We start from the raw sequence: 64,716 nt of genomic DNA, 5'->3' as shown, positions 1-64,716 counted from the left end.
ACTGCATGTGTGGGCATGCCCACTTGCGCGGACCTTTAATTTAACGCAAGCCGTGACAATCCGGCGGCCTATTATGCGAGCTGGAAGGAGGAGGAGGGTGGCCACCTGGAAATGACTTTGACCCGGACAGTCTGGGAATTGGCGCCTGTGTTCGGGTGGCAGGAACTGATCCGTACCGAGATCTGCTACCGGTATTGCGTAGGACTCCATCGCAGCTTGACTGCACGGGTTTGACGATAGGCCTAGGCCAACCGAGAAACGCGTGGCTGGGTTTGGTCTGCAGTGGAAAAGTTGGCGGCGCGGGCAGCAACCCGTTTGTGTGTTTTCGATGCCGCGTTGCTTAAGCCAAATTGCGTTGTGTCGCGTGGCGGCATTGTTAGCGTATTAGAGGAGGGAGTGGCTCCCTCTGAATTAGTGGCACGTGCGCGACACATGGCACGACACGCGACACGACACGCCTCACGACATGCGATACCACAGGCGATACGACATGCAACACCAAGGCGAAACGCGACATGGCACGACACGTGACACATGACACGTGACACAACACACGGCATGCAACATGACACGCGGCAGGACACACAACAACACGTGACACGTGACACGCGACACGCGACACATGCCGTATGTTGTACGCGGTTGGGTTAGATCTCCCGCACCTCCGGTTAGCGCCGCACCTCCGGTTAACATGGTTGGCTACGTAGGTAAGTTCAACTTGCATACATACACGGGTAAATAGAGTGTCGCGCGTTCACCGACAAGAAATTTGAATTGGGATAGAAGCCCCTAATTATAGTGTATGGTCAAACGCCCCCCATGAATGATGACTTAAAGAGGCATTCATTGAGCCCTGGATTACTCCTTGGATGGGCAACCCACCAGCCATATAGCAGGAACTATAGGTTGCTGCTGCTGCAGGGCTACGTTGACAGCAGAGGGCGGTGCAGAAAAATCCACTGTTGGACTGTACTACGATCCATCGTCTATGCTCCCCACAGTCACCAACCCCCCCTCCCACCAGTAGAGCGACGAACAAGGCACACGTTCTTGTGAGAGCACGGTGGCCGGGTATCATAACAAAACACTAATTTGGCGATGGTCAAATTATTAACGCGGCGCGTGGATGTGTCATTTAATGGCACTCGGGTTAAAGAAGAGAAACCACTAAGTGATGTAATTTCACAGAGGCTCGCTTTAAACGGTTTAACATAAAGTATTGTACCTGTTTTTGTTTCCACTCGTTAAGTGGCATGCGGCGCCACGGCGGCGAGATGTTAACGACCTCGCCTGGTATACAGGAGGTCGTGGGTTCAATCTGGACCCTGACGCCTGACATATATTTGGAGTGTGCACGTCTCTCTCGCCGTGGTCGTGTGGATTTTCTCCGGGTCCTGAACGTGCGTTCAGAGTATTTGGCTGCTATAAATGTCCACGTGATAAACCACTTCGTTGAGCTATCATTTGTGGGTGGGTCACTTCTGAAAACGAGCTATACAGCTCAGTCGGCCTTACCTGGTAAAATAAAAATAAAAAATAGTTGATAGCATTACCAGCTTGTTTGTTTGTTTGTTTTATGCGCCATGAAGAAGGACCATTGCCCGAAACGTCACCTATTATATATTTTTCCTTTCAAGGCCACGCGGTGTTATTGACGAACCCGCCGATTGTTATTTTTGTCAATTGCACCCAAATGTTCAGATTGTGTTGTCGGCTTTAACACACCTTGCGACGAGGAACCCGTTCAGGACACTCAGAGGGCATTGCAATTCTCGTTGTTGGAGAACGGGCCCGCGGAAGGGGATAGTGCAGAGCTACCCCTGAGAGCCCTTCAAGTGATCTCTGGTCCAGGTGGAGGGCAGCACTTTCCCACCCGCTCGTCATACGAGAGTAACGTTCGTCGCGCGATAGTCGAGCCAACGTTTAATTCCTGGAAAGCTGGAATTTACGTAAGTTACGTGCGCAACCAAATGTTTTGCGATGGGTTGTTTTTGTTATCGTTGTGCAGTCACTGGTTACCGGGCTGAGACCATCAACTCGCTACACTTGAGAGAACCTGGTTCAATCACAACTAAGTCTATGTCAGTCTATGGTGCATACGCAAGTCCGTGGGTCTATCTGTTTGATCGCAGGTGGCTGAAACCTGGATTCCATATAACGGCAGTAGTCAGCTCAGCGCTCCGACCTCTGACCTTTGCGCCATCCGGCCACCTCCCGTGCACCGACGTGTTTATTCACGTGACGTTCTTTCCCAATTTACGCAAAATGACAAATTAATGGTCATTTAAGCGATGTTGGGCGTCCTCCCAAAAACGGTCGAATAAAAATGCTTCATGGCCAGCAGCGTCACTCACCGCAAAATCCGTGCGTAATCCTTTTGTACTCGCACAAATCTCTTAATGTGAGATATTTTGTTTGGGCTTGGATAAAATAGCAGACAAAACAAGGACCTACCGTCGCCAACTATCACGTTCGTCACGTGTCACTCGAGAATTGGTGTGGAGCGGTATTCTGTCGGACTTCAAGGCACCGACACCACGATCTTCACATCCCAGGTCTCTGTCCCTTGCCATGCCAATTAAGGGGTGTCCTGGAATATCTTGATATCCCACAAAATACCTTTTTTTTCCAGAAAGTTAAGTGTCAAGCGAGGCTTTCCTGGTTTACCAATTGCAATACCACAATGCCGGTAACGACGGTAACGGCGTGTGTTTGTCCACATGCAGGCTTCCGCTAGAAGGCCATGTCGAGCCAGCAGAAGCAGCCCTACTCTACCACTCTCCCTCTCTCTCCCCCACTCTCGCCCCCCTTTCTCTCCCCACCGTAGGCTCCCGCTGAAAGGCAATGTCGAGCCAGGAGAAGCAGGCCTACCGCTCACGCCCCCTCCCCCCGTCTCTCCCCGCAGGCTCCCGCTGGAAGGCCATGTCGAGCCAGGAGAAGCAGCCGTACTACGAGGAGCAGGCGCGACTCAGCAAGCTTCACCTGGAGCGCTACCCGGGCTACAAGTACCGGCCGCGGCCCAAGCGCACGTGCATTGTGGATGGTCGCCGGCTCCGCGTGGGCGAGTACAAGGCGCTGATGCGCTCGCGCCGCGAGGGCGGCCCCGCACAGCTCTACCCGCCCAGGTCGGTTCTTCTTCTTCTTCCCCAAGCTGTGGAGTGACCTTTGCTGATTGTGACGACGATAGACATCGCTGCGCCGTCATCATCGTCATCATCATCCATAATAGAGGTTTTTTTTGGAGTTAGCTCGCGTAAATATATGGATGTGTCGTTAAACCCGCCACCACCCGACACAGCCAATTAGCAAGGCTTGTTACGGAAACAGAACGTGCCAATTCGTCACGAGTACAGCACACCGGTGTGTTGGAGAGCCAGGCCACAACATTTACAATCTGAGCACGACGTTTCACCAGTAACTATAACCAGCTTCATCAGACGACAACCAGATGTGTGAAACCGTCGTGCTCAAATTGTACATTTTGTGGCTAGACTCTCCAACACACCGGCGTGCTGTACCAGTAACGGATTGGCACGTTCTGTTTACGTGACGACAATCCTTGCTAATTGGATGATATTGGTCGCGAAAGCCTCCTACTGCGTGTTAAAACGTCATCATCATCATGTTGTCCCTTCCACTCGCGTCTCGCTTACATTCACAAGCGCAACCATTCATTGAAATAAACGCCCGCTAATTTCTACCGGGAAGCCAGCCAACGAGCCAGCAGACACAATGTCACGGGGCCCCTTTGTGTCCACACACGCGCTCACGCGCGCCGCCACGCGAGGCATAGGAAGCGAATCAAACAAATGTGCAGGGCCCCCAAGGGGTTCAAGGGGCTCCCGATTTTCTCGTCCACATTTCTCTTATCTCACTCTGCCTCGCTCGCACGTCTCTATCTCTCTCTTCGCTGCGTCTCTATCTCTCTCTTCGCTGCGTCTCTATCTCTCTCTTCGCTGCGTCTCTATCTCTCTCTCCGCTGCGTCTCTATCTCTCTCTTCGCTGCGTCTCTATCTCTCTCTTCGCTGCGTCTCTATCTCTCTCTTCGCTGCGTCTCTATCTCTCTCTTCGCTGTGTCTCTATCTCTCTCTTCGCTGCGTCTCTATCTCTCTCTCCGCTGCGTCTCTATCTCTCTCTTCGCTGCGTCTCTATCTCTCTCTTCGCTGCGTCTCTATCTCTCTCTTCGCTGCGTCTCTATCTCTCTCTTCGCTGCGTCTCTATCTCTCTCTTCGCTGCGTCTCTATCTCTCTCTTCGCTGCGTCTCTATCTCTCTCTTCGCTGCGTCTCTATCTCTCTCTTCGCTGCGTCTCTATCTCTCTCTCCGCTGCGTCTCTATCTCTCTCTTCGCTGCGTCTCTATCTCTCTCTTCGCTGCGTCTCTATCTCTCTCTCCGCTGCGTCTCTATCTCTCTCTTCGCTGCGTCTCTATCTCTCTCTTCGCTGCGTCTCTATCTCTCTCTTCGCTGCGTCTCTATCTCTCTCTTCGCTGCGTCTCTATCTCTCTCTTCGCTGTGTCTCTATCTCTCTCTTCGCTGTGTCTCTATCTCTCTCTTCGCTGCGTCTCTATCTCTCTCTTCGCTGCGTCTCTATCTCTCTCTTCGCTGCGTCTCTATCTCTCTCTTCGCTGCGTCTCTATCTCTCTCTTCGCTGCGTCTCTATCTCTCTCTTCGCTGAGTCTCTATCTCTCTCTCCGCTGCGTCTCTATCTCTCTCTTCGCTGCATCTCTATCTCTCACCGACATCTCGTATCACTTCGCCGGATCGCCGTCTCTTTTTCATCTCTCATCTCACTCCATCTCTTGCCTCTTGTCCACGCTTCTCTCGTCTCACTCCATCTCTTGTCCACGTATCGTTTTTTTCCATCTCACTCGGAATGTATACATTGAAAGGAGGAGGGGAGAATGGGCGGCGGGGTGGGGGGGCGGGGCGGAGCGGAGCGAGAGAAGTTGGGGGTGGGGGGGGGCACCCAAAAATAATATCAGCTCAGGGCCCCCATCGTGTCCACACCACCGCTCGTTGCAACGCCTGCGCACTCGAGATCTGCTCCAGCGTGCCCGGCGGGTCAAAGCCAAAGACCTCCCTCGTGATTTGGTGTGTGGGGGGGCGGGAGGGGGGAGTGTTGGGGGGAGGGTGTTGGGGAGGCGGGTGAAGCCACTTGCTTTGTAGACTCAAGTTGGTCACCGGTGTTCCGAGATGGCGGCGGGGGGGGGGCAGTGGGGAGGGGGGGGGGATTTTAACATTCGGTCGGAGAAAAAAGGGAAAGCATTGAAACATCCCGGCGGCGAATCGCGGCGGAGATTCGACGACAATCCGAGGCTCTCTCCCAGACGGGAAGAGGAGGAGGAGGGGGGGGGGGAGCCGAGAGCAGTGTTTGAGCTACGACTTCTTAATCCGATGGTTATATTTGGTGTCGGATCCCCCACACTTTCACATAGCGTTCCTTGAATAGAGACGGGGCCCAACTGTTGGCATAGCAAAGGCAACAGTTGTTACATGTGTCACTTCTCCGTCGCTCGTTCTCCGTGGATGTGTTTAGACGGTGGGGAATGATAATGTGAAAGGCAGCGGACATCATCGACACCAGCATCAGCAGCAGCCGTTCGTTCTCCACTGCTGGATGACAGCAACCCTTTATTGACACAGTGTCTCCCCCCCAGTCTTGTGCAGCTGCTAAACCAAGTCAGCGGATGCTTTTATTCGTCTTCGTAATATGATCATCGCGGGCGGAATATGAACATACGTGCAAATTAATAAACGAAACAAATAACATGTATGTATTTTTAACTTATTTCGCACCGTACGTAGCCAGCCGTGCAAATCGGAGGTGCGAGGGAAGGACAACAAACCAATAGTATTGACGTTCAATGGACTTCCCTTGCAAAATAATCCTCGTGGTGAGTTATCGTAATGAGCGAATGTTATGTACACGTTTAATGAAAGGAGTTATCGTAGCGAGCAGTTGGCGGGTCACACGGATGACCTCCGGGGTCACGTTTACGTTGTGGTACATCGAGTAAGCAGATGTTGGCGGTGGTGAGTAGTTATAACCGTCCTTGACTACGCCGCACTGCTTGCCTTTGAGATCTTCTGCCCATACCACAATGTCACCGTTATGTCTCACCTTTGGTCGCCCTGTTTGCGTGTACGCATGTGTGCATCTGTGTCTGTGTGTGGAACGGTAGTGTAGCGGTTATCTCGCTGCGCTACGAACCCGGCAGTCAGAGTTCAATTCCCGCTCACGGCCAACACCAGTGCCGATTATCTGAACCTGTCATGGGCCTCCCCTAGGTTCACTCAGCCTCAAATGAGTACTTGGTGTGGTGTATAAACATCGCCACTGCGGAGACGAAGGCGGCCGAGCGTGGTCCTGGCCACCCACCTCCTCGTGTGCCGTGCCGGCCTTCATGGATGCTCGCTAACAGCACTTGTCCCAACAGTCCGTTAGGGCTACACGGGGGATCTTTGTCTTTGCATAAGAAGCAATGGCGCAGTGCATTGCCAGTATAAACCCGGTGAGTTTTGATTTCTGGCCAGGCCTCTTATCAGTGGCGAGTGACGTTCGAAGCGTTTGGCTCGGTCTTACACGAGTGCCTTGCTGCGGCGCGAAAACTGTCAGCAGCCTTCCGTGGTAATTGCCACACCGCGGCCATTTGGGTGCCGAGCCGGCGTTCTCCGTCGGTGCTCACTAAAAGGAGGCAACTCATAAGTCCGTCGAAGGCTACACGGCGGAGCTTTGCGTGTACGAGGTGGATGTAAAATAAAATATTGCCCGCCCAACGTCGGCATTGTCGTTGGAACCACATGCCAATGTTGTCCCAACGTTGTCCCAACGTTCCATGTGTACCGGGTCCGAAGGCAAAAATCGCCGCTTTATTCCAATATCTGCAAAGATGTTAATGTTTGCATTTAAATAACAAAAATCCATCTCTCGTCTAACCATTACCAAAACCTCCCCCCCCCCCCCCCTTGTGCTCTTTCCTTCCAAATAGTCCCACGTCTCAGGTGCCCCTCACACAGCCCGGCTCGGTGTATCCCTCCGCCATCGCCATGGTGACCAGCGGTGGTGGCCCGGCCTCTTCGGTGGCAGCGGGCCCCGCCGCCCACTCTCCGTCGCGCGTCCAATCGGAGTGCTCGAGCGGCTCGGCGAGCCCGGACTGCGGCCCGCGGCCCTTCCACGTGCACGCGCTGGCGGCGGGCCGCCTGGGCCTGGGCCTGGGCCTAGGCGGGGGCGCCGCCGCGGTGCGCGTGGAGACCCTGGGGGGCCGCCGGGACTTCGAGCGGATGGACTACCGCGGCGGCGGTGGGGTGGTGGCAGTGGGGGGCACGGCGCGCGAGGACGAGTATTACGGCGCGGAGGCGCGGCTTTACGAGGACTACGACGAGGCGCGGGGCGCCGCCTCGGACTACGAGAGCGAAGGGGAGACCGTGCACTCCGACAACGGCGGATTCGGCCTCGCGGGAAACTGACTCCTACTGGGACAACTGTTGGGGGGGTGGGGGGGAAGAGTTTTTATAGCTCGTCGGATTCCTCCAGTATAAATAAATGTTTTGATTCTTGACTCCTGAGAGCGAAGGTAGCGTAGCGGGTGGGCAAAGCGGGGTTGGGGGGGGGTGAGATTAAAAATGTTATCAAAAAATTTAAAGACGCACGGCATAAGAAAGACTGATAAGACGACAACGAAGCGCTTGCACGGTCCAAGTTTACTTCGGGTAACGGCAGCGCGAACCCTAAGTCGGTAATCAAATACGTAATTTAATGTTGGGCCTATAACGACGAGCGAGAGTCTCGCCGTTGTTGGCGCTGGGACGAACTGTTTTGACTTTCGTGGAAACGCTAATAAAGAGGGGGGGGGGGTTGGTTTCGCTGCGTTTAAGTTTCACAACGAGCTCAACGCTTAGCAGTAAAAGCAAATGGACGCGTGCGTTCCGGTGATTTCGCTTGTAATCTTGAGACGACCTCAGTACAAGATGCGTTTTTTTCCCGTTTGTTTTGACGTTTCTTGTAAAAGGGATTGTTTTTATCAGCAACGGCACACACGAAGAAAAGTGTTGCGAAAAAGTGTTAACTTGTTTTCCCTCTTCTTTCGTTGTAATTGCTGCCTTTCGAGCAGCCCTTGAATGCTTGCTATAGACAAGTAGGCCTAGTGAACTAGTCCCACGCAACAAGTGTTGATTTTTTTTGACTACAGGCCTCATCTCGGGGCCTTGTTGTTTTGGAATCGACTGAATTTTGATTCTGTAGTCCGCAACTGTTAATGTTTATAGATCATCTTAGACCACAGTCAGATTCTGAACTGTTTTACTGCCTTTCGAGTCTCGTTCGTTTTACTATAACTTTTTTGTGTCATCTTATGTTTTTTAGTTGACATATTAGACCGATTTCATGAGCGACAAAAAAAGTAGTCCCGCGAATATTGCTATGGTGTCTCGATTGTGCCAAAAACTATTTTTTGCATGTGACACTGAGTAGCACTTTACTTTCTTGTGCTGTAACAAGTATTTATAGATGAACAACATTGGTGTGTGTAAGTGGGAAGTTGAATAATACTAATAATGCTGAATAATTTCAAAGAAAACTACAAATGAAGGCGTGTAAACTTATGGCCTAGGTAGGCTTTGCGTAAACTCAGTACTTAGATCCTAAGCAGGCGGTTTACAATGCAGTATGGTAATGCATTTTTGAACAGTGGTCTGTACAAGACATTGCTGGTATGGAAAGAATTCAGGAACGTAGTAATACACTACCGATCGCAAATATAGGAACCGCTTAACTTGAGTCACCAAATACTTAACAATGTCTTAAACACTTCCTAGTTTTTTGGCTTTTACCCACTTCAACCAAAATAAATATTTCCAGGAATACTAAATTCATATTTACCCTCAAATGAAGAAAAAAAGTATTACATTTATTCCGTAACATCTCGCCAGGTTTTATGGGTTTGGGTTTCAAAAATATATGGCCCAATGAAATCTAGCTTACTGAAGCCTGGAAGAGTAGGCCATACACTCTCTAGAGCAGCGTTCTTCATAGCAAGGCCACGCAGGCCACTGGCGGCCCCTGCTGCCCTTTAGAGTGGCCCGTGACGTGCGGTCCCCGACAATACACACATTTGAAAAAAACCCTTGCAGGCGGGGTGGCGGCTCTCACACTGATCTGATGTCTTATCAGTCAAAATGGCCCCCCTCTGTAAAGTAGTGAAGAACACTGATCTAGAGGCAGTGTCTTGAGCAAGACATTGCAGGGCTGCACTATTAACCACCCACTGACGTTCATAACCTACGTCATCTGGTGCCCGTTGGCCATGATGCTGGCTATGAAGTGAGCTCAGTCTCCGCGTGGCTCTTAAGAGCGATTTTAGAGTGGGCTCACTGCATTTTGGCGCTTGCGTTCATGGAACGTCACTGGCCCTGAGTTTGGAGACGCGTGCTAACGCCCACGCATGCTAACGCCGCAAGGGAGAACCCGCGCTTACAGCTTTGGGGGTCACACGCTCGGCAATGGTTTTGGCCTTTGTTGGAGGCAAGCGCTGCTTTGGCGAGCGCCAGCGGAGGCTACCACGGTGCAGCCACGAACGGGTGGTTTGGCGAGGGAGCACGCCCCGGCCGCCTCTGTCTCCCCCAAAGGTGGCCACACACGGTGACGGTTGTTAAGCATCTGATGTAGCACTTAGTTCCAAAGGGACGTTACTATTGCAATAGGGACAAAGTCCGATTCCTTTAAATCTCCGTGTGTTTAATTTCATTCAGATTCTCCAAACCCCATTAAAAACCTGGCTTTAAAAAAAGATGTTACACAATTACATAATTCGCCAATCATATTCCTGGGAATTTTTTTTTGCTTGTGTGAATGAAAACGAAAAAAAATCTGGAACTCTTAAAAAAACCTTAATGTCTTAAACCTTTCTTTTTTTTACATTTTTCAAACGATACAAGTTGGCCTTATGCTAGTGCCTCTACACTACCTTTTGTATCTACGTCCCTCTGCGTCTTAATGAACCTTGTACACGTCTTACGAATTTCCATACCGCATCACTCCATCTCTGATTACTAAGCAAAAAAAAAAACCCCACTTTTCATCTTTTGTCAGTCCACTACTGGATGAAGACCTCTACTCTCCTTGTCAGTCATGGGGGTTGGTGAGGGTGAGGCGAGAGTGGAGGGGGAGAGAGCATGCGAGGCCTGGAGACTGGTTCCGATATCACCGGCAACTGATATTAGTCATGGCCGGGAATCGAACGCTGAACGCCTGGTTTGTAGCACAGTGTGCGTGAACCACGGCAACGTCTCACACTCTCCATCACGTCTCTCGCCCCTCTTCCTACTTAAGTCTTAACTATATCCACATCATCTCTATTTTTATATATTTCTCTTACATCTACTCGTCTCCCCCCTATGCCTTGCTGTGCCTTTTCTAAATGTCCATCTCTCAAAAGTCTTAATTTCTATCTCCCTGGCATCAATCAATACCATCTCACACCGTTATTAAAACAGCAATTAATATAAAACCCAAGGTTTTGTTTTTATTTCTTAAGTCTTAATGTTCTGTACAGTGCAGTATTTTTAACAGCGTCAGAATAATTTATGCATTTCTAGAAAACACCTGAATTGTCTCAGGCCGTTAAGAAAATAATTTTGAAAACGTATTTCAAGTTTTTGTGTTGTTGTTTAACCCTTTCATGATTCCTTCTCGCAGCCCATGGTGCGTAGTCTTAACGATCCGAATATCTGAATACTGTAGAGTCTTAAATCGACGTTCGGCTGCAGACGTTTGTAAATTGCGAATTACAATCACGTGGCCTGCCCCGAGCCCAGTCAAAACATAGCGAGCCCTCTTCGAGAATAAACATTTCAGATAAAATTGAGAGTACGGCCAACCTGGCTTGTGATGGGCCTCAGAGCTGGGATATCCGATGATCAAGCGATCGATCACTCGAATGAACTATCGGTTCGACTGCTCACGAATGTAGTTTGGAGAAAAGAACACAAAAAAAAAGTCTCCCCTCTGTTCCCCGGCGTGTGACGCTGGACGGGAGGTGACGGGCAGAGCTTGTCGATTCCGTCGGCGCGTAAATGGAGCCCGGGTAAATGTACTTCGATATTAAGTAGCCGACGATAATTCTAAGTGGATACATCGACTTGATCTCGAATAGTCGTCCCAGCTCTTGGCAATGCACACCCCTGCGACCATTAAAAAATTGTAACAATGAAGTGCCCAGGGTTTGGCTCGGGAGTTACGGACTTCGCCCGGCGTCGCTGAGATCCCAGGGTTTGAAACCAAGTTTCAACCTCCCACAATTTAACCGCCGCTGTCCTCGAGTGTAGGGAGAGTTGACGGCCTCAGCTCGGTCACCCAAATGACGGCGCCAAAAAAAAAAAAAACCCCATAGCATACAATTTTGGTGTTCGATTCATTTGGAAATATTAAAAAAAAAAATGTTTGCTTTGATCAGCATGTGCGAACACTTTTTCAGGGCATGTGAAAGGTTTGCCTCTAGTGTGAATAAAGAGGCATATTTGAAGTACCGTAGTCGTCTTCAGAAGTATTTCTTTGACATCTTCCGGGGATACGTTCTGACACTGGGTGGTAACACTGCTCGCTTCAAGAAGTTGGAAATGGAAATTGCTTCATCTCTTTGACATCATGGCAAAAGCACAATTGTAATTGAGTTAAAATCAAACATCCTGGATGGCTGTGTTTAAGAATGTTTAGCACTGCCTGAGATCCTGTGTTCGAATGCGGGTTTCACCCAGCTGTGACGAAACCGGGTTCTCAATGTTAGCGAGTTGATGGTCTCAGCGTGGGTCACCAATGACTGTACAAACAAAAGGCCATCAAATTATATTTGATTTCTAACTTGCGTGTATGTTGAACTTATTTCGCACCACCGTACGTAGCCAACAGTGCAAAATCGAAGGTGCGAGGGCAGGACAAATTAAACACAAAAAGCAGTTTTAAATAAATTAGTTTTCAATCTAGATTTAAAAGACCTGAGCATCAGTGGCTCCCTAATATGGAAAGAAAGAGCGTTCCTAGACGGCCGCAGAAGCGCATCCGAAAGCGCGCGGTGTAGTGACCGTCTTTGTTCGATGGCTAGTAAAAATGTTCCATGGCGAGCCCAAAACACTTGAGTTTGCCTAGGTTTTCTCAAGAAGCCTTAATGAAGTGGCTGCCATTTTTGTTGAAAAGGTGGTATCGTCATCATCGTCATCATCATCTGTCATTCACGTTGGTGAGGGGGTCGTCCAAATTGACATCGGTGCCATGTAACCTGCAAATGAAATAAAGACCCAAACAAATACACGCATACTTATTCTCTCCACATTGTGATTAAAGCAAACGTTGGAGATGCGTCTTATGATCCGGTAGGTGTGTGTGTGTGAGACCAGATTTGTACAATTTATTATTTATTCTGCTGCCCTGGGTATGCCCTGGTTCCATGGCCATTTTTTACTGATATCAGAGCCTAGCCAATGCAGGGCCCTCATAGTACCGATGATTTTCCACTGACTATTTGGCAGGGTGCCATGGCGAGATGTTAACTACCTCGCCTGGTATACAGGAGGTCGTGGATTCAATCCCGACCCTGACGCCTGTATATTTGGAGTTTGCATGTTCTCTCCGTGGTCGCGTGGATTTCTCTCCTGGTCCTCCGGTGTTTCCCTCCACATTTAGAAACATGTGTTTGGAGTATTTGGCTGCTATGAATGTCCACATGATGATTAGCTACTTCGTTGAGCTATCATTTGTGACCAGGTCGCTTCTGAAAAAGAGCTACATAGCTCAGTGGGCCTTACCTGGTAAAATACAAAATAGTAGTAATAGTTTAAATAGAACCAAGCCGTGCTATGCTGTGTGAGCAAGACATCTGCATTTGTCTCTGGACCAAGCAGGGCAAAGGGGCGGCATTCATCGCATTTGTCACTGCGTTGATTCGGCACAGCTGGGTTTGTGCAGTGGAAAAACAATCCTAGCACCTCCTGGGCTGCATCGGGACTGGCTTGGCATGGCCCTGGTCACAGCTCGGATGTGCAGTGGAAAAGAGGTTTTGTTAGTGGCCTTGTATCATCAAATTGTGCTGCCCATAGATATCATCAATAAGATGGTCAGAATGGCTTGTTTATTATACCAATTCAGCCAAATACAAGTGTCCTCCACACTCTATTAAGCACTGGGGCAGTGCTCATTTCTGTTTTGCCTGCCCTGAGCCAGTGGTGGAAATTCCACATTCCTGTAAAGGGGACCGTCAAACGGTTTTGGATATAAGAATTGGTTTTACCCTTTCTGGCAATAAAACAGGTGTAAAGATGTTAAAACACCAAACAGAAACCTTCTGCAAGGAATCATGTCTGCATTAACAACACATACTTGTGGTGAACATGAAAACAAAAACATGCTCCGGTAATATATGGCATTGAAACTGATTGGTCCACACCAGAGACAACTTTCTTTATAGCCTAGTTTCAAACCGTGTTAGACCAGAGGACGCAAAAAGGCGAACAGCACAAAGACAATGCCACTATCAGGGCATTTATAGCTTGGGGTGAGCAGCTGCATCATGGGACCTACCAAGAAACCTTTCAAGAAAAGTCCCCCGTGGTCGCGTGAATTTTTCTCCGGGTCCCCCAGTTTTTCCCTCCACATTTAATTATCAACATAAGCATTTAGAGTATGTGGCTGCTATACATTTCCACGTGATAAGCCACTTCGTTGGGCTATCATTTGTGGCCAGGTCACTTCTTAAAAAGAGCTAAATAGCTCAGTGGGCCTTACCTGGTAAAAATACAAAGTTTAGTTCACATAAGAGAACTGAAAGAGACTCCTATGGCTCGGCTGTTAAGGAGTTCGTGACGCATCGTTGGAGTTGTTGCGATGCCTCGCATATTTTCTGTTTCTCCAGTGACCCAGGACAAGAATGCGACCGCCTCTGCCCTTGCAAATGATTCCCACGCCGCCACCACCACCACCACAGTTGTTGCTCGCACAGTGCACGGCAACAGTTGAGCAGTCTAGAGAAATTGCACAAATGATTTGGTGCTGCGTTGGCATCGGTAGTGGCGGTGGTCCACAAGCACAATTAACCACAACAACAACAATAAAAACCTCAAGTAAATCGTCAATAACACCGCGGCCTTAAAATGAAACAATAAATAATCGGTAATGTTTCTGGCAAAAGCCCTTCTTCTCGATGTTGCCATGAAGAAGGGTCATTGCCTATAACGTCACGTATTACTTGTCGTTCGCGTTAAGGCAGCGTTGTTGATGGATGTGTCGAGTTCATTGAGCACTTTAAAGGAAATAGTAACAGCAAGAATAATAGTACAAACCACAATCGGATGCTTTAACTTCATTTTCCAGATTATAAGATGCTCTGAAAGTAAGACGCACCTCAATCTTGTGCCCGTTTTAAAAGTTATAGAAATCTGGTCTCACATGCACTGACACACCAACACATATACATACCGCATAGCTTTATATTCTTGATTCCTGCATTAAATAATTGTTTTTTTATTCATATGCCTTACATGCAATAGCTGCATTTAACCCTTGCTGCCACGAGAGGTCCGTTACATTGACCACAAATTCGGGCCAAATATTGTGGGTTAATCTGTTAATAATTAAAAGTTGTGAAGCCAGCCAGTGTGTCCAGCCATCCATCAGCCATCCACCGATTACGCGACCCCAATAATCAATTAGCCAGCCTAACAACAGACCAAAATGTCATCCAATTAGCCAGCCAATCGGCCACCTAATAAACAATCCACTCAATGACCAACCTAATCAGCCACCCAATCTGTCACCAAATTAGCAATCCATTCAGCCAGCCAATCGGCAACCCAAAAATCCATCAATTTTGCCTGCCAATAAGCCACCTTACGCGACGAGAATGATAACAGTGACGTATGGCGTTGTGTCTGCTGTAGAAAATTGGGTATTCTCTCTGCCTTGCGCATGAGAACAAATATTGTGAGTATTTACAATCTTCCGATGAGAAGGCGAAGTCTCAACCGGCGATACAATCCCAGTAAATAACGAACGTTGGGCCCCATGGTTTCAACCACACGCCCAAACGTTGCATGCTTACTGGGAGTCTGCCGCACAACCACAGTGACGGTAACGATACGACCGTAATAATATGAATGAGAATAACTAACTATAGTAGTCATTTTTATATAATAATGATCATGCCTGAACACCTACGAACATGCGATGTGAAACACTGCAAACACATTCCTGCGGAGGGAGCTGGTAGGAACGTTGGGTTGCTCGGTCAATCGCCAGGGTCAACGGCGGCGTGGTGTATTCCGCAAATATGGCCGACTGTGAGGGCGGGCACAAGCCGGCGTGAGTAGGTTAAACGTTGAGTTATAAAAGGGCACCACCGGTGACCAGCCCCTCCCCACCCAGCCCCATCCCTCCCACCCCCCACCCAGCCCCACCCAGCCCCTCCCCACCCAGCCCCACCCTCCCAACTCAGCCCTTCCCCACCCTCCCCTCCCCACCCAGGCCCTCCCCACAGTCCCCACCCAGCCCCTCCCCTCCCCACCCAACCCCTCCCCACCCTCCCCACCCAGCCCCTCCCCACCCTCCCATCTCCATCCAGCCCCTCCCCTATTTAATTCAGTACGACCTTCCTCTAAACCCGCGTAAAAATCCACCCACTCATGAATATTAATGAGGGGGTGGGCCTCATGTGGAGTGACGTCACGCGGAGGGGTTGGGCCTCATGTGGAGTGACGTCACGCGCGGGACGGACAGACATTTCTGGGCGATTATACATTAGTAGGTAATTTCCCAAAGAGATGACTTTAAGTGTACGAATCGAAATAATGAATGTCGACGCATGTTTCTCAACAAAAAAACGCATCCACCACTGCTTTTGGGTGCGGCCTTGTGAAGGCCAGAAAAAATTGTTTAATGACGGCAATAACGTGTCATATTTGGCTTTGCACAATACAGCGCGGCCTATAAAACATAATTCGACGTGTGTCACCGCAATGCCACAATAAACCGGAGTTTATTGTTTCAAGCAAAGACAAAGATCTCCCGTATAGCCTGTAGGGGCAGGTGCTGTTAGCAAGAACCTATGAAGGCCGGCACGGCAAGGCACACGATGGTGTGGGTGACCAGCAACCACGCCCGACCGCCTTTGTCTCCCCAGTGGCAATGTTTTTACACACCCCCCACCAGGTACTAGTTTCATGCTGAGTCGACCTAAGGGAGGCCCAGGACCGGTTCAGATAATCGTCACTGGTGTTGGCCGTGAGCTTGAATCGAACTCGGGTCACCCGGGTTCGTAGCACAGCGCGCTAACCGCTACACTACGGCTGTCACCTATAATACAAACTCACACTCACACACACGGAGATGCATGCCTCGAGCAGTGGATAGCTCGTGACAATTTGTGCACGAACTGGAAAGTCGCGTTTCAGTTAAAGCTTGTAGATGGACACGTGGTGGATGCGTTATAATGCACGTGGCATCCTCTTGCTTGACGCATTATAATGTGCATGACATCATATTGCTTAATACTTTACAATGATCTTCTTGGTTCTTTCGGTAAAGTCACGTAGAATGGAAATAATAAAATAATAAAAATAAAACATAATAAAATAATTCTCACGACGTTTCGGCCACAACGCAAGCAACCGTCCTCAGGTGAAGAACAGGTCTGTCGAGACGACAGTCTGACATTGCACGTGTAAAAAAGTGTGAATGAAACACAGAGCCTAGTTTCGAGGGCCTATCCCAATCCACATACAAGGTGTGTTTCTTCATGGTGCTTGGAATGCATTGCACAGTGATGGATTCTGTAATGTAGTTATGCCCGTTAAAGCCAGAGTGCGAACATGATGTGCATCGTTACCAGTTGCGTGTTGGAAACCAATGCAGTTTCGCTCCTCGTGTCGTTCGTTTAGCTTCAGAATTCGCACACCGCCGTGAAAATGGGACTAACTGCAATAGTCAAAACGTGAATAACAGTTGGAGTGTTTGGTATTGGGGCGTGGGGGGGTAAGCCAGAAGGAATTGAATGAACAAAGTGCACACCCGCTTGCCCCCCACCAAAGAAAAGCTAAAAGAGCCCCAGGCTCCCTTCTCAAACCTAACATGGCCCTGATGACAGCAAATCTAAGAGGTGGAAATTGAGAAAGTGATGATTGTATCGAGCCGAAATTATGGCTGCTGATGCGGCCTTGGCAGTGGTGCACAGGCACAATGAACATATTCGTCTTTAACACAACGACTTTAAAACATACTATATATAAAGGGTGATATTTCGAGCAATGGCCCTTCATGTCATATAGGCCAAAGAGATTATCCATATAAATCTGGCCTCTCTAGAAGGGCTAATAGCCCTGAAATGTCACCTATTAGATTTGTTGGTCTTTTAAGGTTCACTGTGTTGTTGCCAAACGTGTTCCTGAAGAAGACGCAGTCCCGTTGAGTGTATTAAATATGCGTCAAATGCAAAATTACATCGCATGCCATAATCAAAATACATGGTGCTTCAAAAAAAATGTCAAGACTTCTGAAAATTTTCTTCAACAATACCACACAATAAATGTGCCTCCGGGCTTTGGAGACCACCTGGAGAAGATTCCAGGCACGTGTTGACAATTATGGCGAATAAGTGGATACTCTTTGGATTTTTGAAGCTATTAACATTACATTTGTCATCATGTTACAGTGTATTATCCGTTCCTTTTCCATTCAAAACGATAGTCCCGTATAAGTGTTTTAAAAAAATGTAAGCCCCCTGTATATAAACAGCTCCGTGCCCCAAAGAAAACGTAATCCAGCAAGCGGCGGCATTTGTTCATCGCAAAGAATTGGCAGGACATGGGGCAAGATTGGAGCCTCGATTGAGGCAGAGTAACCTCGAGAATGGACTATGGGACGGCACCATCGGTTGGTTGACCTTTGAGGAGCACGCGTGAAAAGAAATGCACGCGGTTAACCAATATTAATGGTTACAATAAAAGCCCTTTGCGCCCGTGGCGTCATGGCACCGGAGTTATATCGGGAGTATTGTTATGCACGGGAGCGATTCGCGGGGAGGATGACTCACGCTCATAAACGTAACGCCGGATTCTAAGTTTGACGCAACACGTGACATTAAACACGTGCACCCAGAGCCATCGGCCTTTGCGCGCATCGTGCAAAGCAAAACCATCAGCAGTTCCCGAAGCACTGCATTGCCGCTCCTCTTGTCTGCGTCGCCCGTCAGAATCAATTTGAGCGCACGTGACCGACCGACTGACGGTCAGCAGAAAGTGATGCAGCACCGTTCGCACGGTCACCGGTGCTGATGAGTCCTAATGAGGACTAAACCGGGCCACGGTTGCCACATCGCTGCATCACTTCTGCTGCTGCTGCTATCAGTCAAACTTGCCGAACATTATTTTGATTGTGACCTTGTGGGATATTTTTTTTGTTATCGACATCGGTTTAATATATATTTTTTGTTACATCAGGGAATGGTGGATACCTCAGGGCGGTTATTGAAGGCAGACCGAGACGACAATTATTCGACTAAAATGCGGATGAGAGCAGGTTGGATTGCTTTTGGAGATGGGGGGGGGGAAACCTTTTCACAATGAAAAGCAACCATCCTAATGCGTCTAAACAAAACGTTTAGAATCGATGCGTAGTACCTGCTCTGGCGTACGGTTCAAAAAAGACAGTCGCCGACAAAGAAGATGGGACAAAAGCTGAAGAGTGCACAAAGAAGGCATGCAGAGAGTTTAGCGCGTCTGGAATTCAACTATAAACTAACGTATATTTTTTTGCACGGAAAGATTGGAAGAAAAAGGAGGACGTGGATCGACAGGACGAACGCGAGTTCGAGACGTCCTATTGACTGGCGAAGACAAGCCACGTGCTTTGTGGAATTGTATTTAAAGCGGCCTTAGAATCTGCAGAAGTGTATAGTGTAGTGGGACTTTTTTTTTTTAAAAGCCACTCTAAGCGATTAGGCCCAATGTTGCACAACGCGTAACACATTTTTTTGAAACTGCAAGGTGCGGTGATAAGTGCAAATAAAAATGTGTATTTTTCCAAGAACAGTCATTGTAAAAGTATGTTTCTATCTACGCGGCTTTACCCATAGAATAAATAGAGGATAATAATAATGTCAAGTTATACGTTTTACGAGCAGAATTATTTTTTACATCATTGAAAAACAATTCCGGGAAATTGGCCTTTGTGTAATTGTTGCCCAACACTTCAATAAACTTTGATTTAATATTTTTTTTTCATTATTTTGCATTACGTAACAAATGGTAAAATCACGTAGATAGGTTCAAAGAAAAGAACAAAAAACACCACAATCACGAAAGCTTTAAGTCAAAATGATTTTGTTTTATTTTAAACTATCATCGTCGTCGGCATCGCAGTCTCGGGAGACCACAGATGACACGTGCCTTGGGAGGAGGTTATGGTCTTAGCGCAGCGTCTGCTGTGGCAGTGAACTCCAGTTCGTGAGAGGCATACGTGGCCGCAGTTGTCACATTTTTGTAGGCCGACTCTGGATGTTGTCGATGTTGTGGTGGTGTCAAGTTTTCAAGTTCAAGTTTCATTTATTAGGTATAGCCCTGTGAGCCATTGGGCTCTTGAATCGGGTGCAACCGCAACAAACAAAAAAACAAAAAAACAAAAACATGAACAAGAAAACATCTTAAAGTGACTATGTGTCACGATGTTCCTTCCTCTTCACTCTCTTTGCTTCTCGTTGGCGAGCCACAGTTCTTCCGTTTATCAGCAGCCTGCTGGGAAGTACCCGCTGCCAGTGAAGACGTTCCTGGGCAGCATCTTCCGAGGCGTCGGTGTTGATGGCGACGGACTTGAGGTCTTGCTTGCACACGTCTTTGTAGCGTAGATATCCACGTCGACTTATAGCGCAGTGATGGACGACACCAGCTGGTGGTAGTGGCTACGCACGTGGTCCTGTAGACAAAACGGTGTGGGGGCAGCAGCGAGGGTTGCTGGATCACGCACATGTTAGGAGTAAGAGCTGTACTCTGGCTCGCTAGGAGACTTTGACTTTTAAACAACTTTTATTGCCGCCAGCAGCAAAAGCACTGGAGGCGATTTCAATATGAAATACACAAAGTCACCAGCAAACAAAAGAAAATAAACGCTACAAATCGACGCGCCGTGGAGCTAAAAGCACCTCGCACAATACAAAAGAAAAGTCACGTGGTGGTGGTGGTCATCGCGCACGCCACGGTGACGAGCGAGCGCTTCAGAAGGTGAACACCACGAGGGTGCCGTCCACGCTGGTACAGAGGGCTTGTCCAGCTCCTCAGCGTTCGAAGAAGACGTGCACATCACCGACATGTGTGTGGTATGCGTGCTCCAGCCGGAGCCGCGCCTTAAGCAGGCCTCTGAACACTAGAAGCACAGAGTAGCCATCAGTGTTACCCTCCATCATGAGAAGGTGGTACGGTAAACGTGGACTCCGCCCGTTCCGTCTCATGGAACCTTTTTTTGGCCAGTATCAAAGCGTGAAACATAGGAATAGGTTTCCCCTTTCTGGCACGACGACATGTGTTAAGATGTTCGAACACCAAATCGATCGCTTTTGCAAGGAATCAAGTCTGCATTAACCACACGTACTCGTGGTGAGCATGCAAACAAGCACGCTCTGATAATTAATGTATGGTATTGTCTTTGAAACTGATTGGCCTACACCAGAGACGACCTTCCTTATGACCCAGTCTCACCAGTGTCAAATCAGAGAACGCCAAAAGGCGAACAGTTCAAAGACAATGCACTATCAGACCATTTATAGCTCGGGGTGAGCAGCGAAATCCACCCGTTCCGTCTCGCTATGGGATCGAGTGTTGCCCCCTTGCACGTGCGGGGTTTCCTCCTGGCGCTCCAGTTTCCTTCCGCATTCATTGGCCAGTAACAGATGCAGCTAATTCGGCTGTGACGGTCCCACCTGATGACGGAGACTTGTGTTGCCTTCGAAACGTCGTGATTTTTATTTTGTTTTATTTTACTTTCATTAATTTTAATGTTTTACCTACGTGACTTTACCGAAAAAACCTAAGAATACAGTAACAGGTTTCGTGTATAAAGGAGCGCAGAGTTTGCGTGGGGGCGTTGACGCCGTTTTCACCGCCTAGCTGCTGCTGGTGATGCCCTCCTGCCACCCTGTGGCTCCTCCACGTGCCTCTCGACTCACTCTGGTGCAGCACGTCACAAGTTGACATTTCTCTTCTTGGTTCTTTCTGTAAAGTCACGTAGAAGGGAAATAATAAAATAATTAAAATAAACATAATAAAATCATTCTCACGACGTTTCGGCCACAACGCAAGCAGCCGTCCTCAGGTGAAGAACAGGTCTGTCGGGAAGACAGCGCTGTCTTTTTTATTTTATTATTTCCCTTCTACGTGACTTTACCGAAAGAACCAAGAAGATGAATCCCTGCAGTCACGAAAGCTTTAAATCGAAAGTTGACATTTATTCCATTATTTCTTCCTACTAGGCCATAAAGCCCGTCTTCGCCAGGAAAACGTTTTCAATCAATATAAGAATTAACCTGATAAGATTTTTTGTTACAGTTTTTAATCTACGATCGGACAACTCCTCCAGAAATGTGTACTTTTCTGCAAAAGGTGTTGACTTGATTCAACGTCGTATATTTAAAGATGTACCCATCGTAAATCGCTCAATGTAATAAAGATTCCGTTCTTTTTTTTATTAGAAAGAACAAAAAGTTATAAACTTCATACTCTTTGAGGGGGAGTTCTATCTTGTACCGTCTTCGAATTATTCAGATTTGAACATTTAATGTAAAGTTCAGAGCGGCTTGAATCCGAAATATCTCAAAAACAATCAAATATAAAACAATGGCTCTCACTTTAATTTTATTTGCTGTTTAACGCTCTATCAATCTTATATTTTGGTCGGTTTCTGAATAACACCCACAAACAAGTTTACGAGGCACTAAACATTGAGCTTTGGGGGCCTTAAAATAAAAAAAAAATCTCCGATTTTCAGATGTTTCCTGTTGTTTGTGTCCTAAAAGCGACCTACGTCCCAAATTTCAGCTTTCTACCTTGTCGGGAATTACCCGCGAGGTTTTTTCAGACATACAGATTAAGGTATTTATTTACATAGATTCCACTTTGTGGGAAGCCACTACTGGTCCTTGTCATCGGAATGTCCACACCTGGCATAGCAACCTGTGCCTGACCGTACGATCTCGGCTCACGTGGTAAAACAGCAGGTGTATTGAATCAAGCAATGTCCGGACCGGTTTCAACCATCAGTGTCTCATCAGCAGTCAGGCTTGTTTCAAACTATCCTGGTTAACGGCCAGATATTTATATGCTAGGATCCGCTTTAGATATGGGATAAATACGAAATAAAATTCCATAATCCGAGACTTAATATCTAGACCGAATTTTAGTGATTTTTGTTTTCATCATCTGAAAATTGGCAGCGCAATTTAAATACAGCCTTGCATATTGGTCACAAGTGAATGGGATTTCACCCGCCAGGTTTTTTAAAGGTAACTAAAGGCATATGAGCACCTCAGAGGCCAATGGCTCTCCCAATCGGTTTGTGTGGGACTCTGAGTAATAATCTGTTGATGACTATAAACTATGTTTTATTTTACAGGTAAGGCCCACTGAGCTATATCGCTGTTTTTCAGAAACGACCTGTCCACAAATGATAGCTCAACGATGTGGCTTATCACGTGGACATCTATAGCAGCCAAATGCTCTTAAACGCGTGATGTTGATTCTAAATGTGGAAGAAAAAACCGGAGGATCCGAAGAAAAATCCAGGATAAGGATCGAACCCACGACCTCCTGTATACCAAGCGAGGTAGTAGCTAACATCTCCTAGCCACCGTGGCGGCTGGTCCATCAGGAGGCATCCACAAACACTGAGAAAGCACGCGAGCGGCTAGAACGCGGCGACTTCGTTTCGCTGCCAACCACGAAACTCGACGAAAATGACAACCAAGAATATTTCACGCGGACCCAAGCGTGACCCAGTTGAACGTTTGTTTTAAGAATGATTTACGCACCGCAGTGAGCACGTGGAAGAATCACAACACCCCACCCCCTCCCGTACTCGATGGCCTGAATTCATGAGGCCAAATCTCAGCACTAGGAGCATCTGAGCTATGAGGTCGGAGACAAGGAAGAAGAATGCAACACGTGCATGGGGTTCATTCCTAAACTTTACAACAGTATTAAATACATACTCTCTGGCTCTTTCGGTAAAGTCACGTGGGTGAAAATTTTAAATAAAAATAAGAATCAAAAATTGAGAAAAATTAAAATAAATTAAATCAGAACGGCAATGACCTGGCCACCCCCCCCACCGCCACTCCGCCAAAGAAGACCCCCCCCCCCCGCCTGCTCTGTCCGGTTTGCCTGATGTCGTCGATGCCCCTGGTAACACCGTCCAGAATGTCAGGCTGCTGCGATGTGTGATGTGAGGGGAGGATGTGGAATAAATAATTTTATGTTGACAAAAAATATATTTTTCAAATAATATTTTGCGAAAGTCCCCGCGAGCTCGTGGGCCCCCCGCCACCACCCCAGCCGTGGGGAATCGGGGCTCAAGGTGGCAGCATGGCCACCAACAACGGGAGGTCCGCTGCGTGTGTCTCATGCCCGGCAGCTGTGGCATCCGGTCGAGAGGGTGGCAGGGGTTTGTCAAGGTCTGGTGATATCATCGCCATGATCACCTCTTAGAGGCGGGGGGGGGTCTCTTTGATTTTGACCAAAAGTATCCCGTAAGAACTGCCCCACCCTCCTCCTCCTCCTCCCCCCCGTCTGTTGCTTTGACACCTCGTGCCATAAAATAAATAAGGGGACCGGCTCTTCTGTTTGGCGTTGTTGTTGTTGTTGTCTCTTGCGTGGTCGAAACGGCAACTTCGCACGGCCGGAAACTCACGCGTCGTCCGCGCGCGGGGATAAACACTAAGCAATATTTCGCCGCCCTTATTATTTTTTTGTAATATATGTCTTTAAAAAAAATGTGTCCGAAAACGAAGCAAAAAAACACAGGCATGTTCTACAAAGCCTATCCTCGCGTCGGTTGTTTTTTTTGTTCTTGTGGAAAATAATGAATCCTTACGGATCAAAGTAGACGTGATTGTGAAAGGGAGAAATGGGCTGCAAGACTCCATTAAAAAGAGACTCTCGCTTTGGAGGCGAGGGAAGAAAGGGCAGGAGTGGTGGGGTGGGGGGGCGAACTGAAATAAAAAAGCATCGCCTTTATTTTATTTTGTTGGGGAGCGGGGGGTTTGGGGGGGGATCCTTTCTTTCGACATTGAATGCGGCTTTGTAAGAGCGTTCGACAAGGCGATGCTTAATTATGGTTTATCCTTTGAAGTGTGTGTGTGTGTGTGGGGGGGGGGTTCTGCCTGTTTTTTAAGCGTACGTGTTGTGTGGGCCGTGGATGGATATAGTGGGGTTTGTTAATTGCGTTGCCTTTGAAAGTGGGCGTTATGTATGGAGTCGTGGGGCGGGCGTGATGGTGGATAAGGGGGGGGGGGGCGGTTGATGTTGGGGTAGGGGGTGGTGGTCGATGTTGTATTAAATCGGGCTGGTTAGGATGGTCGTGTGGAGACATCGGTGGAATCCTACATCTGTATTTTCCTCCCCATCGCATACCCGTCAACCCCTTATCAGTGCCCTCACCTTATTACAGACACATTCGGACCCTATTGGTCACCCCGTGCCCCTAATAAATCTCAACGTTCATCCTACAAAGTCACATCACAGGGTAGAAAGACGAACAAAAACGACAAAATTAATGTGCCCGTATTGAAACGGCTGTACGCCGTTTGGACCTCGCAACTCAATTTCCCTGTACAAGAATACGGGGTAGAGGGTTGACACGGGGTACGCCATCGCCACGAACATCGCAACGCTGAGATGTACGTGTGTATGTTGAACTTCTTTCGCACCGTACGTAGCCGTACCGTGCTCATCGGGGTTGCGGGGGAGATCGTGATAGCGTGAATTCATATCTTAACACCCGTCATCCTCATCATCACCAACGCCTCCACCACCATCACCAGCGCCATCGATGTTACACCTATCAATTCTAAATGCATACCGTGCAATAATAAACATCACCACCAATCAGCAACGTCTCACTGAAACATTTTGGGTTTTTTTTTAATCGCTCATGCTCACCAAGCTAATGTTTCAAACGTCGTCTTAATGACACATCGGCGAAGAAGAACACTGAGACTAAGAACGGAGTGGCAGCCAAGGAATGGAACGCGCCTGGTCACTCAAATCCCCACCGTGACGGAGATGGAGCGATGATTTCAGTTTGTGTGCAGATGCTGGATGGGTTATTATTCCATCGCATGAATGTCGAGAAGTGGCGGCGGACTAGGAAGGCACCTATCCTCGCAATGGATTGACCACGACAGGATTACGACGACGATGACGAATTACACCTCACTCACTCTACGATCAAAATCAAGAGCTGTCCCGTCCACTCACGCGTCTCCCATCGCATTTACAAAAAAACACACACACACAACCATTTATTGCAATAAACGCCGCTAATTTCCACCTCGTTTGGCCGGGAAGCCAGCCAAAGAGCCTGCAGACTCCGAGACACAATTGTCACCCGGGGCCGTTTTGTGTCCACACACACGCGCACACGCACGCAGTGACGGCGCGAGGCATATGAAGCGAACCAAGGCAAATGTGTAGGGCCCCCAAGTGGTCCAAGGGGCTCCCGATTCCATGAGCAGAGTCTTAGCGATGATGCGTGAAATGTCAGCTTTGATTCAGATCAAAATAAACATAAAAGGCTAATTGACGCAACAAAGTTAATCACGGTGGTGTCGTCTCTCGTATATCGTGGTTGTCTCCCCCCCCCTCTCTCGTCTCATCTCTGCACCTCTGGTCTTGCAAACGGCTCACGAGGAGTTTGTCATTTGAAATGGAGGAAGCAAGCCATCACCGCCGCACACAAAGACAACGACCCCCCGTGTAGCCTTAACAGGATCGGGGGGCAAGTGCAGTTAGCAAGCACCAATGAACGCTGACACGACCCGGCCGCCTTTGTCTCCCCAGTGGCAATGTTTTTCACACCGCACCAGTTGAGGCTGAGTCGACCTCGGGGTTGCGCAGGAACGGTTCAGATCATCGTTATTGGTGTTGACCGTGAGCCGGAATCGAACTCGGGTCGCCAGGGTTCCCAGCGCAACACGCTAACCGCTCCACCACCGCTCCTAGGAGAGACAATCAAAGATCAAAGATCCCCCATGTAGCCTGAACAGACTGTAGGGGCAAGTGCTGTTAGCGAGCACCTATGAAGGCCGGAACGGTACACGAGGGGGTGGGTGGGCCAGCACCACGCCCGACCGCATTTGTCTCCCTAGTGGCAATGTTTACACACCTCACCAGGTACTTATTTGAGGTTGAGTCGACCTAGGGGAGGGCCCGGAAACCGGTTCAGATAATCGTCACTGGTGTTGGCCGTGAGCGGGAATCGAACTCGTGTCGCCGGGTTCATAGCGCAGCGCGCTAACCGCTACACTATCACACACACAAAGACACACACAGACAACCACCAACCACACACACACAGACAACCACCAACCACACACACACACTCGTATGAACGGCACAGCTTCCACTCCCGCACGTGGGCACTCTCGTTGTCGCTCTGTGAGATTTGGGTGTTTCGGTGCAGTGTGCCGGTTTCCAGAGCAGCAATAACAACAAGCCCACGAAGTTTGTCAAACATTCACTGCTGTGGCACGGAATGGGCCACCCGCCCCCCGCCTCCCACCACATTCTTCGACCGCGTGATTCACCAGCTGGGCAGAGGTTGCCCCCTGCTGGGCAAAGCTGAGCATTAGTCTCCCATTTTTCATATTCTTAGGTTTTTTCGGTAAAGTCACGTAGGTAAAACATTAAAATTAATAAAAGTAAAATAAAATAAAAATCACGACGTTTCGGAAGCAACACAAGCTTCCGTCTTCAGGTGGAACCGTCACAGCCCGACAGCTGTATCAAGTCTCCCCCCGGGGCAACATTTGCGTGATATCCACCCAACCAACCCACCTCCACCCACCCACCCACCTCACACAAGGGCCCACACGGCTTGTCAAGTCACGTTTCACCGTGTTCTCTGTATCACACGACAGCGTGGGAAAGTAAGACGCACCCCAACGTTTTGTGTTGGGTTAATGTTGATAAGACGATAACATAATACAATCAAACTATGTGTTATGTAGGAATGTAGGAACGCGTCGCCGGAGAGCTGAAAACTAAAGCGTTAAAATGTAAGTTAAGGAAAATAGGACGGTTTGCTACGTACGGTTACGAAATAAGTTCAATATACATATAGATACCGTGGACGCTGGGAAATAAATGCGGCACTGCTGTGGAGAGCCGTCGTCGAGTGTTGAACCGATACTGAACTACCGATCTTACAGGCTAATGATTTAGTTATGTACTACAGGGACTTCTCTATTTACTAGCAGTCGACTTACGAACTTTCAGAAATACGAACAATGTCCATGTGTCCAGTTGCCTATTCGGACCGAGTGTCGTAAGTTCAATGAGTGGCGGTGGTATCTATATCTGCAGAACATTAAGAACCAGTGGCATCTACATCTACAGGAGATGATACAACTTTTGAAGCAATTCCCCCGTGTTTAGCGCACGTGCCGAACAACAGGTTTGGAATCGACGGGAGTAAAGTTGGACTTACGAACAAATCGACTTACGAATAGAACTCTGGAACCTAACTCGTTCGTAAGTAGAGGCGTCCCTGTACCAAACATTATTTTGCGTCGAATTTGGAACCACCATATTGTTCAGAGATGGTTGTTGCTTGTAAGACCGGCGGCAGATGATCAACATTGATGTAGGGAAGCCCGACTCTGCTGATGAGACACGATGTGTCGAGACTGGTCCAGAGCTTTGCTTGTCTTGAATCAATGCTGCTGATATCACACACTCCCAGAAGGCTGTGCGGCCGATGGGTAGAATAGAGAAATACTTGAATTTTTTTTAATGGGAGAGTTGTTACTTGAAGATGTAGCGTCCTGTTATTTTTAGTTTCTTTACAGTCCCCACAAGAACGATAAAGATGATTTTGAGTGAACCATTGTATGGTGACGGGTTTAACGACTCAATTTTACGTGACCTAGGACCCATATCATAAAGAGAGAGCCTTTACCTATAAGATCGTTTGTGAGAACCCACTTGAAAAAAAATGTGACGGACTGTACGTCTGTTTGTTTATTTGTGTGCCTTATTTAACGCATCTTCTCTGCTGGTGTGATGCCGAATCATCATCATCGTTGTTAATGCTGCGGGCAGACGAGGTGAGTTGCATCAGTGAAGTTAGGCCCGTATAATTAATGCTATTAACCACCCAACTCCCCACTCCATCACCATCGCGAGCCCACCCCGGCGCTTTGTTGAAACCCGCGGGTTTCCTTCTCCGACACAGCGAAGCAGCAGCAGCGATCAGTGATGGGTGCCGGGGTGCACAATAGCACTAATTAGTGGGGGGTGGCGGAGGGGAGGGTGGCGTTCACCGCAGGTGTGGGACAATGCACACTGATTATAATGCGTGTCCGCTTCAATCACGGCACGCTCTCCGCGTCCGTCTTTGTTTCCGCAAGCGATTTGTGGTTTAATCGCTCTCTGGCTTTGTTGGTGGTGGTGGGGGAGGAAATCCATGCAAGTTCACTCCAGCAGAAGAAGAAGAAAAGAAGAGGTATGAAAAGCCAGCTAGGGAATGTGAACGTCGCGCTATCGTTGATTCTGCTGCTGCTGCTGTTGTCAGCCTAGAACTATCCACTGCTGGACAAATTGCCCTTCTATCTTCCCCGATTTGAGTTCCATTTCGGTAAAGTCACGTAGGTAAAAAATTAAAATTAATAAAAGTAAAATAAAATAAAAATTACGACGTTTCGGAGGCAACACAAGCTTCCGTTTTCAGGTGGAACCGTCACCGCACGCTTGCTGTATCACTTGAAACGTCCGAAACGTCGTGATTTTTATTTTATTTTTATTTTACTTTAATTAATTTTAATTTTAATTTTTTACCTGCGTGACTTTACCGAAAAAACACAATAGTATGAATCCTTGCAGTCACGAAAGCTTCAAATCTAGAATTAAAACCCTTCCATTCCCTCCTTTCTCCAGCCGCTTCAAATTAAAATAGAGATCTGTGCGCGTGCAACACGTGTCCCACGTGCGCCTTGTTCCACGTGGTGCACGTGTGCAGGCTTTGCGCTAATTGCCGAGCGCGTCACGCGGGGAGTGATTTTATCAATCATCGGGCGAATGCAGCTGAGTGGAACGACAGAGTTTTACATTTGAATGGGGGGGGGGGGAGTCAATTGGTGAACGCCGAAAGATGTGCACGTGGTCGTGGCCTCTGTGGCTTCGTCACTCGCGTTCTCTATCCCGTAGGGTACAACCAGCGAATACTTTTCAATCGGTTACGGTCCGAAACGGTTAATTTGTGAAGTAGATTTCGCGATGCAACATCCACCTCGCCTGCCTTGGTTTGTCCTCCTCACGAAGAGATCTGTACCCTATTTCTTCTAGATTTGAAGCTTTCGTGACTGCAAGGATTCATATTCTTAGGTTTTTTCGGTAAAGTCACGTAGGTAAAAAATAAAAATTAATAATAGTAAAATAAAAAATAAAATAAAAATCACGTTTCGGAGGCAACACAAGCTTTCGTCTTGTGTTGCCTCCGAAACGTCGTGATTTTTTATTTATTTATTTTTTATTACTGTTATTCATTTTAATTTTTTACCTACGTGACTTTACCGAAAAAACCTAAGAATATGGATATCGATTGTCCTCTGGTATATAACATCGAATTAAAGGGATATATCGTACTAAATAATACTGGGTAACACGTCCGTTGGATTATTATGGAATAGGAGTATCTTTTACTCCAGTGGTAGTGCCTTATGCCGATAATCCGCACGCCAAGCAACGTTCCTTGAAATATCGATATGTATTGACGAAAGTGTTGAGTTTTAAATAACGTGTAAAACAAGTTCGTTAACCAATCGAAGGGACACAACTGGATGACACAGGACAATTTGCAAAGCCACGGTAGATAACTGAACAGCAAGATTACATAACGAAGGCACACGGGGATGGAGTGCTATTTGAAAGCTGAACTTTATAATGAAAGGCGGTGTCGTTAAAGAGCGCCGTTCCTAATCCGCGCTGATTACGAGCGGCATGCACGCGGGATCAGAGGACGCTGACAAAAAGCTGAAACGCGTGCACAGAGCGCCGTGAAACAAGTATAACCCGTAAAAACAAACTTTTTCACTATAAATCCTTTATATGCATGGCGGCTAGAGTCCTCTCGTCCTCTGGCTTGAGATGGCTGCCACCTATGGGTCAGATGATTGCATGGCACCATTAAGCAATTGGTAATTAAATATAATATTTTTGTCCTAAAAGTGTAAAATTTTGGAAAAACATTTCACGAACATTAATTGTCACGCACAACGAGTCTGTGTGCAAAATGTTAGCTCGATTGGATCACGGGAAGTGGGTTAAAAAAACGACCGAAAGATTGCCACGGTCGTAAGCAAGCAAGCAAGCGCGCAAGTGAACTTAATATAAAGGATTTTTTAAAATGCGCGTGTTTGGGAATTGGGGCCCGGAAATGTATGACGTTGGCTTATTTAGAGAACCACCACGCGCACGTGAAGACACTGCATTGACCGGCGTGAGGAAAGTAAAACGCGTGATTTTGGCAGTGGCGCAGGAGCACAATTCAAACTCCCTACAAATGAATCGATGCGATTGCCTTCCAGGTGCGACCCTGTCCGTGTAAAGTCGCACACAGCATTATTTGACGAATGTGAAATGATTTCAGACGCTGTCTTTCCCACAGACCTGTTCTTCACCTGATGACGGCTGCTTGCGTTGTGGCCGAAACGTCGTGAGAATTGTATTTTATTATGTTTTTTTTAATTATTTTATTATTTCCCTTCTACGTGACTTTACCGAAAGAACCAAGAAGATGAATTCCTGCAGTCACGAAAGCTTTAAATCGAAATTTGACGAATGTGTTGAGTGTGTGGGGGGGGGGGGGAGTGGGGGGGGTGTGAGAAAAGTGGAGGCGTCGGGAGGACACTTTGGGGCTGGAAGGAACGAAGGCCGGTTCGGGGAGGGGGGGGGCTCCTTGAACTTGCAGAGCCGTGTGGGCAAAGGGCAAAGGAGGCAACGGCAGTACAGCGGGGGTGGCCACATTGGCAACACGGGGGGGGGGGGGGTACCGCAGCTCGCGTGGACCATCCGGATTGGTTGATGCATCGCGAGACCACGTGGGAAGGCGGCGACACGGGCACACCACGGTGGCTCGGAGATGTTACTGGTAGGAACCACCTAGTTCCACCAGCCCACAGGGGATTATTGTGTCCGTCCGTCGTGCATCCAAAAATGGGCGGGGAGGGGCTGGGTGGGGAGGGGCTGGGTGGGGCTGGGTGGGGCTGGGTGGGGAGGGGCTGGTCACCGCGTGGTGCCCTTATAAAACTCAATGTTTAACCTACTCACGCCGGCTTGTGCACGCCCTCACAGTCGGCCATATTTGCGGAATACACCACGCCGCCGTTGACCCTGGCAATTGACCGAGCAACCCAACGTTCCTAGCAGCTCCCTCCGCAGGAATGTTAACTGCCTCGCCTGGTATGCAGGAGGTCGTGGGTTCGATCCCTACCCTGATGCCTGCTGCTGTATATTTAGAAATTTGCGTGTTCACTGCTTCTCACTCTGGTCACGTGGACTTTTCTCCGGGTCCTCTGGTTTTTCCCCTCCACATTTGAGAAACGTGCGTTTTAGAGTATTTGGCCGCTATAATTACCCACGTAATAAGCCACTTTGCCGAGCTATCATTTGAAATAGCCAGGTCACTTCCAAAAAAAGAGCTAAATAGCTCAGTGGGCCTTACCTGGTAAAAATAAAAAGTATCGTTTAGTTCACTAGTTTGTGAAACAATCCAGCCTTAAGCTGTTTCGCAGCTTGGGGTGGGGGGGGGGAGGCTTTATCGAGCAGTCGACAGCTCACGGCTCACGATAAGGACGTGAACTTAAAAAATGACTTCTCCGAGCCGGTTGATGTAGTATTTGTTCCGGGTCATCCTATTTCTCTTGCGCCGTTTCATCGCGTTCCAATGCCACAGCCTCCGATCGGCCTCAAGCGGCTGCCTCCCCCCTCCTTTCCTCCTCGCCCCCAAAGTAACGAGGTGAACATCGGTTCTCCGTCACAGCTCCTGTCCTCTGGAGCTCAGCTCCCCTTCTTTCACCGCCTTGCTCATCGGCATTGTTCGTCTGTCAAAATCCAAAGACTTTTGCTTTTCGTCTTCCGTGCCTCTGCAAGACCTTTTCAGTTAAATGCCGCACGCGCTATACATTTTATTACGAATCAATGACATTTCATGCATATAGTCAGGTTAAGAACGGATTTTTATTGATAAATCAATGCATCGGTACATCTCTAGTATACAGTAGGCCTTTCATAATCCCCCCCCCCTCCACCGCCAGCCAATAATGCCATGCATAACTGCAATCTAGAAGTTGCCAATCAATTCAATAAATAATATTTTTTGGTCTCGTTTCTATTATTCCGTTTGTCTCGTGGAGTTTTGCTGGCTCCGTCCATGAACGTGATTGTAACAATGCTACTATACCATACGCACACCATTTCCATAACGAGTAAATTGCCGATTCTCATACGCGCGCTCCAATCCGTGTATCACGATTGCAAGAAGCGACTTTACAATCGATTAATCGTACGTAAGTCGCAATCTTTGTGTAGGTACTTCAAACCGGGACAGCATCCCATTTTGCTGGTTTGAAGACCAAGTCGCGACTTTTCCACGGCCGCCGTCACCGTGCCAAGCCAGCCGAGCATGGCTCAGGTTGTTTTTCCACGGCAGAGCCGTGCCGCTGACATGGTCGTTTTCAACCGCAACGTATGAGCTTGCGACGCTACATCCCTCATGGCGCGTTTACACCGACGTCGCACGAGTCCCGCTCCCAGGACCCTGCTTGACCACCAGCTAGATTCGGACGTCTTCTCGTGTGGCCATCGCTAGCAAGCCTCGGTGTCTGCACGGCAAATATGCAGCAGGGGGGGGACAAAAAACCCACCAGAGCTGCGCTGGCTCTGCTCGGATGCGCCAGTGGTGGGAAAAAAGTGGCGTTAAGACACACTGGCTCGAGTTTGACACTTGGGTGTCAGACACTCTTCCCCCCTCACCCCTCCGAGACACAAAACCACGTGCAAAGACTACTTGCCCTGTAACCTCCCCCCCACTTGTGCTCACTCTATTGCAATCCGCAACCAGCAGCAGCAGCATCTGTACAAGCCTCGCAAACTCCTATGGTGTGGCAAAACAGCATCTGGGCGGTAAACCCCAAAGAGTAACAGGCAGTCGTAGTCGCCCGAGAGCACAACACATACAAACCTCTTCTTGGTTCTTTCGGTAAAGTCACGTAGAATGGAAATAATAAAATAATAAAAATAAAATAATTCTCACGACGTTTCGGCCACAATGCAAGCAGCCGTCCTCAGGTCTGTCGAGAAGACTCTGAAGACAGTCTTCTCGACAGACCTGTTCTTCACCTGAGGACGGCTGCTTGCGTTGTGGCCGAAACGTCGTGAGAATTATTTTATTATGTTTTATTTTTATTATTTCCATTCTACGTGACTTTACCGAAAGAACCAAGAAGATGAATCCCTGCAGTCACGAAAGCTTTAAATCGAAACATACAAACCTTTCCGAGAGATTAATCCACTCGGTCGGATTATATTATCGGTGGGAGTGCGGGGCTTGACTTTTGCATCAAATCCGTTTTAGTTTCAAGGTGCCAGTCAAAAGAAATATAGATACATAGATGACCATCACCTTCAAAACATTTACAAATAAAAAAATGTTAATAAACATATAAACGGAGCAAAATAATTTCCAAAAACTCATTTCTACAATGGCAGTTTTTGTTGCAGGGTGGTAGTCACAGATGACCGGTTCAAGGCTGTAGTGCGATCTACACGCGAGTGCCTGGCTCAAATGCTGGCACACACAGCGTATCCGTCTCCTGTGCACTTCCACCAAACTCATTCAGAACCCTTTGGAAGATACGGGGTGATCCATTCATAACTAACGTCACGGGGAAATGGTTTTGTGGTTCGTGCGCACAAGATGTGAAACTCCCTTCCCGTGGGTGTGGAGGTGGCACCCATTCTCAGGCTCGCCAGGAGGTGCTACAGCAAATTTGGATGACACATGTTCCGCTTGCATGGGATAGAGCGTTTCCCCCTTGCACGTGTGGGTTTTCTCTGTGCTCCGGTCTCTTCCCACTACAGAGCTTGGGAAAATTGTTGGTCACAAACTACTGCCAACTGTCTGTTGGTGATCGCTTTGCGCTGTAGGCGAATGGCACGACTACCAAATGTACGAACGAGTTGATGCCTCGACCACATTTTGTGGAAGTCATGGCTCCATATGTTACAGAGGAACAGAGAAGGTGAAATCGTGGGTGGAGATTCACGGATCTGTGGTTCTCGCACACCCCCTTAAGACAAAGATCCCCCATATAGCCTTAACAGACTGTTGAGACAAGTGCTGTTAGCGAGTTGCACCTATGAGGGCCGGCACGGCACAAACGGGCGGCTGGGTGGGCAACACCACGCCCAAACGCCTTTGTCTCCCTCGTGGCGATGTTTACACACTGCACCAGTTACTTATTTGAGGCCGAGTCAATATAGGGAGGGCCCAGGACTAGTTTAGATAATCGTCACTGGTGTTGTCAAACTTTGGTCGCCGGGTTCGTAGCACAGCGTGCCGACGCTACACTACCACTCCCCACACACGCCGTCCCACGCACACGTCTGTTGCAGGAGGAGACGCATGGGAAGTGTGCCACTGCAAGGAAAAGCGATTTACAAATCAAATCAAAATATTCTATGACGCGCGTTCGAATTAAAAACATAAATGAACGCGCATCAAAGACTGAGGAATGGGGAGAATATTCCGTCACAACAGGTGGGGCCTCTATGAATGGATCACCCTGTAGTTCACGTGAAAATGTTAAATAATGAAACAAAACGTCAAGAAAATGCCCATAGCCACCACATGCAGCCATGAGGGGGGAGTCTCACTCTCCCTCCTCCCTCTCTCTCTCTCTCTTCCCCCACTCAGTCGGTCCCAAAATATTTCTTCCCAAAGTGAGTCGGAGCGATGGGGTGCACCTCCGTGGTGAGCACCGTGATGTCCGGAAACTCCTGAATGATCGACTTCGCTCCTGCCGGCGACAGACCGCACAGAGACGAGGCAATGAGCGCCACACGGCGTCGGCGGACCGCGTCTGCTCCGTACACGGGCGTCACGGCATCGGTCCGCCTCGGCGATTCGTCGCCGTGTGCACGGAGCGGCAAGACGTGTCGCAGCTACGAATCGCCCAGCAAGACCGTTGCTCGAGTGTCAAGTCGGTCTCTACCACAAGCAAGTACAGATTGGTTTACTCTTTGGTTCTTTGGGTAAAGTCACGTGGGAAGAGAAAGTAATAAATTAAATAATAGCATACTTTTATTTAATTTAAAGAGAAAGTAATAAATTAAATAATAGCATACTTTTATTTAATTTAAAGAGGGAATAATAAACAAAAAAATAGCATTCTTTTATTTAATTTAAAGAGAAATTAATTCTAGATTTGAAGCTTTCGTGACTGCAAGGATTCATGCTCTTAGGTTTTTTCGGTAAAGTCACGTAGGTAAACATTTTTTATTTTAATTTTATTTTTTACCTACGTGACTTTACCGAAAAAACCTAAAAATAATAAATTTAAAAAGCATACTTTAATTTAATTTATTATTTTCTCTTTCTACATGACTTTACCGAAAGAACCAAAGAGTAATTCCTGCAGCGATTTCAGCTGTAACCCATCACTCGGTCATTGAGCCGGCTCCAGACCGAGCTCTACGCCCTGCAGCGCCCACTGGGATGAACGCAAAATAAGACTATTACCGCCGGTGAGTGGAATATGACTGAGACGGATATGTGATGTGACGCACTCTCTCGCGAGCTATACGCTAATTGTTGTTCCTCAGGTGAAGAGGACGGCTGCTTGCGTTGTGGCCGAAACGTCGTGAGAATTATTTTATTATGTTTTATTTTTAAATCCTTTATATTAAGTTCGCTTGCTTGCTTGCGTGCTTACGACCGTGCAAGTCTTTCGGTCGTTTTTTAACCCACTTCCCGTGATTCAATCGAGCTGACATTTTGCACACAGACTCGTTGTGCGTGACAATTTATTTTCGTGAAAATTTTTTTCCAAAATGTTCCTCTTTTTAGGAAAAAAAAATGTCATATTTAATTTAAAATACCAATGTGATAAAAATGAAACTCTTACTTAAGAAAAACAGAAATGAATAATAAAATTAAACCGATGCCACGCATATAAAGGATTTATAGTGAAAAACTTAGTTTTTACGGGTTAATTTTTTATTATTTTATTACTTCCCTTCTACGTGACTTTACCGAAAGAACCAAGAAGATGAATCTCTGCAGTCACGAAAGCTTTAAATCGAATTGTTGTTCACGTATTTTTTTTTTTACGTATAGGAGGGCCTCACCGTGTGGCGTGGAGAAGAGGCTCAGGAGGAAGATGTGCTTTGTGGGCACCCCGTGCTCGATGAGCACCTTGACCGCCTCAATCACCGTGTTGCCAGTGCCTGCGACGCACGCACAAAAAAACAAACCAAGACAAAGATCCTCGCATAGCCTTCACAAACTGTTGCGGCAAGTGCAGTTCAGAGCGAGCACCTATCAAGGCCGATATGGTACGAGGCGGTCGATGGCCAGCACCACGCCCGACCGCCTTTTCATCTCCTCGGTGGTGATATTTTTTTACACACCACACCAGGTACTCATTTCAGGCTGAGTCGACTGCCTCGCTCACCGTATTTGCCAGTGCCTGTGATACACACGCACACACACACATGCCCCGAGCTCACATCTCCTTCCCTGATGCTCGCAGTGGCACAAGTGACTGAGGTCTACGTGTGAACTTGTGTGCGCACATTTGGGGCTCGCAACGAGCGGAGCACCGGGCGGCTAAAATGCAGCGAGTTGGCACAGTAGGGCGTACAGCTGGTGCATCTGTTGGGACATAAATGAGCCGTTCTATGGCGCCAGTGGGTGTACTACACCTCGGGGCTCACTAGAGAACAGGTTCCGGATGTCACGGAGGTCAGGTCAGGACATGACAGTCTGTGTGAACCCGCAAGAGTACGTGACTGGACGAGGGGGCACGGGGACCCCCAGAAGGGGGTACGGGGACCCCCAGAAGGGGGTGAGCGAGCCACGTGATGTGGACCCAGAGCTTCCACAAAGGATCGAGAAGGGGGCGTGACCAGGGGCGGTATAAGCCCAGTCCCGAGAGGGAGCGGGGCTGGTCGCCCCGGAAATGAAGCCGCCTTCTTCGATCCGCGCTCTTCAGTCTCCGCACACGATAACCAGACGGCGTGTCGGCTGTTCTGGTTCAAACATATAGTGATTGCGTTCAAGTGGTTGGAACGGTGGCCACCACCTCACGCAGTTAACCCGTCATGTACATAGTTGCCCGGAATGTACATAGTTAACCTTGGAACGTTGAGTAGTTGTTGGTTGTGTTAGTGGTTCAAGTTGTGTCGGTAAATAAACGTGTTGCCTCCAAGACTTGGTGAGCGCCTGGTTAGAACCCACTACACATCTGCCAGTTATATCTCAGTCAACCCATGGCACCTGGGGGTCCATCCCAGTGACTTCCTATCAGCGAGCCTTCAACACTTCACGTGGCCTCAAAGTGCACCTGGTCTGGCACAACCGCCGTGCTGACGTCACCGCCACTTAAAGTAAAAAAAAAATCAACAATCCATATTACGATTTAACGCTTTCGTGACTGCAGGGATTCATCTTCTTGGTTCTTTCGTTAAAGTCACGTAGAAGGGAAATAATAAAAATAAAACATAATAAAATAATAGAATTTTATGTTTTATTATTTTATTATTTCCCTTCTACGTGACTTTACCGAAAGAACCAAGACGATGAATCCTTATTACATTCGATAAACGGCGAATGACTAAAAGTCCAACAATGATTTGTAGTGCGGCATTACAAATGATTGTGCGTGTGCTGTTCTTGAAATAGGGACTACAGAAAAAATGGTTTGACATTATTCATGAAGGAACGCCTTGTGCTCACTTGCATTGCGACTCTGGAAATATTTTGTTTTACCGAATTTGTTAAAAATGGCTCTTCTTGTTATTTTGGTTGCCGACAGCTGCATTAGAAACACTTCGACCGAGCCACCACGAGGAGGGGCTCCGTGGGATTGCAGATTTCCCACCGCTGTTTGTAGAGCATCCGAGCCTTGGCAGTGGGCGGTGAAATCGGTTGCAAACTTACTGAGGATGGGGTACATGAGCAGCACTTTCCGGCGCGCGATGTCCGGCGGGAACTTGGCGTAGTACACCTTGGCCTTCTGCGTCTCCTCATCGCTCTGGATGAGGATCTTGCCAATGCGGATTGAGCGGCAGCAGTCCCGGAGACCCTGTTCCATGGCTTCTCCTACACAGTGGGGGGGAGGGGGGGGGGGGGCAACCGTTACGTGTCACGGGCGGCGGCGGCGTGGCCCATCGGTGTTGCGGTTCGACTCGTCGTTGCGGTTGGACATCGCAGTGGACGTTAAAGATCCCGCCATGTCATTCCAAACGCGTGGGGGCCCATTGTATTGTGTGCCGGGGGGCATCACGGTCCAAAGTTCAAAAATGTGTAATAAAGGACTCGTTCACTGGGTCTGTCTCCGTTGTCCTTTATTTGGGTTCTTTACACTTGTCCCACACGGCCCTCGCTCAGAGCCTCCCCGCTTGGCAGCTCGACCTCTGCCTTCGCTCCCGTAGCCTTTCTCGCTCCGGTGCAGCTCCGCTGCAGGTTCCCCTTGTGCAGTCCTCCGGCTGCTCTCACAGCAGCTCCACCGCTGCTCCCCGTTCCTCCGTGCTCGGTCACCGCTGGCCGACAGTGCTGAGTCTTACCGTGTGTGGCGATCTCGCCACTCTCCAACCTCCGCCCTGCGTGGCCTCTGTGGCGATCTCGCCACTCTCCAACCTCCGCCCTGCGTGGCCTCTGTGGCGATCTCGCCACTCTCCAACCTCCGCCCTGCGTGGCCTCTGTGGCGATCTCGCCACTCTCCAACCTCCGCCCTGCGTGGCCTCTGTGGCGATCTCGCCACTCTCCAACCTCCGCCCTGCATGGCCTCTGTGGCGATCTCGCCACTCTCCAACCTCCGCCCTGCGTGGCCTCTGTGGCGATCTCGCCACTCTCCAACCTCCGCCCTGCGTGGCCTCTGTGGCGATCTCGCCACTCTCCAACCTCCGCCCTGCGTGGCCTCTGTGGCGATCTCGCCACTCTCCAACCTCCGCCCTGCGTGGCCTCTCCCTGTCTCTATCCCCAACTCTCTCTTCCACCCCGCTGGCTGGCGCCGTCATGAGCCCCTCAGCCACCAGGCTGAGGCACGGCGACCACCCAACGTGGTCTCCCCTCTTCGCTCCCCCGACTGCCCCCGATGTCTTCCTGTCTCCCCGCTATAACTTCTCCCCCACGTGACCCTGACTCCTCCCTCTCGGATCGTCACATCCGACCTGCCCATTTACGCCCGCATTACAAATGTACAAATCAAATGCTGTCAACCCCCCCGCTACCAACTGTTAAAACTTAGCAGGATCCTCCTGAAACACGAGTGTGGGCGCCCAGCAAGGCTCCCCCGGGGTAAACGAGCGTGACAAAATCTAACCTATATAATTCATTTTTTGTCTGTCCGTCTGTCCGTCTGTCCGTCTGTCCCTCTGCGTACGCTCGCTGAGGGATTTGGCGCTCGGGCCGTGGGGTTTAGGAGGAAAAAATTTTGCAGGTGGGCACGCCCCCGGCCCCGCGGTGAACGTAGGCATTTCCGATTTTTCGTCCGTCGCCTTTAAATCGGTCCGATTATCGATTTTGTGCGAATTCTCTTTATTTATTTATTTACTATTGCCGACCGGCGCGGACCACGGCGGTTGCCCTTGACGGGTAGCGACGCCTTCGCTGCGGGGTGGACGCCATTTTTAATTCCCGTAAAAAATATGCACACGCATTAACACGCGACGCTGAGGTAAATACATCAAAGTTTCACGCCCTCTTCACTCCCCCCCCCCACTCCAGTGTGCACAATTACTATTATAGGGTCTGCAGATAATAAAATTATAGCGATTAGACAGTATTATTCTAGCGCCGGGGGGGGGGGGGGGCGACCCCAATACCCAGCCTCGGCCGGCTGGGCAATCTAGGTGAGGCCGGAGGCTCTGCACGGTACTAGGCCTCGACACCCCACACGTGTCAGGCGAGCACTTTGTGCTATAAACTCGATATACCCAGCATTGCCCGGGTGAAAAATACATTTAAAAACTTCTGAACAATATAAAACATAACATACCAATGAAAATACAACTGTGTAATTACTTTTAAACCCGACGCGCCAAGAATCGATTCTCTGAATCGCGCAAAGGAATCGATGGTTATATATTCATTTAGAATCGCCCTGTTCCCGTTTAAAATAAGTTGATTATAGAGTCGATATAAACTGCTACGAATGGGAAATATCCGGCGTTGACCGGGGCAAAAATATAATGAAAAACTCCTGAAAACTTTCAAACATAACATACCAAAGCAAATAAAACTCTGTAATTAAAAATGTAGCCCAAGCGCGAAAAGAAGCGATTCTTTGCAATTGTTGCGAAGGAATCAAGGGTTGTAGATTACTTTAGAATCGCCCTATTCCCTTTTTAACAAACTGCGTGTCGCAGACACACACATTCACACATTTTGCTTTTACATTTAACATACAAAACGTCAGCATGTACTGCTGTCATCATAGGCAAAAATATATACACCCTCACCACTCTCCCTCACCACTCTCCCTCACCACTCTCCCTCACTTACCCTCACCACTCACCACTTACTATCACTCACCACTCACAATCACCACTCACCATCACTCACCCTCACCACTCACCCTCACCACTCACCCTCACTACTCACCCTCACTACTCACCCTCACCACCACTACTCACCCTCACCACTCTCCCTCACCCTCACCACTCTCCCTCACCACTCACCCTCACCACTCACCCTCACCACTCACCCTTCTCCCTCAACACTCACGCTCACCCTCACCAATCATCCTCGCCCTCACCACCACCACTCATCCTCACCACTCACCCTCGCCATCACCACTCACCCTCTCACTCACCCTCACCACTCACCTCTCACCACTCACTTCTCACCCTCACCACTCACTTCTCACCCTCACCACTCACCACTCACTTCTCACCCTCACCACTCACCCTCACCACTCACCCTCACCTCTCACCACTCACCTCTCACCACTCACCCTCACCACTCACCCTCACCACTCACCCTCACCACTCACCTCTCACCACTCACCCTCACCACTCTACCTCACCACTCTCCCTCACCACTCTACCTCACCACTCTCCCTCACCACTCACCCTCACCCTCACCACTCACCCTCACCAGTCACCCTCACCACTCTCCCTCACCACTCTCCCTCACCACTCACCCTCGCCAGTCACGCTCACCACTGACGCTCACCACTCACCCTCACTACTCACCCTGCCCACTCACCACTCATCCTCACCAATCACACCCTCACCACCACCACTCACCCTATTCCCGTTTTAAAAAAAACTTGCTCACGTGTCGCCAAGTATGCTTCACATGTCTTACAGACACACACATTCACTAATTTAGATTTTACATTACACATACAAAACGTCAGCTTGTACTACTGTCATGATAGCAGGTACCACCACCACAGTGATGGTGAGTGGTGAGGGTGAGTGGTGAGCGATGAGGGTGAGTGGTGAGGGAGAGCGGTGAGTGGTGAGGGTGTATGGTGAGTGCTGAGGGTGAGTGGTCAGGGTGAGTGGTGAGGGTGTATGGTGAGTGGTCAGGGTGAGTGGTGAGGGTGAGTGGTGAATGGTGAGGGTGAGTGGTGAGGGTGTGTTGTGAGAGTGGTGAGGGTGAGTGGTGAAGGTGAGGGTGAGTGGTGAGTGCTGAGGGTGAGTGGAGAGGGTGAGTGGTTAAGGTGAGGGTGAGTTGTGAGGGAGAGTGGTGAGGGAGAGTGGTGGTGGTAAGGGTGAGGATGGTTGGTGATGGTGAGTGGTGAGCGTGAGTGGTAAGGGAAAGGGGTGAATGGTGAGGGTGAGTGGTGAGGGAGAGTGGTGAGGGTGAGTAGTGGTGGTGAGGGTGAGTAGTGAGTGATGAGGGTGAGTGGTGAGGGTGATTAGTGAGTGGTGAGGGTGAGTGGTAAGTGGTGAGGGTCAGTGGTGATTGTTGAGGGTGTGATTGGTGAGGATGAGTGGTGAGGGTGAGTGGTGAGGGCGAGTGGTGATTAGTGAGGGGTGAGGGTGAGCGTGAGTGGTGAGTGGTGAGGGTGAGCAGTGAGGGTGAGTGGTGATTGGTGAGGGTGTGATTGGTGAAGATGAGTGGTGAGGGTGAGTCGTGAGCGGTGAGGGTGAGTGGTTGTTGTGAGGGTGAGTGGTGAGGGTGAGTGGTGAGGGTGAGTGGCAGTTGTGAGTGGTGATAGGTGAGCGGTGAGGGGTGAGTGGTGAGTGGTGAGCGTGAGTGGTGAGGGTGAGTGAAGGTGAGTGGTGAGGGTGAGTGCTGAGTGGTGAGGGTGAGAGAGTGGTTAGTTTTAAGGGTGAGTGTTGAGGGTGAGTGGTGAGGTTGAGTGGTAAGGGTTAGTGGAGAGTGGTGAGTGGTGATTGGTCAGTGGTGATTGGTTAGGATGAATGGTGAGTATTGAGGGTGAGGTTGAGTGGTGAAGTTGAGTGGTGAGGGTGAGTGGTGGTTGTGACGGTGAGTGGTGAGGGTGAGTTGTGAGGGTGAGTGGTGAGGCTGAATGGTGAGCGTGAATGGTGAGAGTGAGTGGTGAGTGGTGAGGGAGAGTGGTGAGGGTGAGGGGTGAGGGGTGAGGGTGAGTGGTCAGGGTGAGTGGTGAGGGTGAGTGGTGAGGGTGAGTGGTGAGGGTGAGTGGTTGTTGTGAGGGTGAGTGGCAGTTGTGAGTGGTGATGGGTGAGTGGTGAGGGTGAGTGCTGAGTGGTGAGGGTGAGTGGTGAGAGAGTGGTTAGTTTTGAGGGTGAGTGGTGAGGTTGAGTGGTGAGGGTTAGTGGAGAGTGGTGAGTGGTGATTGGACAGTGGTGATTGGTCAGGATGAATGGTGAGTAGTGAGGGTGAGGTTGAGTGGTGAGGTTGAGTGGTGAGGGTGAGTGGTGAGGGTGAGTGGTGAGGGTGAGTGGTGGTTGTGACGGTGAGTGGTGAGTGGTGAGGGTGAGTCGTGAGGGTGAGTGGTGAGGCTGAATGGTGAGGGTGAATGGTGAGAGTGAGTGGTGAGTGGTGAGGGTGAGTGGTGATGAAGAGTGGTGAGGTTGAGTGGTGAATAGCAAGGGTGAGTGGTGAGGGTGAGGGTTAGTGGTGAGGGGTAAGGGTGAGTGGTGAGGGTTAGTAGTGAGGGTGAGTGGTCAGGGTGAGTGGTGAGGGTGAGTGGTGAGGGTGAGTGCTGAGTGGTGAGGGTGAGTGGTGAGAGAGTCATTAGTTTTGAGGGTGAGTGGTAAGGTTAAGTGGTGAGGGTTAGTGGAGAGTGGTGAGTGGTGATTGGTCAGTGGTGATTAGTCAGGATGAATGGTGAGTAGTGAGGGTGAGGTTGAGTGGTGAGGTTGAGTGGTGAGGGTGAGTGGTGAGGGTGAGTGGTGAGGGGTGAGGGGTGAGTGGTGAGGGTGAGTGATGACGAAGAGTGGTGAGGTTGAGTGGTGAGTAGTAAGGGTGAGTGGTGATGTTGAGGGTTAGTGGTGAGGGTGAGTGGTCAGTGGTGAGGGGTCAGGGTTAGTGGTGAGGGTGAGTGGTGATGGTGAGGGGTGAGGGGTGAGTGGTGAGGGTGAGTGGTGAGTGGTGACGGTGAGTGGTGAGGGAGAGTGGTGAGGGTGAGGTTGAGTGGTAAGGTTAAGTGGTGAGGGTGTGTGGTGAGGGTGAGTGGGGAGGGTGAGTGCTGAGGGTGTGGTGAGAGTGAGTGGTGAGGGTGAGTGGTGAGGGTGAGTGGTTAGGATTTGTGATGATGGTGAGTGGTGAGGGTGAGTGTTGATGTTGAGGGTGAGTAGTGAGGGTGTGTGGTGAATAGTAAGGGTGAGTGGTGAGAGTGAGTGGTGAGGGTAAGGGTGAGTGGTGAGTGGTCAGTGATGAGGTTGAGTGGTGAGTAGGAAGGGTGAGTGGTGAGGGTGAGTGGTGGATGGTGAGGGTGAGTGGTGAGGGTGAGTGGTGGGTGGTGAGGGTGAGTGGTGAGGTTGAGTGGCGAGTAGGAAGGGTGAGTGGTGAGTGGGGAGGGTGAGTGGTCAGGGGTGAGGGTTAGTGGTGAGGTTGAGTGGTGAGTAGGAAGGGTGAGTGGGGAGGGTGAGTGGTCAGTGGTGAGGGGTCAGGGTTAGTGGTGAGGGTGAGTGGTGAGGGTTAGTGGTGATGGGTGATTGGTGAGGGTGAGTGGTGAGGGTGAGTGGTGAGGGTGAGTGGTGAGGGTGAGTGGTGATGGTGAGTGGTAAGGGTGAGTGGTGATGGTGAGTGGTGACGAAGAGTGGTGACGTTGAGTGGTGAATAGTAAGGGTGAGTGGTGAGGGTTAGTGGTGAGGGTTAGTGGTGAGGGTGAGTGGTGAGGGTTAGTGGTGAGGGTTTTTGGTGATGGTGAGGATGAGTGGTGAGGGTGAGTGGTGAGGGTGAGTGGTGAATGGTGAGTGGTGAGGGTGAGGGTGATTAGTGAGTAGTGAGGGTGAGTGGCGAGGGTGAGTGGAGAGGGAGAGAGTGAGTGGTGATGGTGAGTAGTGAGGGTGAGTGGCTATGGGTGAGTGGTGGGGATGAGTGGTGAGGGTGAGTGGTGAGAGTCAGTGGTGAAGGTGAGTGGTGAAGGTGAGTAGTAAGTAGTGAGGATGAGTGGTGAGTGGTGAGGGTGATTAGTGAGTAGTGAGGGTGAGTGGTGAGGGTGAGGGTGATTAGTGAGTAGTGAGGGTGAGTGGTGAGGGTGAGGGTGAGTGGAGAAGGAGAGAGTGAGTGGTGAGCGGTGAGGGTGAGTGGTGGTGGTGAGGGTGAGTGGTAAGCGTGAGTGGTGAGGGAGAGGGTGAGTGGTGAGGGTGAGTGGTGAGGCTGAATGGTCAGGGTGAATGGTGAGAGTGAGTGGTGAGGGTTAGTGGTGAGAGTGAGTGGTGAGGGTAAGGGTGAGTGGTGAGGGTGAGTGGTGGGTGGTGAGGGTGAGTGGTGAGGTTGAGTGGCGAGTAGGGTGAGTGGTGAGTGGGGAGGGTGAGTGGTCAGGGGTGAGGGTTAGTGGTGAGGTTGAGTGGTGAGTAGGAAGGGTGAGTGGGGAGGGTGAGTGGTCAGTGGTGAGGGGTCAGGGTTAGTGGTGAGGGTGAGTGGTGAGGGTTAGTGGTGAGGGGTGATTGGTGAGGGTGAGTGGTGAGGGTGAGTGGTGAGCGTGAGTGGTGAGGGTGAGTGGTGAGGGTGAGTGGTGATGGTGAGTAGTGAGGGTGAGTGGTGAGGGTGAGTGGTGATGGTGAGGGGTGAGTGGTGACGAAGAGTGGTGACGTTGAGTGGTGAGTAGTAAGGGTGAGTGGTGAGGGTTAGTGGTGAGGGTTAGTGGTGAGGGTTAGTGGTGAGGGTGAGTGGTGAGGGTTAGTGGTGAGGGCGAGTGGTTAGGGTTTATGGTGATGGTGAGTGGTGAGGATGAGTGGTGAGGGTGAGTGGTGAGGGTGAGTGGTGAATGGTGAGTGGTGAGGGTGATTAGTGAGTAGTGAGGGTGAGTGGTGAGGGTGAGTGGAGAGGGAGAGAGTGAGTGGTGATGGTGAGTAGTGAGGGTGAGTGGCTATGGGTGAGTGGTGGGGATGAGTGGTGAGGGTGAGTGGTGAGAGTCAGTGGTGAAGGTGAGTGGTGAAGGTGAGTAGTAAGTAGTGAGGATGAGTGGTGAGGGTGATTAGTAAGTAGTGAGGGTGAGTGGTGAGGGTGAGTGGAGAGGGAGAGAGTGAGTGGTGAGCGTGAGTGGTGAGGGTGAGTGGTGGTGGTGAGGGTGAGTGGTAAGCATGAGTGGTGAGGGAGAGGGTGAGTGGTGAGGGTGAGTGGTGAGTGGTGAGGCCGAATGGTCAGGGTGAATGGTGAGAGTGAGTGGTGAGGGTTAGTGGTGAGAGTGAGTGGTGAGGGTGTGTGGTGATTGGTGAGTGGTGAGGGTGAGTGGTGAGGGTCAGTGGTGAGGGTGAGGGAGATTGGTGAGGGAGATTGGTGAGTGGTGAGTTGTGGTGAATGGTGAGGGTGAGTAGTGAGTGGGAGTGGTGAGGATGAGTGTTGAGGGTGAGTTGTAAGTGGTGAGTGGTGAAAAGTATTGTCAAAGCCCACCGGGCTTTGACAATACCTTAGTATCTGTGTATATATGTGTAATAAAGGACTCGATCCTGGGTCTGTCTCCGTTGTCCTTTATTTGGGTACTTACACTTTTCCCACACGGCCCTCGCTCAGAGCTCTCCCCTTGGCAGCTCCATAGCTGCCCTCGCTCCCGTAGCCTCCACACCTCTGCAGCTCCGCTGCAGACCCCTGTACAGTCCTCCGGCTGCCCTCACTGCAGCTCCACCGCTGCCCTCACTGCAGCTCCACCGCTGCCCTCACTGCAGCTCCACCGCTGCCCTCACTGCAGCTCCACCGCTGCCCGTCGTTCCTCCGTGCTTGGTCACCGCTGGCCGACGGTGCCAAGTCTTACTCTCCGTGTGTGTGGCGATCTCGCCACTCCTCGACCTCCGCCCTGCGTGGCCTCACTCTAACTCTATCTCCCACACTCCCCCTGTCTCTTCCGGTATCTCTCCCTTAAGACCTCACCCCTCTCTCACACGTGACCTAACTCCTCCCCCCCATGACGTCATATCCGCGAAGCCGTTTACGCCCGCATTACACCACCCTCCCCCGTAGAGAAAATCCAGCCGACCTCGGCTGAACAATAACGAGACAAGTAATGCGAGCGAACACAACCATCACACATTCAAGGACAACGAAGCATACAATAAATATAACAACAACAACAAAACACAACAGTAAAATTCAACGAAATGTAAGGGACTTTGAGCGCGTTCGGGTCGCCGGTCCGTCCCGGACGGGCGGCGGCCCTCCTGCAGACCGGAAACGTGACGGGGTTTTAGGAGCGACAGGATGAAGTCCTCCTGTCGCTATTGGAGGCCCGTCAACGTCCCGGTCCCGTGTCCCTGAAGGCCCAGCGTCGGGGGTGCGTCGCGATCGTGTCTGCGACGGGGTCGGAAGGGCGGCGGGGCTCGGAGTCCCCGCAGCCGTGGTAGGCACACCCCGAGCAGAGTCTCCTGTCTCCAGCAATGTCACGGCCGGCTTGTCTGTAAAAGGCACGACAGGCGGTCTTGCAAGGTCAACAGGCACAGGCAAGGATGAGTCGGCAGCCACAGACCCCGGCAAGGCAACATCGGGAGATGACGCATCGTTTCGAGGGGCCACATATGGTTTCAAGCGCGACGTGTGAACGAACCAACGCCGAGATCGAAACCGAACACGCGCAGACTGTGGGTTGGGAATCTCGATGAGGCGAACCGGCCCTTGCCATGGTTTGTGTAATTTAGGAGAGGTACCTGGCCGCACCTGCGGGCAATGGAGCAAGGCCATGTCCCCCACCTTCCAGGGACACTCCCCCTTCGAGCGTCGAGCACACCGCTCGTTCCGGGCCTGGGCTTTGGCAGTAGCCATGCGGGCCCCTTCCCGCGCCTCAGTAACCCGGCGAACGGTATCCTGAATGTAATCAGGAAGAGGCTTAGCAGGTCCCCTCACTCCAGTTCCCAACTGCACATCCATTGGCGGCACGTTCTCGCGACCGTACATAAAAAAAAACGGCGAATATCCTGTAGCCGCACGCGGCGTCATTCGGTATGCCGAAAGTACCCCAGGGATATGCAAATCCCAATCCGATTGTTTTTCACTCACAGTGTGACACATGGCGGACAAAGTCCGATTTAGCCATTCGACCATACCATCCGTTTGCGGGTGGTAGGGAGATGTCCGTATCTTTTTAGTTCCAAGAGCCGCGCACACCTCCCCCAACAATCTAGAAGAAAAATTCCGGCCTTGGTCTGTGAGGAGCCTCTCCGGCGCCCCCTTGTCCATAACGTACCCGAATAGAAAGGCGTCTGTGATAGACGCCGCTGACTGGTCAGGCAAAGGCCAGGCCATCGGCCAGCGGGAGAGGTACTCCACCCCAACTAGCAAGTATTTATTTCCCTTAGCGGATGGCGGGAAGGGTCCCAAAATGTCCAACGCCACCAATTCGTTAACTCTAGACACCTGAATAGACTGTATGGGCGGCACATATGGTTGTTTAGGTGGTTTTCGCCGGGCACAATCGGGACACGCGCGAACGTGACCGACGACATCCGTTGTCATGCCGTGCCAAAAATAGTCTCGCTGCAGCGTCAATAGGGTCTTCTGCACCCCCAGATGTAAAAGCGTGTCCCCATGCAGAGTCCTAATCAACTCGTACCGCAAGGATGCCGGTACAGCCAGACGCCAGCATTCCTGTAACCCTTCCCTCCACATCAGCAGACCATCGCGGAGAGCGGTTTCCGGCATACCTCCCGTACCCAGTCCCCCACTCTTCTTCGCAGTCCGATTCCGTAACGAGACCAATGAACCATCCAACATTTGTTCCCGAATCCACACAGCCCTTGGAAGATTCAGAATCTCATCAGCCGGTCCCGTCTCCTTTGGAGCTTCAGGCACGTCGACCGCCAACGCAACAGACTGAGGGGGTTGCTGAATCGGCGCACATCTATGCGTCCCCGACGCACACGCGCAAGGGGATCGCTGCGGCAACCTAGAAAGCGCGTCCGCATTCGCGTGACGCACCCCCTTCCGATGGTGAATTTGGAAGGAAAATTCTTGCAGCGTGTCCAACCACCGCGCCAACTGGCCGGATGGTTGGTCCATCTTGAGAGCATACTGCAAGGCCGCATGATCCGTGCGTACAATAAACGAACGACCGTAGAGATACGGTCGAAATTGGCGGAGAAAGAAAACAATAGCCAAAAGTTCCCTGCGTGTGACGCAGTAGCGAGTTTCTGCAGGAGACAAAACCCGGCTACCATACGCCACCACGCGTTCCACACCACCTTTTGACAGAGACAACACGGCCCCAATGCCCGTGTCACTCGCATCCGTATCCAGAATGAAGGGGTGATCGAAATCAGGATAATCTAACGTCGGTGCCGTAGCCAGTCGATCGCGCAGGCCCTGAAATGCCGCCTCTTCCGGCGGTCCCCAAGCAAATTTCCTTCCTTTACCCGTAAGGAGGTGCAAGGGCCTCGCGATCGTCGCGAAATCCGGAACAAACCTCCGATAATATGAGGCAAACCCCAAAAACCGACGTACATCCCCCACCGTGGCCGGGGTTGGCCAGTCACGGACGCATGCTGTCTTGTCCGGATCCGTGGCCACCCCATCCGCACTTACGATATGCCCCAAATAGCGCACGGACCGTTGCAGTAGGTGACATTTCTTAGGCTAAATTTCAAATTAGCGGAATGCATCCTGGCGAACACCTCCTCCAACCGCAGTAAATGCTCATCAAATGTGCGGCTGAAGATGATAATATCATCTAAATATATCAGACATGTCTCCCACTGCAACCCCGTTAACACCAACTCCATCAACCTTTGAAATGTGGCAGGGGCAGCATTCAACCCCATCGGAAGACAATTAAATTGGAATAACCCCTGCGGCGTACGGAAAGCAGTCTTCTCCCGCGAGGGCTCGTCAAGGGGAAGCTGCCAGAATCCCGAAGAGAGATCTAGCGTTGAAAAGAACTTCGCCCCCGACAAGGCATCGAGGGAGTCGTCCATACGCGGCAGGGGATACGCATCTGCCACAGACACTTTATTAAATTTTCGAAAGTCGACACAAAATCGCAATTTGCCATCCTTTTTAACCAAAACAACAGGCGCGCCGCCCCATGGGCTGTTAGATGGAGATATTATGTCCGCAGCCAACATGTCATCCACTGCCCCTCGAACCTGATCTCGCTCCGCCGGACTCATCCGATGCGAGTTTAACCGAATAGGGGCAGCGTCCCCTGTGTCAATATGATGGTAAAGCAACGAGGTGCGTCCCAAATCCAAATCGTCGGAGCTAAACACATCAGAATAACTCAATAATAATTTACGAAGCGCACAACGTTGTTCACCAGAAAGGGAAGAATTTTCCCCACACAATTCGGCGATCCAGCGATTATCTGCGGCACCAGGACCTGAAACACCACCAACCATGACCTGGCTGCCCAGATGATCTTGTGCCGTAAACGCCGTAGTGGCATGTGCCACAACCGTACCAGCCGGCACACACACATTTTCGGTACTTGCATTAAGCACCTGCAGAAACGGCTGCTGGTCAGGCCGGACAATAGTTTGCGCCCCAAAGAGCGCCGCTCCGCCCGTTATAGTGGCGGACGGCGACAACAAAACCCCAATTGCACCCTGACGACCAGGTACAGGCTTCCGATATCGCAAGGGGATAAGCATCTGTGATCCAGGTGGAATAACAACAGATACCTCGGACAGCGCCTGCACCTGAGCGACCGGAGCAGGTCGCCCCCAGGGCGACGGTAGAAATGTAATTTTTCGCCCACCCGGTAATTCAATGCAGTTTTGATTAATTCGAATTAGAATGGGCATCTTGGCCAGGAAGTCAGTTCCCAACAAGCAAGGAACCGCGAGGGACCTCGAAATTAACACAATTCCCGAGGCCGACACTCCCCCGATAGATATTGTAGCGTCCACCTGGCCCACAATGCCCATGCTACCCCCGTTAGCAGCGACGCAGGAATCGTAAACCGGACGCACGGCCTCAGGTGGGATGTTCAACAGATGGAAAATGACATCCGATATAATGGTCGCGGACGCCCCGGATCGCACAACAACGGTGATGAGTGAGGTGTCAAGCCTTGCCGGGTGTCTGGTGCGCACCGACTTGCCTGTCCTGGAGGATCCTTCCGTGGCACGTCCGCTAACGCGGCCTCCTGCTGGGGCGGACCCGGGACGCGGGCCCAGCAGTCCTTGGCGTAATGGCCTTTACGGCCGCAGCGGAAGCAGTCGATGTTGTTGCGCCGCGCCGCAAGCACCCCGTCCCGACGCTCCCGTGGCGGCGGCGCAGATCGCGGCCCCGGCGTACTGCGGGCCGACCACTGAGCAGAGGCGGCTGTAAGCTCCTGCGGGCCCCCCCCGTCAGGAACGTACACCGCCTTCTTGGGATCCCAACCCACGCACGGCACCTCCTTCGACGATGGGCCCCCCCGTCCACGCCGTGACTTGCTTCCAACGGCGCAGGTTGAACTGGGCATCAAGACATTTAGCGGCCGCCCGGGATGTGAGCTTATCATGGCCACACACCGGCATAGGAATCCCCAAATCCCGGGACAGCTCGAGCATCTTACCCAAGATGAGAGGTTCGAGCAGGTCAGGCTCCGTCTCTGGGTATGCAGCCATGGCCAACTCCAATACTGCACCCCTGTATGCCACCGGCGACTCCTCGGGTGCTCGCTGACGTTGAACAAACCGGCGATGAGCATCATCCGGTGGCTCATATGCATCTGCCATCTCGTCGAAAACTCATCTCAATGTCTTCTTCTTCTCGGCCTTTATGGAGCGGAAGAATCTCACCGACTCGTCATCGAGAAGAGTCAGTAAAACCTCCAATGCCTCAGCGTCCGTCCACCTTGCTGAGCGTACCGCCGCCAGAAATCTGCAGGCGAAAGCACTCCAATCGCCCCCGATGGAGAATTCTTTGACGGTCGTGAGATGACGACTGCGACTCCTTGTTGTACCGTCCTCAGCCGATGACTCACCAGGCGGCATATTCAAAATGGCGTCGCATCGCAACGTGTTCAAGATGGCGGCCTCTCGCTGCGGAGAGCGCAAGATGGCGGCTTCCCGCCGTTCTTCTCCTGCCACGCCCAAGATGGCGTCTTCTTGCCGCGTGGCCAATGGCGCCGACAGCGGAGGCAAGGCAGCGACGTGCGGACCTCCATCGGCTCTCCCCAACGCCGTCCTCGGCGTGACGAGCTCGCACAATTGCGCGAGCACGATTTTCAGTGTCTCCAGCTGCGCCGCCATCTGCGTCCATCGGCCATCCGCGTCCTCTGGTGCAGACGGGTCCACCGACGCGGCGACATCTTGGACTCCCGGACCCGCACTTGTTCCCGCACGGATCTCCTCCCCCATCGCAGGCAGGTCGACCGCCCGAGGAAGGTGGTCGTCGTCGGATGATGTAGCAGATGATGGCGCAGGAATATTCTTTCTTCTGAGCTGTTTTGACATGCCGTTTCACTTCTGAAACCAGTGTAATAAAGGACTCGATCCTGGGTCTGTCTCCGTTGTCCTTTATTCGGGTTCTTACACTTTTCCCACACGGCCCTCGCTCAGAGCTCTCCCCTTGGCAGCTCCATAGCTGCCCTCGCTCCCGTAGCCTCCACACCTCTGCAGCTCCGCTGCAGACCCCTGTACAGTCCTCCGGCTGCCCTCACTGCAGCTCCACCGCTGCCCTCACTGCAGCTCCACCGCTGCCCATCGTTCCTCCGTGCGTGGTCACCGCTGGCCGACGGTGCCAAGACTTACTCTCCGTGTGTGTGGCGATCTCGCCACTCCTCGACCTCCGCCCTGCGTGGCCTCACTCTAACTCTATCTCCCACACTCCCCCGTCTCTTCCGGTATCTCTCCCTTAAGACCTCACCCCTCTCTCACACGTGACCTAACTCCTCCCCCCCATGACGTCATATCCGCGAAGCCGTTTACGCCCGCATTACATATGTAAGGTTTTTAAGAAATATATTTTACTGGTAGGAACGAAGTGGACCAGACCACCAATAGATTAATGTGTCCGTCCGTCCGTCCGTGTATCAACATCGCCCCCTACTGCAAACACTTGGCATGACCCTGTCCGACAAGATGGCCACCCGCTCCCCCTGCGATCTGTGAACTAAACAAGATGGCCGTCGCTTCTGGCGCCTCACGGCGAAACTTTAAACTTCGCTTCAAATTTACTTTACTGAAACGCAGCATGTTTTTAAAAAAAATTACTTTACTGAAACGCAGCACGTTTTTTTAACACAGAAACAAGATACATTTATTAACACAGAGACGAGATACATTTAATCGCCTTATTTGTGCACGAAAAGCACGGCGCGAGGCCTAGTGCGGCAGGCTTCGCGAGGCCTAGTGCGGCAGGCTTCGCGAGGCCTACTGCGGAAAAGGCATCGCGAGGCCTAGTGCAGAGAAGGCTTCGCGAGGCCTACTGCAGGGAAGGCTTCGCGAGGCCTACTGCAGAGAAGGCTTCGCGAGGCCTAGTGCAGAAGGCTTCGCTAGGTCTACTGCAGAGAAGGCTTCGCGAGGCCTAGTGCGGCAGGCTTCGCGAGGCCTACTGCAGAGAAGGCATCGCGAGGCCTACTGCAGAGAAGGCTTCGCGAGGCCTACTGCAGAGAAGGCTTCGCGAGGCCTACTGCAGAGAAGGCTTCGCGAGGCCTACTGCAGAGAAGGCTTCGCGAGGCCTACTGCAGAGAAGGCTTCGCGAGGCCTAGTGCAGAAGGCTTCGCTAGGTCTACTGCAGAGAAGGCTTCGCGAGGCCTAGTGCGGCAGGCTTCGCGAGGCCTACTGCAGAGAAGGCATCGCGAGGCCTACTGCAGAGAAGGCTTCGCGAGGCCTACTGCAGGGAAGGCTTCGCGAAGCCTACTGTAGAGGCTTCGCGAGGCCTAGTGCAGAAGGCTTCGCTAAGTCTACTGCAGAGAAGGCTTCGCGAGGCCTAGTGCAGCAGGCTTCGCGAGGCCTAGTGCGGCAGGCTTCGCGAGGCCTAGTGCGGCAGGCTTCGCGAGGCCTAGTGCGGCAGGCTTCGCGAGGCCTAGTGCGGCAGGCTTCGCGAGGCCTAGTGCAGAAGGTGGTGGTGGGGGGTGGTGGGGGGGTGGTGAGGGCTGGTGGGAGGGGTGGTGTTGAGGGTGGTGTTGGGGGGTCTTTAAATCTCATAGCGTTTCTTGTCAAAACAAACACTTTTAATTAACGTTACACTAGAATACAGTAATTTTTTCTTTAACTCTTCTATACCCGGTCGATATCCCTGTACCGGTACTAAGTATTATTCCTACCAGCCCACCCCGCAGGGTCCTGTTTCACCCGGGCAACGCCGGGTACTTCTGCTAGTACATACTAAAATCATTATTTTATTATGTTTTATTTTTATTACGTAGAATGGAAATAATAAAATAATCAAAATAAAACATACTAAAATAATTATTTTATTATGTTTCATTTTTTTATTTTATTACTTCCATTCTACGTGACTTTACCGAAAGAACCAAGAAGATAACACACAGCTTGCACGCTACCAACGACACTAGGGCCTCTCGATGCTACGGAGACATCAGCGTACCTGGTAGCGTGCTCATGCCACAAAGTGTGTTGAATTCTCCGATGTTTAGGTCGCTGGATCGATACCCGCGTCCTTCACACAGACTATATTTTTCAAAAAGGCAACTACGTTTTTACATTCACGAGCATAGAAGCCATTTGCGCTTAAAGTAATAAAACATTTTGTTTATGCGATAATAACGCGCCAAGACAATCTGTATTAAAGAGCTACGCCGTGTCCAATGGCTTCTTTGCAATGTACTGTACCTATGCAAGTTGTCCTTACATACTTTATTATATTCATATATTGTCAGTGGCTTGCTTGCCACGTCGTTGTTTTGCACTCATCTCGTTCTTTGCACTTGGACGTCTGTGAAAAAGCGCTTCATAGCTCATCGGATTCCTCCGGTCTGAATAAAGATTACGACTCTGAGATACAGAGCGAGTGAACGCGATGGGGGGGGGGGGAGCTGAGATGGATGCGCCCTGGTGAGACGGTGTCGCAAATAAGGGACTCGACATGTTCCACGTCGAGGGGCATTAGCTCAGTTGGTAGCGCGCTCGCTTAGCATGCGATAGGTGGCGGGATCGATTCCCGCATCCCCCAAGGCCAATACATTTTTTTAAATCAAATTTTAAATGGGGGTGAACTTTGACCCAGCGTCATCCGGAAGACTCTGCCGGGATGGGAAGGGAAGCGTCTTTATTATTATGACCGCGCACAGCCCCGTGGCAAGGGGGTATCTGTGTTGTGTTCAGTCTCGTGGCAAGGGGGGTATCTGTGTTGTGTTCAGTCTCGTGGCAAGGGGGGATATGAATGAATCGAAACCCATCCAAGCATCACCCCCAACCCAATAGGAATCGACACCGCAAGAATCGATTTCCTCGCTTAAAAATAGAATCGAAATCCCACGCATCTCCTCCCGCACACAATAGGAATCGACACCGCACGAATCGACGCGCCCGACTCTAGAGAATCGATCACCCCTCCTACCCCCTGTGAGGAGGGCGGTTGATCGGCTCATGGCTGTGTTCTCTGCAGCCGATCCGAGCCTTGCCGGGCCCAGCTCCTCCCGCACACAATAGGAATCGACACCGCACGAATCGACGCGCCCGACTCTAGAGAATCGATCACCCCTCCTACCCCCCGTGAGGAGGGAGGTTGATCGGCTCATGGCTGTGTTCTCTGCAGCCGATCCGAGCCTTGCCGGGCCCAGCTCCTCGGCGCCGCAATGGACTCACCGCTCCGCATGATGCTCACGCCACAGTTGCCCTTCTCAAACTTTACGCCTTCGTACTTGTGACCTGCACCACAAGGGGGACCATGGTGGCAGAGGAAGAAGTCATCATCACGTGACCGCACCGCACCTTTTACGACGACACAGGTGTATTTTGAGATGATGAGTCATTTAGAAGCAATAGAAATGCAAAGTGCTATTTTAACATAACACGTACAATTTTTGCAGTCAATGTCAAGATTTATAATAGATGTTTTTGGGCAAGGCCATGACAACACAGCCAAACAAATTAATACGTCACATACTCTTAGGTTTTTTCAGTAAAGTCACGTAGGTAAAAAAATAAATTTTAAAGTTAATAAAAGTAATAATGGAAATAAAATAAAATAATAAATCACGACGTTTCGGAGGCAACACAAGGCTCCGTCATCAGGTGGGACCGTCACAGCAAAAATTACTGCATCAAGTGATTTATTATTTTATTTTATTTCCATTATAACTTTTATTAACTTTTAATTTTATTTTTTACCTACGTGACTTTACCGAAAAAACCTCAGAGTATGAATCCTTGCAGTCACGAAAGCTTCAAATCTAGAAATATGTCACATGGTGTACAAGCATGTAACAGAGCCCCAGTTGCTATTGTCTTTGCTCACTCATCGGTGAATTGAGCAATATTCTCTCAGCCGTAATTAGATAAGACTATTCGCTTGACACTGCGTCAAGCATCATCAGAACCTCCTGGATGTTTATTCCCGACTTCCTGAACCTTGCCCCGACAACGTGCGACATGGTTTCAAGTGAAACGCCGAGTGTCTAATTGCTGCCAAGCATGACCTGTGAGAATTGTTCTTCAACTTACCGGTGAGTTCGCTGGAACAATACCAATCGGCGTTTAAATGCTTGTAGTACACGTGGATAATTTGATTTTGTTTGGCTGCAGCAGGTGATGGAGGGTCTTGACAACACAAATTTGGCCGAATCATTTATATGGCCTAACCACCAGCGCTCCCCTGGTTTTATAAACCATCTCAGAATCTTTCTTTAGACTGGAGTTCCACGTGATAAGGCTCTTTCGCTGAGCTACCATTTACGGCCAGGTCGCTTCTGAAAAAGAATAGCTCGGTGGGTTTTACCTTGTAAAATAAAAATTGTTTAGTTTTAGATTATGCATTTACTTTTAGTGATTTCTCTTCTTGGTTTATTCGGTAAAGTCACGTAGAAGGGACAGACAGTCTTTCCGACAGACCTGCTCTCCACCTGAGGACGGCTGCTTGCATTGTGGCCGAAACGTCGTGAGAATTATTTTATTATGTTTTATTTTATTTATTTTATTATTTCCCTTTTACGTGACTTTACCGAAAGAACCAAGAAGATGAATCCCTGCAGTCACGAAAGCTTTAAATCGAAATTTTAGTGATTTGTTTACCTTTTCTATACTTTGCACTCCTATCGTTGTTTTATATTATTTGTTATTGTAACTTTCTCACCAAGTGCCCCGACTGGACATGTGTGAAAAAACAGAGCTCCATAGCTCATCGGATTTCTCCTGGGTAAATATTCCAATTCCGATTCTGATTCGATGACCTCTGAAGCTCTTTATCACAGGTGTCAAGACTATCAGTGGCATCTGGAGGGGCGGGCGGACAGGCAGGCGGGCAGGCGGGCGGGCGAGCAGTGAGGACTTCACCTGTCGGGGTGGTCACCGTGCAGTCGCTGTACGGGAGTTGATTGAGGCCCTCTTCCACGACCAAGCGAATCTACGTGGTGCACGCACAACGGGCGGAGCGCACATAAGCACAGGACGCCCACCGGGTGTCCTTCGGATATTCCTCACGCCGATGTTGGTTGCGGGCGGGACTCAAACTCGGGTCGGCATGTTCGTAGAGCAACGGCGCTAACCAAGACAGTACGGTTTGCCACCAACACACGCGCCCACGCTCATACAGGTCTAGGTCTTTTACACCATTGGAACCTCATTTGCCAGTAAAAAATATGATAATTGTTTTTTTACCCTTCTATCTGGCAACAAAACTGACACCTTTTTTACAAGGAGTCATGTTTGCATAGACCACAATACCTGCAGTCATAATGCAAACAAAAAATATAATGTGCATACATTATCAGAGTTATATTTTTTGTTTGCATTATGACTGCAGGTATTGTGGTCTATGCAAACATTACTCTTTGTAAAAAAGGTGTCAGTTTTGTTGCACGATAGAAGGGTAAAAAAACAATTATCAGATCTAGGTCTGCCATACTCGCAAGACATTTCTGTGCGGCAAAACGACCGTCAATGTATTTATCGTTTAGTCTCAGTTTATTATCTTTTGTTCAATAAAGCGTAACAAACGAAGCAAAGAGGGCCTTGACGTTTATTTGCCGATGCTGGCAGCGTCGCTTATTACTGCTGCTATTGCTACCGCCCCTAGCTCGTGACATTTCAACGCTTTAAAGCTCCCCGTCTGGCCGGCTTTGCGTTAGGCCCCGCGCGCGTGCGCATACCGCAACGTACCAGCCGGTCGGCACTGAACACGAAGTCCCCTCTGCTGGTCGACCTGCGGAATACAGACGGCACACCGCCAACGTCAACAATGAATGCACGAATAAACAGCATTACATTAGGTTTGGTTCTGCGTTTCAGTTGGTTAAATTCCACCCTATGGGAATTTCCATTTTCTAGTTTATCATGCAACAAACATTACGATCAATGCAAGAGTATAATGTCGTGGGTTTTATCCAGACCCCTGACGCCAGCTGTATATTTGGAGTTTGCGTGTCTCTCTCTCTCCCAGTGGTCACGTGGATTTTTCTCCAGGTCCTTCGGTTTTTTTCCCTCCACATTTAGAATCAACGTGGCGTTTCGAGTATTTGGCTGCTAGAAATTTCCACACGATAAGCCACTTGGTTGAGCTATCATTTGTGGCCAGGTCGCTTCTGAAAAGGAGCTAAAAAGCTCAGTGGGCATTATCTGGTATAAAAAAAATTAACCCGTAAAAACAAAGTTTTTCACTATAAATCCTTTATATGCGTGGCGGCTAGAGTCCTCTCGTCCTCTGGCTTGAGATGGCTGCCACCATTAAGCAATTGGTAATTAAATATAATGTATTTTTTCCTAAAAAGTGTAAAATTTTGGAAAAAAAAATTCACGAAAATACATTGTCACGCACAACGAGTCTGTGTGCAAAATGTCAGCTCGATTGGATCACGGGAAGTGGGTTAAAAAACGACCGAAAGATTTGCACGGTCGTAAGCAAGCAAGCAAGCGAACTCAATATAAAGGATTAAAAAATAGCCTAAGCAAGAAAAAAAATCTTATTCGTACAAAAAAAATTCAAGTAAATTCAAACAAATCTGACATTTCAACGGCCCCACCAGCACAAGGCTGGAATGCAGACCAACACCTACTCAAGTTCAATCAAAGCGCGTCACTGCTCACACGAGCAGCAGGGTGGTGGTGCTCATCTCTGATAACAGCCTGAAGGCAGAGACTGGTCGGAGGCATCCTCCCTCCCCCCCCCGTATGCACAGCCACTGGTGTCGACTTCCTACAGCGTGGCACTATCTTCTTGGTTCTTTCGGTAAAGTCACGTAGAAGGGAAGTAATAAAATAATACAAAATAAAACATAATAAAATAATTATCACGACGTTTCGGCCACAACGCAAGCAGCCGTCCTCAGGTGAAGAATGAAACACCACCAAGCTTGGAGCGTATGACGGCTGCTTGCGTTGTGGCCGAAACGTCGTGAGAATTATTTTATTATGTTTCATTTTTATTATTGTATTACTTCCCTTCTACGTGACTTTACCGAAAGAACCAAGAAGATAGATCCCTGCAGTCACGAAAGCTTTAAAGCGTGGCACTACTTACGAATATTTTGAGAACTGTATTCTATCCTGCAGGAAATTATGAGAATTACTACTATAATGAGCCAAGAATATGTCTGTTTGTGTGTAACGCGCGTGACGTCACTCCACATGCCGCACCCCCCCCTCATTAATATTCATGAGCGGGTGGATTTTTACACTCGTGCAGAAGGTCGAGCAGAAATAAAAAAAAATCGCAAGTTGGTTTTAAGTTTGACGTTTCTTTATTGAAAGTTATTCTAATAAATAAGTCTATGCAGCAACAAAGTGGATTTGGTATCTTTATTTATTTCTTCAGCACTTGAGACAAAAGGTAACTCTAATGCTACATTATGGTAAAATAGATTTTCCAGATATTGTATCGAATTCCAATTTACTTCAACCTCGGCGACCGAAAGCAGAAGAGAATAAAGTATCAGAGCCGTGAATTTGAAACAAATTAAAGGTCAGTTATATACAGTGCTACAGTGACATGAAGTGAGGTGTTTGAGGACTTAGTTTTGTGCAAGAATCACTGCCATTAATAGTGCTACAGTGAACTGCAGTGAAATGTTTCATGACTTCGTTTTGTGCCAGATTCACTGCCATTAATAGTGTTAAAGTGAAGTGCAGTGAAGTGTTTTATGACATACTTTTGTGCAAGATTCACTGCCATTAAATTTCCACAAGATACAATTATACTCTGCTCAATTTTTTCATAAATATTACAGCTTCCGTACGAGGACAGGCAAACAAGCTAGTCGTTTATGTTGTGTGACAAAAACACGTGCATTACCGGTGCACGGTGACAGAACAGGCCTTGAAAAAATTAACCCGTAAAAACAAAGTTTTTCACTATAAATCCTTTATATGCGTGGCATCGGGGCGGCTAGAGTCCTCTCGTCCTCTGGCTTGAGATGGCTGCCACATATGGGTCAGATGATTGTGTGCCAGCATTAACCAATTGATAAATAAATATTTAATTTTTTTCCCTAAACAGTGTAAAATTTTAGAAAAATGTTTTCACGAAAATTCATTGTCATGCACAACGAGTCTGTGTGCAAAATGTCAGCTCGATTGGATCACGGGAAGTGGGTTAAAAAACGACCGAAAGATTTTCACGGTCCTAAGCAAGCAAGCGAACTTAATATAAAGGATTTAAAAAGAAACGTGGCCCTTTTTACCTCCGATTAGAACGGTTGGTTACGTATGGCGCGAAAGAAGTTCAACGTGTACACAGTTTAGGAGCCACCCCCTCAATCTTTCACACCATCCAACATCCCTTCACACACCACGTGTTGTTTCGCTGCTGCCGTTGCTTCTATTTACCATGGATCTCATCAACCCTCTCTTTTTTTAATGATAGAATATTGTCATCAGTATGACATACGTATACCAAGTTTGCAGTCGATACGACATTGGGAAGCGGGTTAAAATTGAGTTACAAGATTTGAGGATACAACAGAGTGAGTTAAATAAAAGCGTGTAAATAAAAGGGGTAGGGCCACGCGTGCCAGAGCCGTGTTATAAATTTGACAAAACGATAACGTCTCCCCGCACGTTGGCCGATTGGCCAAATCCACGCAGTAACATTGCCCCCCACTTCGTTAACTACTTTTGCAGACGATATTTTGCATGTGAAACCACATGCAAAGTACGGTACCGATGATTTGATTTCGTGTTTTTTAGTCAATCCACCATGAACAAAAATATGCATACAAGCCACCCAGCATTTCCAGTATATTTTTCGCGAATACCAGTTGTGCTTTCGAGGTCATGTCACTATAATCCTGATTTAAAGCTTTCGTGACTGCAGGGATTCATATTCTTGGTTCTTTATTGTTTCCCTTCTACGTGACTTTACCGAAAGAACCAAGAATATGAAACTATAATCCGTTTGGAAATGTTGCAGAGGAAATCTGTCCGATGTGCCAGAGAACGGCCCACGGAAGCAATTCCTTTACAGATCTTCCCCCCCCCAAAAAAATAGCCTTCAAGTGGCACTGTTATCCTCATTTCTTGAGAACTGCTTCTTGTTGTTGTTGTGTTTAGTTTGTTGTCCTTCCCTCGCACCTCCAATTCGTACTGTTGGCTACGTACGGTGCGAAAGAAGTGCAACACAACATACATAATGACAAATAAGGCCCCTGAATTTCTGAACAAGTCCATTCTGAGAAATAAATAAATACATTAAATTTCCTCCTTTCCTCTCGGTGACAGAAATCAGCATTTATAGTTATACTGTACTGTCGTCAAATAGTTTCATTTCCAGTTAAGAAAATTCCGCAATTTTCCCACGGCGAGTGACAATAACACGAGTTGACACACAGCACAAGATCACAAGCAGCTGAGACGTACATTCCGGGAGCTTGTTTAACAACGCTCTCATTGCGTGTACACAAATAGAAAAAAATTAACCCGTAAAAACAAAGTTTTTCACTATAAATCCTTTATATGCGTGGCGGCTAGAGTCCTCTCGTCCTCTGGCTTGAGATGGCTGCCACCTATGGGTCAGATGATTGCCTGCCACCATTAAGCAATTGGTAATTAAATATAATTTATTTTTTCCTAAAAAGTGTAAAAATTTTGAAAAAATATTTCACGAAAATAAATTGTCACGCACAACGAGTCTGTGTGCAAAATGTCAGCTCGATTGGATCACGGGAAGTGGGTTAAAAAACGACCGAAAGATTTGCACGGTCGTAAGCAAGCAAGCAAGCAAGCGAACTTAATATAAAGGATTTAAAAAAGACAAATCCCTGTGCCATTGAAATGATCGACAGACCCTTGGCCATCCACTGCTTGCTGATGGCAAAACTCGTGGTTTAGAGGTTTGCTTGATCATAATTCAAACGTGGGGTTTGGTTTGGCGTGATCAAACGTGGGTTTTGGCGTGGTCAAACGTGGGTTTTGGCGTGGTCAAATGTGGGTTTGGCGTGATCAAACGTGGGTTTTGGCGTGGTCAAACGTGGGTTTTGGCGTGGTCAAACGTGGGTTTTGGCGTGGTCAAACGTGGGTTTTGGCGTGGTCAAACGTGGGTTTTTTTTCGTGGTCAAATGTGGGTTTTGGCGTGGTCAAATGTGGGTTTTGGCGTGGTCAAACGTGGGTTTTGGCGCGGTCAAACGTGGGTTTTGGCGTGGTCAAACGTGGGTTTTGGCGTGGTCAAACGTGGGTTTTGGCGTGGTCAAACATGGGTTTTGGCGTGGTCAAACGTGGGTTTTGGCGTGGTCAAACATGGGTTTTGGCGTGGTCAAACGTGGGTTTTGGCGTGGTCAAACGTGGGTTTGGCGAGACGATGGGAGAGAGGGCCCAGACAAAGTGTCAAAAGACATCACACACCGAGGCGTGGCCGTCGAATCGAACTCATCACGCCTGTCGCCCGGGGGGCTTCATAAGCCGCAGTGCGTTTCAAACTCCAGCCAAACCGCTTCTGAATTCGCGGCCAAGTCGAAGTCGCATTTCGACCGTGACTTTATCCAAGTTTTTGTTTGGTTGTTTTTGTTTTAATCGTCGGCGAAGTGTCCGGTACGCCCGTACAACAGACATATACACCTTTACTTTCTCGGTGTGTGGATGTGTAACGCTATACGACCCAGCCAGTGTGATACACATCTTACAGGCAGTTCGTTTTTTTTTTGTCCATCAGGCACGTCTTAAGAATGGGAACAGCATCGCTTTGAAGCTACCGCAACGTTTACCGCACGTGGAATGTGCTTGACAGTGACACGTAAAGGCGTCGAGTACAGTACAACTGTATATTATTAGATATTGGAGAGGAGAGCGGTGGCGCAGCGGTCGGCGCACTGCCACTAATGAAGCCAGCAACGATGGCAAAGTTCGATTCCCAACCACGACCAATTCACGCCGGGGGCGAGGGTTGTGACATCTGAACCCGGTCATGGGGCGGGGCAAGGTGGGAAGGAACTCCCCACTTCAAACCCCGCACGGATCAGCGATGGTGAAAAACTCCCCACCGGACACAGTGGAGGGGGTGTGGGCGACTGTTATCCAATGGTGAATTTTTAGGGTTTTTTTAACAGTGAATTTTTTTTAAACTGAATTTTTTTACCAGTGAAATTTTTTTTTACAGTGACATTTTTTTTTTAACACAGCGGCTCAATGTCTACGAGCATTTTTTTTTTTACAAAAAATAAAGCGGGCGGGAACTCACTTGTCGCGTATGATGGTCTGCAGCTCGCGTATTTGGTCGTTGAGCCGCAGAACTTTAAGCTGGCAGCCCAGGTCATCGACGCAGAGCTTCATCTGCTTCAACGAAGCTTCGTCGCTCGCCTCGTCGTCGCCGCCGTCGCCGCCACGACGGTGGTCATCGTTCAAAGCGTTCCTCTTCTTCGTCCAACTGTTGTTCTCCGCGTTGTTACCGCCGACGCCGCCGCTATTGTTCGCGAACGACGAGTCGCGAGCGCTAGCGTCCATTTGCGTTGTGCTCGTTGTGGTCGCAGTACGCGCATTAAAGGGGGGGGGGGTTGGGGGGAAACTAATAGCAATTGAGCGATTGTAACTTCAAATATCGCCTGCTGCTTCTTCTGCGGCCGCCCTCGGGCTGTAGGTACGGTGGTGCTTGCTTGCTTGCTGGCTGGCTTGGTGATGGTGGTGGTAACACCAACAACGCCCCACGCCACCCGCACACGTGTAGCGCGCACACACCACACGGGGCCCCGGACCGCGCATTGGTCAAGCCAATGTCAGTTCCGCCCGACGCACCACGTGCTCGCGGTGGCCATGCACGTTCCGGGGCCGCCAAAGCGCTGGCCATGCATGTTCCTGGGCCCACACCGCGCTGGCCATGCATGTTCCGGGGCCTACAACGCGCTGGCCATGCATGTTCTGGGCCCCCCCCCATCGCCGCCGCGCTGGTCGTGCATGTTCCGGGGCCAACACCGCGCTGGCCATGCATGTTCCTGGGCCCACACCGCGCTGGCCATGCATGTTCCGGGGCCTACAACGCGCTGGCCATGCATGTTCTGGGCCCCCCCCCCCATCGCCGCCGCGCTGGTCGTGCATGTTCCGGGGCCCACACCGCGCTGGCCATGCATGTTCCTGGGCCC

General features: G+C 49.7%; 1 protein-coding gene across 1 annotated transcript; it reads right to left on the bottom strand.

Moving 5' to 3' along the window:
- Positions 1-33,562: 33,562 nt before the first annotated feature.
- On the bottom strand, positions 33,563-64,369 carry UPRT (uracil phosphoribosyltransferase homolog). The gene is made up of 7 exons (XM_078869107.1): positions 63,822-64,369; positions 58,319-58,361; positions 57,494-57,563; positions 55,808-55,870; positions 38,454-38,615; positions 36,641-36,739; positions 33,563-35,310 (listed from the first exon to the last, which is right to left on the bottom strand). The coding sequence occupies exons 1-7, from the start codon at positions 64,082-64,084 to the stop codon at positions 35,204-35,206; spliced, it is 807 nt and encodes a 268-aa protein (XP_078725233.1). The 5' UTR covers positions 64,085-64,369; the 3' UTR covers positions 33,563-35,203.
- Positions 64,370-64,716: the final 347 nt, after the last annotated feature.

Source organism: Lampetra fluviatilis, chromosome 27, assembly GCF_964198595.1.
Source record: "Lampetra fluviatilis chromosome 27, kcLamFluv1.1, whole genome shotgun sequence".
Classification (NCBI taxonomy): Eukaryota; Metazoa; Chordata; class Hyperoartia; order Petromyzontiformes; family Petromyzontidae; genus Lampetra; species Lampetra fluviatilis.
Note: the sequence above shows the minus strand (reverse complement) of the source record. Positions and strands in the feature narration are given on the sequence as shown.

Excerpts from the sequence above, each read along its gene's own strand:
- UPRT (XM_078869107.1), bottom strand. The coding sequence starts at position 64,084 with ATGGACGCTAGCGCTCGCGACTCGTCGTTCGCGAACAATAGCGGCGGC. Across the intron at positions 57,564-58,318 it reads TGTTCAGTGCCGACCGGCTG|ATTCGCTTGGTCGTGGAAGA; the intron begins GTACGTTGCGGT and ends TGCACCACGTAG. Across the intron at positions 36,740-38,453 it reads GCTCATGTACCCCATCCTCA|GCACTGGCAACACGGTGATT; the intron begins GTAAGTTTGCAA and ends CGTGCGTCGCAG.